Source organism: Oryctolagus cuniculus, chromosome 8 (genome assembly GCF_964237555.1).
Source record: "Oryctolagus cuniculus chromosome 8, mOryCun1.1, whole genome shotgun sequence".
NCBI classification, from domain to species: Eukaryota; Metazoa; Chordata; class Mammalia; order Lagomorpha; family Leporidae; genus Oryctolagus; species Oryctolagus cuniculus.
The window spans coordinates 52,777,859-52,849,947 of record NC_091439.1 but is presented as its reverse complement, the minus strand read 5'-3'; the positions used below and the strand labels follow the sequence as shown (position 1 = coordinate 52,849,947).

General features: G+C 39.4%; 1 protein-coding gene across 1 annotated transcript; it reads left to right on the top strand.

The window, feature by feature from the left end:
• The first annotated feature begins 24,084 nt into the window (after positions 1-24,084).
• On the top strand, positions 24,085-59,615 carry FAM241A (family with sequence similarity 241 member A). Its single transcript, XM_002717099.5, has 2 exons — positions 24,085-24,422; positions 55,156-59,615. Exons 1-2 carry the CDS (start codon positions 24,258-24,260, stop codon positions 55,399-55,401), a joined length of 411 nt encoding a protein of 136 aa, XP_002717145.2. The 5' UTR covers positions 24,085-24,257; the 3' UTR covers positions 55,402-59,615.
• Positions 59,616-72,089: the final 12,474 nt, after the last annotated feature.

Here is a 72,089-nt window from a genome sequence, read left to right as displayed (position 1 = left end):
AATACTTATTAAATTTCGGTAGAAATATATATTCTACTCTTTGTCATGATACCATTTGGTCCCTTTACCACTAGATTAAAATCTGCCATTCTAATTGTCTGTGTTTATCAATCATTATTGTATTTGAATTTTTATGTATTCTTTGAAGGAATTCTTTATCCACTTAACAACTTAAGCCTTCTAATTCTATACATACTTTGATTAGATTATTTCATTTCTCTCTGTTCAAAGTTAAAATACAGGCAGCTAAAAAAAGCATGAGCTATTTCTGTCAGCCCTCCTCTGGGACTCTGTTCCCTAGTTAAGCAGTAATTCAAAATTGAGCAATTGTACTGTCTGTCTTTCTAATAGTTGTCATCTTCAAAGCCTACGCCACTCTTCTTTAAAAACAGAACAAAACAGAATAAGATAAACTCCCTTCGACTGATCAATCTGCTACTACCCAAAGCAGCAGGTACTCTTTTAATTGTCTATACTTGGGCTTGAGTAAATCTAGTCAGTGCCTTCATCCAAGGAACTGAGAACTTTGCCCTCTGAAAACATGTGTTCCTCTGTTATTCATAAAAGAAACATATATTCTCCCTTCCCCGCTTCACATAAAGGTATGGAGACTAAGAAAAATAAAGAATTTGATTACAAACAGGAAGAGAGGAGAAATAGTAAGAAAAATTTAATAATCACTGCAAGTTAAGTTCCTCACGTCTGTTCTTTCCATCCGTCCGATCTTCACAGCCTGGAGAAACTTGCCCCGGCTTTTCTCTGCATAGCCATCCCAAGTTGCTTCATGCTTAGCTTAATCTGCTGTGCGTTGTGTTACTTAGCTAAATGTCTTCCCTATGAGAACTGTATTTCCTGGAGCCTTGGGTCAGGTTATCATTGAGTTACACTGAATACAAACCCAATCATTTCCCAATTTAAAACTCTCCAACTCCTAAAACAGGGAGTGATATATGAAAATGTTTTTTAAAGTTCACAAAAAATAGAATTAATTGTTTAATTTGGTGAAAAACATGGAAATCTATGCATACAGGGATCTTCAAAAAGTTCATAAAAATGCACACCATAAATCTGCATGGATTTCAAAATTTTTGCACCATAATGAACTTTTATTGCTATTTCCCAAGAACTTATTGCAGTTCCTTCTTATTCCCTTATATCTCTTAGAATAATGATTCATAAAGTGGATTCTCAATATAGTTTGCTGAGTCCCCTGTGAAATCATTCAGCTGAACCATAGGAAATAGTCATTTCCTCAGGTTAAATATTGGCAGGATCTGTTACTCTGGCTGAAAGGAATTTCAGAAACACACTGTGTAGTGTTACCATTTCCCCTTCCTGTAAATGAGCTTTCCTATCAAGTACTTCACCTCTAAGAATTTTGTCAATATTTCATATGGCTTAATTTGGTAACTCTCACTGAAGAGTTTTAAATTAGAGGAGTCTATTAATTATAAAAATACTACTTGAAACTAGTTTTCTCCTGTCTTACAGATTTGATTAATAAAAAGCATAATAGGGCCAGCAGGGATCGTGAATTTATGAATGGACATATGGAGGGTCAATGATTCTTAGTCTTTTAGGGAGTTACAAATACGACAAGAAAATGTGGACACAATTCTCAGGGAAATGCACAGACACACACGCACGCTCATGCACACACACGCACATGTGCACACACACACACTATTTTGCAGGTAATTCCAGATCAATAGATCTTTCTTTTGCTACCAAGTCATCAATTAACATTTCCTCATCTAGAGAACCGCATCCAGAAAAAATAAGAAAGTATTGAGCAATTGTCCAGCAGTTCCAACTATTTTCCTAATTTTAGAACAAGAATAAAATAATCTATTTCGGAATCTAACCAGTCTAAAATTTACCAGATCACTGCTCCTCTGCCAGTATAAACACAATTAAACAGGAAGAACAAGTATTTCCCAAACTGAAACACTTTTGAAAGTGAAAGGGGCACCAATAATACACTGGGATCATGAGCTATATAAAAAAAGTATCATGAAATATTTGAAGAGCTTATTTTAAATATGTATCAAATCTCTATTGTCCAGGTGATTGTTTCACTTTTCCACTTTCCATAAAGGGGTAATGTCCACTACCATAAAAAAAATCAAATTCATGGATTTTTCTTCCTCTTATACTTCAAGTTGGAGTAAGCCAGTTAAATTCTACTGAGTTAGGGCTATCATTGTGGTGCAGCAGGATAAGCCACGTCTGTAGCACCTGCATCCCATATGGGCACCAGTTCCAGTCCTGGCTACTCCACTTCCAACTCAGCTCCCTGCTATGGACTGGGAAAGCAGTGGAGGACAGCCCAAGTCCTTGGGCCTTTGCACCCACATGTGAGACTCAGATGAAGCTCCTGGCTCCTGGCTTCAGTCTGCCCCAGCCCTGGTCGTTGCAGCCATTTGGGGAGTGAACCAGTGGATTAAAGATCTCTCTCTGTCTCTTCCTCTCTCTGTAATTCTGCCTTTCAAATAAATAAATCAATCTTTAAAAAAAAAAGAATCAAAGTTAAAACCCAATCTGACTGCTGAGTTTGAGCTTTTTACTATTGAACTGAAGTTCATGAATTTGCAAAGCATTATCCCAGCTTTGAATTTAGCTGTCATTCTGCCTGTAGCCCTGACATAGACAAAAATACATTTCCTAGACTTCACATCAGATATCCCCTGCATCCTAACTTAACCGCTTATTATCCCAATAAATTATAATATGAACTCTTGGCTTAGATGATGGAGCGATTAGACTTAGTGTTTGTTAGTACACATTTAAAACATCAAGGCTGTTGAGACCAGTATCTAATGGACAGTCATAATGAACTATGCCCTCGAATATAAAAGACTCTGACACCACCTGAAAGAATTTTTAAAGCAGTCTAAATGCTACACCGTATTTTTACGTATGACACTTAAAGCCAGATACTATAAAGTTTTTTGTTTGTTTTTAAATCGTTGAGGAGCCAACATTATGGCAATGCACATAAACTCCCGGCTGTTCCACTTCCAAACCAGCTCTCTGCTAATAGCCTGGGAAAGCAGTGGAGGATGGACCAAGTGTTTGGAACCCCACACCCACGTGAGAGACCCAGATGCAACTCCTGGCTCCTCTTTTCAGTCTGGCCCAGCTCTGGCCAGTACAGCCATCTTGGGAGTGAACCAGTGAATGTATTATCTCTGTCTCTCCCTCTCTCTCTGTAATGCCGCATTTTCAATACATAAATAAATAAATCTTTCAAAGGGGAGGAGGGGCTCTTAGAATCCTGTGAAGGACAGGAAATGAATGCCATTATGGCACTGCTGCATTCTGGGGCTCCTTAACTCTATGGCTGTAAGGGGATAGAGGTGCCCAACATTGGTTTTTCCTGTTGTTGAAATGGCTCTTGAGCTCACTCAGAAGCCGAAATCAGGAAAAATTTTAGCAGATTATAGTCTCGATGGGAGCTGCAGGAGGTACACTTATGGAAGCCAGAGCTGCCGACTAAGCCCAATGAAGATAACAGCCTCCCCAAAGCACAGAGACTTTGTGGCGTAGTGCATGGAGGGGAAAGTCAGTGGGAATTCTAGTCAGGACTGGTGTAGTCCTGTGTAAAAATCTGGAAGAAGTTCCTTTGACCAGCCTCATGAAGTCTCTTGGCCAGGTTCTGGTGCTAAAGGAAGCTGTAAACCTCTTCTGCGAAGGCTGAAGTACATGATTCTGTGTCTTCCCCAGTGGTGTGACATCTTCTTGTGATGCTGTCTGGGGAGCCCTCCATTCTCCGCCCCACCAGCGAGCTTTCACAGTTTGTGGCTGAATGGGTACTCCCACCTGTCGCCCACAAACGCAGTGATTTCTGCTGTCATACCTACCTCTGATGTACTCCAAGCTCTTTGTGGAATTATCTCCCCTCACCATTTCAGCTTCTCTGGAAGTCTTGCACTTGCAGGCATATCCCTTCAGTTTTGCCTGCTAGTCACCAGCTTTCCTGAGTAGATTCCTGGTCTCTTGTGCCACTCTCACTCTCACCTCTGCTCTGCTTAATGTCACTTGGCTCCTTTTTTGGCAGAACAGTCATCGTAATCCTGAGGTTTTTCTTTAAAGATTTATTTATTTATTTGAAAGTCAGAGTTACACAGAGAAAGGAGAGTCAGAGAGAGAGAGAGAGAGAGAGAGAGGTCTTCCATCTGCTAGTTCACTCCCCAGTGGGCTGCAATGGGCAGCCAATCCAAAAGCCAGGAACCAGGAGCTTCTTCCAGGTCTCCCATGAGATTACAAGGGCTCAGGGACTTGGGCCATCTTCTACTGCTTTCCCAGGCCACAGCAAAGAACTGGATCGCAAGAGGAGCAGCCAGAACTCAAACAGGAGCCCATATGGGATGCCAACACTGCAGGCGGAGGCTTTACCCACTACACCACAGCGCCAACCCTTTCCTGAGGTTTTTTAGATCAATGAAGGCAGGGGCCTTCAAAAAAACCTTACAATTTTAAATATGTGTATATAATAATAGTGTACCGCAAAAAGTTGGTGAAAGTGGCATTAAAAGAAAAGCTTATTTTGGTGCAAAACATTTTTTGAAGTCTAGTTTGTGCATATGCATTTCCCATGAGCTTTTTGGAGACCCCAATATGCTTGGATTTTTAAAATGTTCACTCAGCATAGTGTTTTCCAGATTCCTCCATCTTGTTGCAAATGACCGGATTTCATTGTTTTTGACTGCTGTATAGTATTCTATAGAGTACATGTCCCATAATTTCTTTATCCAGTCTACTGTTGATGGGCATTTGGGTGGTTCCAGGTCTTAGGTATTGTGAATTGAGCTGCAATAAACATTATTGTGCAGACAGCTTGTTTGTTTGCCAATTTAAGTTCCTTTGGGTAAATTCCAAGGAGTGGTATGGCTGGGTTGTATGGTAGGGTTATAATCAGGTTTCTGAGGAATCTCCAAACTGATTTCCATAGTGGCTTAACCAGTTTGCATTCCCACCAACAGTGGGTTAGTGTCCCTTTTCCCCCACATCCTCTCCAGCCTCTATTGTTGGTAGATTTCTGAATGTGAGCCATTCTAACTGGGGTGAGGTAAAACCTCATTGTGGTTTTGATTTGCATTTCCCTGATTGCTAGTGACCTTGAACATTTTTTCATGTGTCTGTTTGCCATTTGGATTTCCTCTTTTGAAAAATGTCTATTGAGGTCCTTGGCCCATCTCTTAAGTGGGTTGTTTGTTTTGATGTTGTGTAGTTTCTTGATTTCTTTGTAGATTCTGGTTATTAACCCTTTGTCTGTTGCATAGTTTGCAAATATTTTTTCCCATTCTGTTGGTTGCCTCTTCACTCTCCTGACTGTTTCTTTTGCAGTACAGAAACTTCTCATTTTGATGCAATCCCAAATGTTAATTTTGGCTTTGACTGCCTGTGCCTCCCGGGTCTTTTCTAGGAAATCTTTGCCGGTACCTACATCTTGCAGGGTTTCTCTGATGCTCTCTAACAATTTGATGGTGTCAGGTTGTAGATTTAAGTATTTAATCCATGTTGAGTGAATTTTTGTGTAAGGTGAAAGGTAGGGGTCTTGCTTCATGATTCTGCATGTGGAAATCCAATTTTCCCAGCACCATTTATTGAATAGACTGTCCTTACTCCAGGGATTGGTTTTGGATCCTTGATCAAATATGAGTTGGCTGTAGATGTTTGGATTGGTTTCTGGTGTTTCTATTCTATTCCATTGGTCTATCCATCTGTTTCTATACCAGTACCATGCTGTTTTGATAACAACTGCCCTGTAGTATGTCCTGAAATCTGGTACTGTGATGCCTCCAGCTTTGTTTTTGTTGTACAAAATTGCTTTAGCTATTTGAGGTCTCCTGTGTCTCCATATGAATTTCAGCATCTGGTCATTTGCAACAAGATGGAGGAATCTGGAAAACATTATTCTGAGTGAATTAAGCCAGTTCTCCCTGGTCGGCGACAACTAACTGAGCACCAAAGGGGAAACCTGTTTAAGTGAAATGGACACTATGAGAAACAGTGACTTGATCAGCTCTTGTCCTGACTGTTGATGTACAATGTAATACTTTATCCATTTTAGTATTTTTTCTTTGTTTTGTTCTAGTACTATTGGTTGAACTCTGTAATTAACACACAATTATTCTTAGGTGTTTAAATTTTAACTGAAAAGTGATCCCTGTTAAATATAACAGTGGGAATAAGAGAGGGAGGAGATGTACAATTTGGGACATGCTCAATCAGACTTGCCACAAATGGTGGAGTTAGAAACATGCCAGGGGATTCCAATACAATCCCATCAAGGTGGCATGTACCAATGCCATCTCACTAGTCCAAGTGATCAATTTCAGTTCACAATTGATCACACTGATAGGTCTAAGAGTCAAAGGGATCACATAAACAAGACTAGTGTCAGCTAATACTAACTGATAGAATCAAAAAGGGAGAGAATTATCCAACATGGGAAGCGGGATAAACAGCAGACTCATAGAATGGCAGATGTCCTAAATAGCACTCTGGCCTCAGAATCAGCCCTTAAGGCATTCAGATATGGCTGAAGAGCCCATGAGAGTATTTCAGGCATGGAAATCCAAGACACTCTGGGAAAAAAAAAAAAAAAGAAGACCTAAATGAAAGATCTCTGCGAGTGAGATCCAGTGGAAAGAACAGGTCATCAAAGAAGGAGGTACCTTTCTCTGAAGGGAGGAGAGAACTTCCACTTTGACTATGACCCTGTCGGAGTAAGATCGAAGTCAGCGAACTCAAAAGGCTTCCATAGCCTTGGCAACTCATGACTAGAGCCTAGGGAGATTACTGACGCCATAAACAAGAGTGTCAAATTGTTAAGTCAACAACAGGAGTCACTGTGCACTTACTTCTCATGTGGGATCTGTCCTTAATGTGTTGTCCAATGTGAAGTAATGTTATAACTAGTACTCAAATGGTATTTTACACTTTGTGTTTCTGTGTGGGTGCAAACTATGAAATCTTTACTTAATATATTCTAGATTGATCTTCTGTATATAAAGAGAATTGAAAATGAATCTTGATGTGAATATAATGGGAGAGGGAGCGAGAGATGGGAGAGGTGCGAGTGGGAGGGAAATTATGGGGGGGAAGCCATTGTAATTCATAAACTGTAATTTGGAAATTTATATTTACTAAATAAAAAAAGTTTACACCAAAGTAAATTTTAAAAAAAAATTAATTAGTTTGTTTGAAAGGCTGAGTGATGAAGAGGCGGAGGGAGGGGGTGATCAGAGACAGAGAGATAAAAAGGCATTCCATCCCTGATTCACTCCCCCAAATGGTCATAATAGCTGGATCTGAGCCAAGCTAAAGCCAGGATCCCAGAACTCCATCCAGGGCTGCCACACAGGTGGCAGGGACCCAAGCACTTAGACCATCTTCTACTGCCATTCTATGCACATTAGCAGCAAGCTAGAATTGAAGTGGAGCAGCAGGGACTTGAGCAGACATTCAGATATGTGGTGCCAGAGTCAGAAGTACTGGCTTAACCCTCTGGGCCATAATGCCACTCCCAAATTTATTTCTTAATTCCATTTTTTATAAACTTCTTGAAATATTCATATATGTATACATATATTTATGTAAAATTGTCAGTCACTTTCAACTTTGAGAGTTACATTAGCACAACATATAGTTACTGCTATTGCAACTTTTTAAAATATCACTTTATATTATCTACATACATTATAGAAAATCACAATCCTTGATGAATTTTTTATGTTAACCAATATTAGACTTAAATGTTTGACCTTGAAACTTAGTATTTAAGTTAACATAAAAGATTATTATGCAGAGCTTTCTGGAGGTCTATGGAAAAGTGAAGCAAAATTTGGTATAGGATATTTCATTAACTAGCCCAAGGGAACCACCTCACTGACACTTAAACAAAAATTGCTAAACACTGGGACATTTTACAACCTTAAGAGTATATAGTAACCAGTTAATAAATGCAAATAACTGAACTTTCCCTCTTGCCCTTACATGAATCAGCCAGTTTAGATCTGGGTCAAGGCAGAACACAGATGTCCTTTGGGAATAGAAGTCTTTGAAGACACTCAATTTGTTCCATTTACTTATTTTGACATTTCCTCAACTCCAAAACATTTCTTTGTGGTTGTATAAATGCTTTACATTCTGTGTTTCTTTTTTAAAAAAAAGTTTATTTATTTATTTATTTATTTATCTGTTTATTTAAAAGGCAGAATGACAGAGAGAGGGGGACAGAGGGGCAGAGCAATACCTCCTACCTGTTGGATCACTCCCCAGATAACCACAATTTCCAGGGATGGGACAAGTTGAAGCCAGGAGCCAACAACTCCACCCTGGATCTTCCAAGTTTGTGGCAGGGACCTAACCACTTGAGCCATCTTCTTCTGCTTTCCCAGGAGCATTAGCAGAAAACTGGATTGAAAGCAGAGCAGCCAGGACTCAAACCAGCACTCTAATGTGGGATACTGGTGTTACAAGCAGTGGCTTAACCCACTGCAGCACAATGCTGACCAAAAATTATTCACTACATTTTAGTACACATTTAGTACTACATTTGAACACAAGAAGGATCTATTAAGCTAATATGTGTTGCTAGCTAGCAAAAAATAACAAGAGCAGAAAATGTAAATGTTACATTAGTCCACATTCTCAATGACTTGAAAGCTATAAACTTTTGAAAATAACTGAGAAGAAATGTGTATTTCATGCCTTTCATCTATAAAGTAACTGAAGATCACATAAGTCATAATAGTGGTGTGAATTAAAACAAATATATTTTCCCCCACAACTAAGGTGATGGTAGTATGAACTTCCATTGCGAAATCATTAGATTTGTACCAAATTACATAATCAAAACTAAAAATAAGATATTTATACGACAAAGTATCTCATGGGAAAACCAAAGCTAGAGATAAATTATCTTGTAAAATACATCAAAATATAGGTCCAAAACCAAGGCCAGTCTTTAACACAGGCCTGAAATATTAAATCAAAGGCAAAACTTGACGATTGTTTTCACACTATCATCCAGAGACTTAAAACCAGCTGGGTACAGGAAAAATAGAGGGAGGTTTCTTCAAGACCACCCACACGATGGCTGTCTTCCTGCTCCCAGGTCTGCTAGTGGAGACCAGCTTCCTGCTGGAGCATGAGGAGCACACGGTGCATATGGAAAACTGTGGAGTCAGCCAAACCCCCACCCACGCCAGCTCCTCTCAGCAGCAGTACCCGACTGACTCAACGTGATGGCAAGAAGAAATGCAGGGCTCATTCTCCCACAAACGCAAACCATTAGGTACCTTACAGTGTCTTAACAAACCCACAGAGCAGTCACATGAAGGATCATGGATTTTAAAATGCAGAAGCTGGAAAGTGAGTATCATGAAGAAAGGAGACTTGAAGAATGCAGTTTTCCTAATTATAAATGGAGAAAAGAGCAAAAGATATGAAAAAGTAGTCACACACAAAACCAATGTGAAGAATGAAAACCATTCCAGATGAGTTAGGAAAGAAGAAAAGTAAATGAGTGATCTGAGTAAAAGGTAAGGCTTTAGCTCTCCAGAATAATTACTGAATGAATTACTATAGTGTATACAGTTTCCTGGATAACTGTCCTTTAACCAATATTGTCTGCATTTGAAACAAATTTAACCATCTTGAATGTAGATCTCTCTAAAATTTATTACATATTGTTTTCACTTCCTAAACATGATTGTTCTTAAAGGCACATGAAAGGAAATGTTTTGCAATGATTTACAAACTCCAACATGAGAACAGGTGCTGTTGACTTACAAAAATCACCTGGGAACCATCATAAAAATACAGAGAAAATATGCTGATTTTTCTAGTACAGGCATGAAGCCCAGAAATCTTGCTTTTTAAACTTCTCAAGTAACTCTGATACATAGCCCGTTTCAAGAACCAAGAGCACAGGAGCAAGAACGCTTGTCTGGCCATTGGTATTTGTGTAGTATTGTCTCTGGTAGCTGCCCGTGCATGCAGCACATCTATTGAGCATCCAGTATGTCCTAACACTGAGCACTGTCCTAGTCCATTCAAGCAGCTATAACAAGATCCCATAGACTAGGTGGCTTATAAGCAACAGAAAGTGATTTCTCACAGTTCTGGAGGCTTGGAAGTCTAACATCAAAGCTGTGGTAGGTTCTGTGTCTAGTGAGGTTCCACTTCCTGGTTCTTTTCACTCTGTCCTCACTTGGCAAGAAGAGCAAGGGTGTTCTCTGCTATGGATTTAGTAAGGGAAGTAATCTCATTCAGGAGGACTTTGCCCTCATGACCCAATCACCCAAAGGCCTGACCTCTGAAAGCTATCACACTGGGGACTGGGTTTCAAAATATAAATTTTGGGGTGGGGGGTGGACACAAACATTTAGTTCAGAGCAGGCACCTAAAACTGAATTCAACAGATGAAGATGAATAAAACATGCTTTATCAAAGAGCTCACATTTCTGTAGGGGAGCCAAACACACAGTTGTAAGCAAATGAGATCACTCCAATAATAAGATACAATGAAAATCTCTCCTGGACTGTGAAAAGAGATTCTATCTTACCCTGGGATTCCTGGAGGAGATGACACTTGAGGTGAGTTTTAAAGGTTGAGATATTCCTATCAGCTAAGGGAATTTGGAGAGGCAATAAGAGGAAAGTGTTACAATCCCTTCAAAATTAAACACACAGTATCAGTTGATATGGAATACAGTGAAAGGGAGCAGAGGAGTCTGAAGTTCAACCTGCAGACAGTGAAAATCTACTGCTATATGAGTCAATAGTTTGTGTTTCAGTCAGATGACCATGAGAATGTGGGATAGAGATTTAAAAAGGATCAGACATTGAAAGGGGAAGATGAGTTGGAATCTATGGAAGAATTTCAGGGAAAAAAAGCAGCGAAGTTGTGACAGAAGGCAGTGAATATTGACAAGGAAAAGGAAAGACACATTTAAGGAAAATGAAGGAAAAAGAACAAAGTAATTGATTGAAAGAGAATGGGAGGGGCTGGTGCTGTTAAATAGCAGGTTAAGACACCAGCTGCAGCACTGGCATCTCATATGGACACCTGTTCAAATCCCAGCTGCTCCACTTCCAATCCAGCTCCCTGCTGGTGTTCCAGGAAAAGCAGTGGAGGGTGGCCCAAGTCCTTGGACCCCTGTACCTGCATGGGAGACCCAGAAGAAGCTCCTGGCTCCTGGCTTTGGACTGGCCCAGCTCTAGCCATTGCAGCCACTTGGAGAATGAACCAGTGATGGAAGATCTCTATCTATCTATCTATCTATCTATCTATCTATCTATCTATCTCTGCCTCTACTTCTCCCTCTTTGTAATTCTGCTTTTGAAGTAAAATAAATAAATCTAAGAGAGAGAGAGAGAGAGAGAGAGAGAGAGAGAGAGAGAATGGGTTGTGGGAAGCCTGAAAAAGATGAGAGGAAAGAAAAAGGAAGTCAAGGATGACCATCTTGCCCAGACCATCTTAGCTAGGCAAGTCATTACCCTTTCTTACTACCATTAATAAGAGGTATGTAGGGACAGTTGTGGCACAGCAGGTTAAGCCACAGCTTGAAAAGCCCCCATTCAATATCTTTGGGATTGAGGCCTGCCTCCACTTTCGATCTTTGTGCCAATGCACCCGGAGGCAGCAGGTGATAGCCTAAGTACTATTGTTCCCACCAACCATGTGGAAGACCCAGATGCAGTTCTTGGCTCCTGGCTTCAACCTGACCCGGCCCCAGCTACTTGTGGACATTTGGGGAGTAAATCAGTGAATGGAAGATCTCTGTCTCTCTATCCTTCCCTCTGTCTGTCACTCTGCCTTTCAAATAAATAAGTAAAGGTTTTAAAATTGTATACGGATAGTCACTAAAGGAACTTCTAATTCTAAAACTGTATGAATCATCCTGATATTGATTTCCTTGTGATTCAATCATGTCCTCAAAGCCTTTCAAAATGTGCCCTTGTATTACCTGGTTTCTGAACATTAAGTTCAGGTCCTGCTTTCAGTGTATTGAGTTCTCACTTGATGTTAACTCATCAGCTATACTACAAGTTGAATCTCCCTTATCCCAACTGCTTGAGATGAGAAGTGCTTTAGAATTTGAATTGTTTGGGATCTTGGAATATTTATCTTGGGGATAGGATCCGAGTCTAAAGAGAAAATTAATTTTTGTTTCATTTATGCCTTATCCATATAGTTTAAATGTAATTTTATATAAGATTTTTAGCACACCTGCATTGTGATTGCAACCCATCCTGTGAGATCAGGTGTGGAATTTTCCAGTTGTAATCTTACATTGGTGCTCAGAAGTTTTCAGGTTTTAGAGCGTTTTAAGTTTGGGGTTTTAGACTAGGGATGATCAACCTGTGGCAACTGCTGACAGCATGCATGATTATAATGGTTGTTCCATCTTCTAAGTTTGCTATTTTGGATGTACCCTCTAGGCATGGAAGTTACTGAACTCCCAGCCTACTGAACAGTACAGCGCTTTACATGTAATTGTGAGATGTTCCTCACTCTACACTGCTTTACTCTTAGATGTGTAGATGCTGTATATGTTCTGTTAAGGTTTGAGTGCTTGGGAACAAGAAGGGTTTCTATATTCTTTGTGCTCCTTCACTTGAATTGAACCCTATGGTGCCTTGGATGTAGAACTTAAACTAAACATAGGTGTCATTTTTGCATGAAGTGTGTTATATTTCTGAGTAGATTGTGACTAAACAGCCTCTGAGTGAAGATGAGAGAACAGTTTTTCCTGAATAAATGAGCTACAATGCTCAGGCAAGTTCAGCAGTCACTCAGAGGGCATTCTTCTCAGTTCCTTGTTCTTAACTGTGTTCTGGACAGATTAGTTTATTAAAGGTAAAGATATGGACAGCAAGACATCATTAAAGCAGAAAAGAATGGAATATAACCCAAGTACAATTTCAGAAAAGATACAACTACAAAGAAAGAAATATAAAGTCACATACTTTTTCATAAAATATATTTTGGAAAATCTATGTGACAGTCAGATGTATACATTGTAATATAGCTAAAACTATAAAATCCTTTAGATAATCTTAAAGTAATAATTGTGGAGGTATGTACCTCGCAAGTCATATCAATTTTTTAAAGATTTATTTATTCATTTATTTGAAAGGCAGAGAGAGAGAAAGAGAGAGAGAAAGAGGTGTCTTCCCTCAGCTGGTTCATTCCCCAAACGGTCATAAAACATGGAGCTGGGTTGATCTGAAGCCAGGAGCTTGGAGCCTCTTCCAAATCTCCCATACTGGTGCAGGGGCCCAAGAACTTAGACCATCTTTCTCAGCTTTCCCAGGTGCATTAGCAGGTGCTGGATGGGAAGTGGAGCAGCCCGGACTTGAACCAGTGCCTATATGTTATGCTGGCATGGCAGGCTTTACCTCCTCTACCAAAGCAGTGGTCCCAATCTGTATCAATTTTTAAACTTTATTGTCTTCCCTGATATTTAACCACATAGATAAGCAAGTTAAAGCAAAACAGCATACATATTGTCGATGACAATTTGGCTGTTATGGACATCCATAACAATTTTGATCTTTGTTCAACTGCTATTAAGTTTATGAGACCTGGAATAGAGTTTTTACTTTCCTGGGACATTGTCTTTTATATCTATAAAATTTAATGACATAATTAAATTAAATTATGAAATCATCACATTATTCAGAAAAAAAAGAAAGGAAAAAAATGATCTCTTTCTTCTACTGACTCAGAGTAATTGTCCTCCAGCTTCTGAATGCAACAGTACACATTTTATTTAGCACTTAGTGTCAATTAATGATGTGGAAAGAGAAAGGTGGACAAAATTTCAGAAATTAAGAGCTAAGGACTACCTCTAATTTAGACATTGAAGAATACAAGGAATCATAGAATTTTGATTTTTTGCTCTTTTTAATAGATACCATATGTATCTAATGAGTTGCAGAAGAAAAGGAGCTGGTTAGTTTTCACAAATGAACTAAAATGTATATTTCCAGGAACCTCATGTCTTCTATTCACTACCTAAGTTCTGTCCTGTGTTAGTTCTGAAAAAAGTCTTAGCAATCATGGACACACTGCTCCTTCTATATATTGATAAAAATCTGGCATTCACCTTTTTTGCTCTTTGTTTACTGGAGACAATACTGGACTTTTCCAAATATATTTTAATAAGAAATTAAGTAGATAAAGAGGCACCAACCTAGGCATAAAAATGAGGTGAGTTGGGGACAGGCATTTGGTTCAGTGGTTAAGTCTCCCACCACTTGGCACACTTGTATCCCATATCAGAACACCTATTTCAGGTCATTGGTTCAAATCCTGGATACTTCACTGCCAATCCAGCTTCCTGACAATGTGCACCCTTGGAGGCAGCATATGATGGCTCGAGTACTTGGATCTCTGCCACCCACATGAGAGACCTGGTTGAGTTCCCAGGCTCTTGGCTCATCCTGACCCAGCTCTGGCTATTGTGGGCATTTGGCAAGTGAAACAGTAAATGAAAGATTTGAAAGATACCTCTCTATTTCTCTCTCTCTCTCTCTCTCTCTGCCTTTCAAAATAAATAAATAAATAAATAAATAAAACATTTTAAAAAAGAAATTGGGTGAGTTTTGTAAGGTAGGGACTTTTAACCCTAGATAATATAAACGTAGATATAACTGAATTAGCTCCATTGTCAATTATGGCTTACTACATATCTGGCACAGGGCTATTGTGGGTCTTCCTTCTAGAATCTTTTACTCTAATTGGAGAAAGAAATATATAAACAAAGGCATTACTATGATGTAGTAAATGCTAAGATAGATGTATACACCTATTACTGCTTTACCAACAGACTTGCTTGAATATTTTATTTCAACCAACTAATATTTTTCTCCATTCTGCCTCAACAGTGTCAACGTCACTCCACATTCCTGAAACTTACCTTCTTTGTTTTTCGTACCTAGACCAGAATTAGCAAATCCATGTGTCGTAGTCCATTTTTGCTGCTATAACAAAATCCATGAAACAGGAGCATTCATAAATAATAGAAATGTGTTTCTCATAGTTCTGATGGCTGAGAAGTCCAAGATCAAGGCCCAGCAGCACCTTGAACTCTGTGTTTTAACATAGCAGAAGGAATAGAGGGAACAACGGCAGTGAATGCTGTGTCCTCACATGCCTGAAGAGCAGACAGGAATGAACTTGTTCACTCAAGCCCTTTAGTTAGGGCCCTAATCTCAGCCATGCAGGCTCTGCTCTCATGACTGCACTATCTGCTGTTGGTCCCACATCTGAATATTTTAGCATGCAGATTGGGGAGGTGGGGCACACACAGACCATCACATGTGTGCTGTCACTCCTGTCTCCTATGCCATGGCAGTTGCTCCTTCTTGACTGGTTCTCTCAAGCCTTTTTGTACAGTGTACCAGACAGTCACTTCCAGTAATTGGCACATGAGATGTAACCCATCTGCCTCCCTGGATCTAAGCTTACTTCCTCTAGAACCATATTGGCAGATGCTATTTGGGGACTGGTTCCCAGCCCAGCTAGAAATGCATATTATTTAATTTCTGTTTTAGCTTTCTGCATTCGTTTTAAGCCAACCACTGAGTTATTTCTTATGTGAAGAAATAAGTTCATTTGCAGAGCAGAAATAACTAACTTTTCCCTATGCAATGTAGAACTCTTATGTTATCAGTTCTACTCACATAATAGTAATGCAAACTAATATATTTGAGTATGAATGCTCGTGTTAATAATGCTTGTTTATTACAAATAAGAAAACTGAGGATTTAAAGAAAGCCAGGATTGGAATTAAGGCAGAGTCAAGGCATAGAATTGTTTATCTCTATACTTCATCACCTCTGCTTCTCAAGAGCCTTCTAAATGTTCCTAGGAAAAGTAGCATTCTTCTCAGAAGTCCTGAATTTTCTTCATGTATATAAGACATCTCTAAAATGTCTTGAGACCAACAGACTTAGGAAAGCACACACAGGAAAAGGCTCTATTTGTGTTCACTGGACTATTTTCACAAATTTTCTGAAAATGGGATATTTGTCAATATAAGACTTAAGCAGTAAAAGAGTGTTACATCTAGGTTGTAGAGTAAAAGGGAGCTACTTCTTTGTAGAGTCTCAAAATTACAGATGTCTTAGAATTATAATAGGACTTCTTATATGTACCTCAAAACATGTTAAAAGATCTTTGTTGAAGAGGTATGGTGGGAAATAGCCTCAGGTCACTTAATTATAAGTGAAAAAGGAACAGACAGCATAAAAAGCTGCTTCTATCCTTTGGTTTTTTCAGTGTCCCCAATCAGAACAACTTGATTAATTGAAGTTCAAAGAACAGAATCCAAGGCACTCAGATTAGTTCTGCAAGCAAAGTCATACAAGAACAGTAGAATTGGAACGCAGAAGAGGGTGTTTAAATTGTCCAGCTCAACCTGCTTGTTTTGCTGATGATGAAATTCAGTACCAGAGACAAATGAACTGCCCAAATGTTTGCAACCAGATAGTAGCAGAACTATGCACTTCTACATCCCAATTTAGAGCTGGTACCATTCTGACTTTTTTAGTAAGTAGTGAAATCCAACCCAACATAATTTATGAGAAAAAAATGTTGGGAGCAGCATTTTGATAATAAATTTATTAGCTTTTATGTGACTGAAAAAGACATTCAGGGGTAGCTTTAACTTTTGGAGTAGCTAACTATAAATATCCAGCTCTCAATCATGTGTCCTACTAGATTAGCTTAGTTCCTATTAGGTGGTCCTCCTGCCATTCTAGTCTTACATAATCACATACCAATCCTGTAGACAAGACTTTGTTTTTCCTATTACATAAACTAAAGTGTTACAACTGGATTTGATCTGTGCTGATGGGACTGATGGCTCATGTAGCCATGGAAGGTGGCAGGGTGAAATGCAGTTTACTTAGTAAAGTTCACATTCTCCATAACTGGATCCAGACATAGATTCATCTTTACTGAAATCACAGATAAGTGTGAGAGACAAATGGGTAAATATAAAAAGCCTGGGTACTGTTAACACAAGATGTAGGTATACCTTGCTGTTTATCTGTAATATATATATTTTGCCTTGAAAAATCAAGTAGGTACCAATAACAATGGCAAAATCCAATGTCTATTGATAAGTTACAACTGAAAGAATAAAGTCTAAGAAAAGACAAAATCAGTTGTTTTAAGACCAAATCACTTTAAAAAAATTTTTTTATTTAGGGGCCAGAGTTGTAGCACAGCAAATTAAGCTGCTGCCTGTGATACTGCTTCCCATATGAACACTGGTTGGAGTCCCAGATGCTCCACTTCTAATCCAGTTCCCTGCTACTGTGCCTGGGAAAGCAGAGGAAGATGCCCCAAGTTCTTTGGCCCCTGCTGCCATGTGGGAGACCCAGATAAACTTCCCATCTCCTGACTTCAGCCTGGCACAACCCTGGCCACTGTGGTTGTTTAGAGAGAGAACGAGTAGATGGAAGGTCTCTCTCTCTGCCTCTGCCTCTCCCTCTCTGTAACTCTACTTTTCAAATAAATAAATAAATCTTTTTTTATTTATCCATTTTCAGCTTATTTGAAAGGCAGAGAGATGAAGGGCACCCATACGCTGGTTCACTCCTCACTGTACACAACAGCCAGGGCTGGGTCAAGTCAAACCCAGGAGACCAGAACTCTACTTGTCCCAAGTGGGTGGCAGGGAACCAAAGACTTGAACCATCACCTGCTGCCTCCCAGGGTGCACTTCTGAAGAAAGCTGGATAGGAAGTAAAGGAACTTGGACTAGAACCCACACATGCTGATATTGGAAGCGGGCATCCCAAGTGATGTCTTAATTCCTGTGCCAAACACATGCTCCACAAAAATCATTTTTTAAAAAAAATTCTGGGGCCAACGCTGTGGTATGGTAGGTTGAGCCTGGGGTACCAGCATCCCATATAGGCACCAGTTCAAGTCCCAGCTGTCCTCTACTGATCTAGCTCTCTGCTTATGGTCTGGGAAAGCAGTGGAGGATGGCCACGTGAGAGACCTGGAAGAAGCTCCTGGCTTCAGATCGGCACAGATCCACCCTTTGGGCCTTTTGGGAAGCGAACCAGCAGATGGAAGACCTTTGTCTCTGTCTCTCCCTCTCTCTGACTGTAACTCTACCTCTCAAATAAAGATAAATTTTTTAAAGTTTCCAAAGGACTGTCTTGAGGGAGGGAAAATAGATTAATTTGTTCTCATACTTCAGGAATGAATTAGGACCAATAGTAAGGGGGGATAAGGCTACAGATTCAATCAGATAAACAGAAAGAACTTTCTAACAAGTGAAGTTACCACCGCACAGGAGGTATTATGAATAATGAGTTTCACATAGTTGGAAGTCTCCAAGTGGAAGGAGGTTGACATCTATCATAGATGTTATAGAAGGGGTCCCTAGACTGGGTGGGAGTTCACTCTAAATGGCCTCAGATTCCTTGCAACTCCAATTCTAAATTATTAAGAACACCATGAATAAAAGATCCAAACCCATTCAAGAACTAAATTATTCAACAAAAGGTAATAGAACTTTCAGCTATGAAGTTGAAACAACCAGACTTTGGGTGGCAGCAGTCCCACTTTAGATGGAAAACAGATACAGAGCTTGAAAAATAATTTATTTTTAAATCTTAACATTAAAATTAATCTTACAGGGAAACACATTACCCATGGTTATATCATCCAAAAAGCCTTTTTAAAATTTTCCCTTCCAAATTTGGTCTACATGCTCACACAATTTCACTTCTATTAAGACTTACTCCCTATGCTGGGCAAAACTCATTCCCGTGTTACTTTTTTACATATCTACCCCTGGAATATGGGATAATTGAGGTGCTATGCCTTCATCAGTCTGTATTTTTTCAATCAATATTATTTAAAACTTTATCATATTGACACAAAATCTTCATTTTTTTAACTTTTATTTAATAAATATAAATGTCCAAAGTATAGCTTACGGATTACAATGGCTTTTCCCCCCCATAACTTCTTTCCCACCCACAACCCTCCCAACTCCCACTCCCTCTCCCATTCCATTCGCATCAAGATTCATTTTCAATTATTTTTATATACAGAAGATCAATTTAGAATATATTAAGTAAAGATATCAACAGTTCGCACCCACATAGAAACACAAAGTGTAAAATACTGTTTGAGTACTAGTTATAGCATTAATTCACATTGTACAATGCATTAAGGACAGAGATTCTACATGAGGAGTAAGTGCACAGTGACTCCTGTTGTTGACTTAACAATTTGACACTCTCGTTTATGGCATCAGTAATCACCCTAGGCTCTTGTCATGAGTTACCTAGGCTGTGGAGGCCTTTTGAGTTTGCTGACTCTGATCATATTTAGACAAGGTCATAGTCAAAGTGGAAGTTCTCTCCTCCCTTCAGAGAAAGGTACCTCCTTCTTTGATGGCCCTGTTCTTTCCACTGGGATCTCACTCGCAGGGATCTTTCATTTAGGTGTTTGTTTGTTTGTTTGTTTTGCCAGTGTTTCTTGGCTTTCCATGCCTAAAATACTTGCATGGGCTCTTCAGCCAGACCCGCATGCCTTAAGGGCTGATTCTGAGGCCAGAGTGCTGAACAAAATCTTCATTTTTACCATTTAAAAAAAAATATTTATGTATTTGAAAGTCAGAGTAATTGGGGGGGGAGGGGCAGACAGAGAGATCTTCCATCTGCTGATTCCCTCCACAGATGGCTACAACAACCAGAGCAGGGCCAGGCCGAAAACAGGAGCCAGGAGCTTCATCCAGGTGTCACATGTGGGCAGCAGGGGCCCAAACACTTAAGCTATCCTCTACTGATTTTCCCTGGCCTCAGGCAGGGAGCTGGATCAGAAGTGGAACAGCTGTGTCTAGAATTGGCGCCCACCACAGGTGGTGGCTTTACCAGCTACAACATCGGTCCCATCTTTACCACTGAAAGATCATGGATACATGTGTCAATACACCATTGTTTATTCAGCCATTTCCCTACTGGAAAACACTGGGCTACTTTCAGATTTTCACTATAGTTCTGCCTTAATCAAACAAGCTTTCTCTCTTTTTTCAATTTCTACTTTAATTGGCAAAATATATATATATACATATATATTTATGAGACACAAGGTGATGTTTTGATAAATGTTTATATTGTGGAATGATCATCAAGCTAATGAATATACTCATCACCTTGTATGTCAATCTGTTTTTGTAGTGACAACCTTTAAAATCTACTCCTAGCAATTTTGAAATAAATAGTACATAATGATTGAGTAACAGGTTGAACACCGATTGCCCTCCTTGGACCCACGTCTCCCTGTTTCTTGACATGCCCTTCTTTGAATGATCTTGAATTTCCCAGGTCTGAGTTTGGTGGGATCCAAGCCATAGATATCTTTATGCTTCAGAATATGTACGCCCAAAAGAATGCTAGCAAATTGCAATGACTGAGTTTAACTATTTTCCTGTAGTATTGCCCAAGCTAAGGTTTAGTCAACATTTTAGAATTGCCAACAGCTATTTATAATACCTCACAATTGTTTGCTATTCCATTTTTCCCTCTCCTAGTGAGTTTTAATAACCTTCTTATAGCTTTTTTTTCTTAATAAATACAACTCTTAATCTATATCCTTACTGTTGAGAGAGAACTGAGCATACAACTGGAAGCAAAGAAGCCACAACAGACAAAGGGAACAAAGCAGAGAAACTAGAAGCTAATTCCACAAGAAAAGGCAAATCTCTCCTTCTCCCAATCATAATGAAGAAAGCTAGAGAACACTGAGGGAGCACTGGTTCAGCATCTCCCTGGTGCAGCTTCCTTACAGCAAAGGAACACTAAAGGAAATGCAGGTTCACCAATAAATTCCTCTTCCTTTACATTCACATGAAATGTCCAGAAACCACAATTTCCTGGAATTTGGTTAAGATTTCTAACTTCTCAAAAATAGCTCCCCGTTCCGAAATCTCTCTGAATAGGAAGAAAGCTGATGAAAATTTTATGAGAGGCAAAAATTGAAACAGGATGCTCATAATAAAATATCATAGCATGTCAAAAATCAAACTGAAAAATGACAACTATTTTTTTCTAACAACATATTACCAAGTAAATACAGATCACTCTGATTTGTTCTTTTGTCTCTCCGGCAAGATGTATAATTGAAATAAGTGTGGAGGTATACTAAAAATAAGATATCGGGGGTGGGCATTGGCCTAGTGATTGAGACGTTGGTTGAAATGTCCACGTCCCATTTCAGAAGGTTTGAGTCCAATTCCCAAGTCTGACTCACAATTCCAACTTTTTCCCAGTGGAGACTCTGGAAGGCAGCAAGTGATACTCAAGTAGTTGGGTGCCTGCCACCTACATGGGAGAAACAGATTGAGCACCAAGCTCCTGATCATTTGAGGAATGAATGAGCAGAAGGGAGCTCTGTCTGTCAGTCTCTCAAAAATAATAAAAAATAAGATATGAAAGGTGTGAATGTTAAGAATTAAAAGTCCTTTCCACAACAGCAACTATACAAAGCACATTTGTACCACACGGGCCATTCCTTCAGTATGCATGTATTTCTTGCGACTTATTAATTCCTGGGAAAACACAAGGTAAATACCCTAATAAAACCACAACTAAACTATACACAATTTGAGACCTATGTGTTATGGTTGCCCAGGTAATAACAACCTTATATTTCCTATGGGAGACTGGCAGTGACAGCTTTATGTGTGTGTTATTCGTACTGTGCAGCAGAGTAAAAACAACAGCCCACCACTCCCCTAAGATGTGCCTGAGTTATCTGGGATGTAATCACAATAATGTCCCGTGTGTAAAACGCCATTAGATTTGTTTAAAGGTTGGTTCTGTAGCTCTGCAGGAAAAAAAAAAAAACAACTCTGAACAAAGAAACAAATGTTCTAAGAGAACTTCATTCCTCAATTGAAAGATAAACAACACTAAGAAAGGGTTCTGACTGGAGTCCTCGGTGGGGCTCAGAGGACTCTGGCCACTCCTTGGTGCAAGATCTTGGCATTTGTCAGGAGAGGCAACATCACATCCAAAAGATATTGAAATGAAAGCTGTTTGAGAGTGAGGATCTCGACTTGGGCCTACTGTCTAGTGGTGTGCAGTAAATACCTGTTGACACCTGAGCAAATACATTCTCGAAGAATCGAGAAGCAGCCTGAATCTACAGAAGAGCGGGTACTGTATTCTGGAACAAAGGACTTCTGTAGGACTCGTCACCTGAGAGGAGCCAGGCTAAGCTCTGCATTACTCTTTTTAGCTTGCGCCTCTCTCTGTATTCTGTGCTTTCTGCACTCCCACATACACAGGAGTTTCTCTTCACTCTTTAGCCTGATTGAAGAGTGAATAACTGTTTGACTTATTAACAGACACAAACCAAAAAGGGGGAGAACTTTGAAGGCTGCCTTACATGCACAGGATTGGCAATGAAGGACCAGCATTCTCTTGTCTACTGTATGTACCCCTAAAGTTTATGTGATAAGCAACAACACTACTAATATAGTCAAATCAAAATTTTGTCATCAGAGAAAAGGAAGGAGTTCCCTCAGGAACGTTTCTGAGTTCCTACATGACACTGGCTTCTGATTATACACACATAATCTTAAATACTCTCCTCTGACATTTGAAACATTTTTAAGAAAGGAATTAAATCCAACTAATTGCCTGTCTAACTTGAGAACAAAAAGCATATTTTCTAGTCCCTAGAGAGAGTGTGTGTGAGAGCAAGACATGTACTTAACAGACTTGAGAGTTTGCATATGAGAGCTTGCATGCGTACCACACAAATCATGTGCACACGAGAGCTTGTGTGCGTACAGGACACTGAGCTGCTCCTGATCAAACCCAGGAAACAGTTCTTTACATTAAGCCTAGGAATTCCAGCATATTTTAATTCCTCCTCTGGGCCTGAACACACTTTAATGGAAACCTCAAATAACTCATTCTTTTTCATACCATTGACACCCCAATATTTTATCTGTAGAATAAATCATCATTTTTTCTATATGCAGGTAGGAGAGACAGAAAAATCTGGCCTTTTATTTAAGCATCCCTCAATTTCCCTTTAACAAAATGGACAGAGTAGTAAGAAAAAGTCATTAACTGGATATTCCTCCCCTATCCCCTACTGAGACACGTTTTTGCTCATTTATAGAAATATACAGGGCTGGCGCCATGGCTCACTTGGTTAATCCTCCGCCTGCGGCGCCAGCATCCCATATGGGCTCCAGTTCTAGTCCCGGTTGCTCCTCTTCCAGTCCAGCTCTCTGCTGTGGCCTGGGAGGGCAGTGGAGGATGGCCCAAGTGCTTGGGCCCTGCACCCGCATGGGAGACCAGGAGGAAGCACCTGGCTCCTGGCTTTGGGATCAGCGCAGCTCCGGCCATGGCGGCCATTTGGGGGGTGAACCAGTGGAAGGAAGACCTTTCTCTCTGTCTGTCTCACTGTCTATAACACTACCTGTCAAATAAACAATACACACACACACACACACACACACACAAAGGCAGATACACCACCACATGATTCCTAGGTTCCAAAAAAAAGAACTGTGTATTCCTGGCAAATGATGGGCCGCTTCCAGACAGGCAGCCAGCAGCAAACTGGCACATTCCAAGGCCAGGCAAGCACAGAGACAGTGGCCGGAGAGAGCAGTGGAGTGTGTGTGCGTGTGTGTGTGCTCGTGCACGTGTTTCTCCTGCTTCTTTCACACACACCCACACACCCTTCTTCCTAACTCACAAACGCAGTCTCACATACACACAGTCTCACAAGTGTAGCTTTAGCTCTCACACTTGTCTCTAGGTGTCTCACGCACACAGGAGCTCACACACACTACCCATGTATTATGTATAGTCTCTCTCTCTCACTCACACACACACACACACACACACGCACAGCCTCTCTCACCGTCCACAATCTCCATCAGATATCTGTTCTGTGCACGCACGCTGCAGACTTTCTCTCTCCTCCGCCCCACACGCCCCCGTGGGCTCCGCCCCCACCTTGGCCCCGCCCACCGCAGGCTCCGCCCCGGCGGCCGCGGGCGGGGCGAGCCGGTGACAGGAGGGGCCGGGCTGGTTCTGTACTTCAGACGCGCAGGCCGGCCGGGCGCGTTTCGGAGGCTCCTGTCAGCCGCCTGCGCCGCGGATCCCGGGGTGACGGCCGCTGCGGGCGGCGTCGCGGCGTGGCCCCCGGGACGGCAGGAGTAGACGGCGGGATGTGCTCGGCCGGGGAGCTGCTGCGGGGCGGCGGCGGCGGCGGGGAGCGTGACGAGGACGGGGACGCCCTGGCGGAGCGGGCGGCGGCGGCAGCGGGGACCCAGCGGGAGCCCGGGGCGAGCCCGCGGCGGCTCGGGCGGCGGCCGCAGGCGGAGAGCGAGCAGGTGAGGCGGGGAGGGGCGGCGACGGCGCTGCCGGGCCGGGTCAGGAGCCCCACCCGGCGACGGAGGGAAGTGGCCGGGCCGCCTCTCGACTCTGCCCCGCGTGGGGCGCTGGTGGCCTCGGCATTCGGGCGGCCATCGGGAGGAGCGGTTGGACGGCGCGGCCGGGCGGGGTCGGGGGTCGCCGCCGTCGGACCGAGGGGTCCGGGCTGGCGCCGGGTTGCGGAAATGCCCTCCGTACGGCGGCTGCTTTCAAAGCCTCTCGCGCAAACACTTCTTTTTCGACTTGGTGTCCGCTCCCCCGAGCTGCGAGTGGGCCCTCTGCTCCGGTCCCGCCCTCCATCTTGCGGTGGGGACGCACGCCTCGCGGGGCCCTAAGGTGCGGGTGTTTCTCCCGCGGGCGGCCGCGCTGTGCCGCGTGCGCTGCAGCTGGCCCAACAGCACACGGCCCGACGGGGGCTGTCCCCGAGCAGGCGCTTCGCCGGAACCCAGATGACACCTGAGCTTCATTTACACAGTGAGAAAGCAAGAAATTGCTTTCTGTTAGCACCAAAGGGAAAGAAGTTTAAGGGGCCAGCCCCAGTAGGGGAAAAGGGAATTGGTTTTTGTTTTGTTTTTTAACTCTCCGAGTTTGATCTCATGAAATCTAGTGTGACAGTGGGCAGCTTATTTTAAAAACTGAGCTACACAGAGAATGGATTTTCACCAGCAAAGACTGTAATTAGATCTCCAAAAATACTCGAGATAAGTCATCTTTAGGATCACGCGAAGAGACGGGAATTCAAATGGTTGTTGGCCTTTCCTACAGCCTATATTGTTAAGACAATAATACCCGTCTCTTCTGGTCCTTCTCCATCTGTCCTTTTTGTCACGTTTCACAGACTCCAGTATCATCACTAAACGCCTTAATAGATAAAGCATAACTTCTATTATCGCAGTGTTACTTAGGAAGCAGAAATTGCTGTGTTGGGTACACAAAGTAGAGCTTCCTTAGCATTAGGTGTGATGGCCATGTGGAGTGTGTTTTTTGAAAATATATGTGTGACAGTATAAGAGATGGTGACTGAAGCAAATCATTGGTAACAGAGATCTTCCGGATTCCCTTCCTGGTGGTTTTCCCGCTAACTGTACCGTGACTCAATAACTAAAGGGCTCGGTTTCCTCTTACTTTAGTTTAGTTGCTCAACTGGAAAAGAGAAGAAAACTGCCACGGGAACTCCCTTGAGGGCAGGGGATGCATTTGTGCCCAAGTTGCCACAGTAAATTTTCAAATGGTTGTAAGGGAGCATCGTTATGATGATGGGGACTTCATCAGTAGTTCTGGTCTTACCAAAGTTGCTCACGGTACACAAGAAAAAGGATGAAACAAAAGAGTGAACCATGTTTCCTAGAAAATGGACTAAACTTTTGCATACCTGCTTCCGTCATTGCATGTCGTGGAAATTCCTTTTCTTGGGCTCCATTAGAAGAGTTATTTTTATAATTTTGGTTTATACCTTGTGGTTTATTTATGTACTGTAAACCTACATACAGTCATTGACAATCACACCTGAGATATGCATTGCTTAATGCATCAGCACCAAAGAAGAACTTCTTATCAAGAAGCCAAAAACAAGCAAAAATATTGCTTTTTAGATATATCATTTCTTTGCAATATTATCATGAAGTACTGCTTTCTAGCTTTTTGGTGGTCCTGTGAATGAAATTTAAAATTTTTGCACTGCCATTGACAATGGTGGAAATAACTTGAGATGTACAGATATTTGAGGCAGTGGTAAATGAAATTCGCAACTATAAAACAGATTCCAAGGAGTTGTTTCAGTTAGTTTTTCTTTGGGGGGAATTTTTTGGTAGTTCATTTTGTTTGTTTTGTTGGTTGTTTCAAGGACAAGGGCTCCAAATTACAAACTGAGTATTTTTGAAAAATTGGTTCTTGAGCTAGTGATTTAGAACTTACAGTGATTGTTTCTTTAGAAAAAATGATAGATCAGCAACAGAACCAAAACTAATTAGCTGGAAATGAGGTACAGACTGTCTTCCTGCTGTCCTTTCTGTTTAGCATGCTGCCTGGAATTCCAGAGTCTTCCAGTGGCCTCACGGATGTTAAGCTGAAATTGAAGGCAGCAGCTATCAGAGGCTCGCTCTTACCTGGATCAGGGCTGTGGTGATGTGGTCTTGAACAGTCACTCCAGAGGCACTTGCCTTCTGCTGCTCCAGTTCTTTAAATGATTTTGTCAGCACCGAATTTGTGTTAAACCCCTTTCTACTTCTATTTCCTTTACAGACTTTTGCACTTTCTTGATAATTTAATAGAGCAGAATTTTTCCTTGGGCTATTTCCAGGCCAAGGGCTCCTCCCTATACATCCTTTTGCTGAATTTTCTTTCTGTTCCTATTTTCTTTCCTATTCCTAATTCCCTTTCCTTAGCCTGGTCTTTTGCATAAGCTTTGATTATACAAAATCTATCTTTGGCTCACTGAAATTATAAAACCAGATAAAAATACATCCGTACTCTGGTATTTAATTCATGTAATACTAAAATACTAATATTAATATGTGTTTTATTGATAGCTAATATTTTATCAGCATCACTTTTTACTATTTGTCCTTAGGTACCACTGTGCTTGAGAAAAAGCTAAGGTTTCTCTATCCTTCTGTCCTGAATCTTTCCTGGTAGAATGACTGATAAAGGAGGCCGAGGTGAAATCAAGTATCCTAAGAAAGGAGGCCTTACAAGAAAGGAGCTGTGTCAGGTCTGAAGTAGGAGTCAGGCCCCTAAAGAAGATGAGCAGGGGGGAGAAGCAATTTCAGGGAATGCCCAGGGAACTGAAGGAACAGGACACAATCATTCCACAAATGTGGGAGTAATTGTATGAATGTGAGATGATCTACATGTGCACAGGTGGCTAAGTATAAGAGTCCACCCTGCTGAATAGCTAGTTGGAAGCCTAAACACCACCAGGCTTTATTATTTGTCTATAATATCAGTGGCATCTGCTTAGATGTGAGACACAGTGTTTAATTCACAACCTGAATAACCTTAAGATGGCACTGCTTACATAGAGCATAATGAGGTCCCATTATCTTTAGACGGCCATTATATTAGCTTGATGATTATGAAAGTCATGTGTACTTTTGAAAATTAGAAATAAAGATCAAAAGAAGAGAACAAAAGCATTTAAAATCTCCTCCAATAATATTTGGATATCAAACATTTGGTATTTCTGTATTCATATATCCCTGGATGTGTTATACATGTATGTATGGGCATGTATTTTAGCATGTTTTATTATAAATAAAATTTTGCGTTTTCTTTTATCTACTTGGAAGGTTGTGTAATTTTCTCTTATTAAAAAATTGTATGCAAAAAATATTTCTAGGGCTATCTGATAGTTCATTCTCCTAACAGTGCACATGGGATATGCTTCAAATTTTCTTTTTTTTAAAAAAAGATTTATTTACTTATTTGAAAGTCAGAGTTACACAGAGAGAGAAGGAGAGGCAGAGAGAGAGAGAGAGGTCCTCCATCTGCTGGTTCACTCCCCAACTGGCCACAACGGTCAGATCTCTGCCTATCCAAAGCCAGGAGCCAGGAGCTTCCTGCAGGTCTCCAAAATGGGTGCGGGGACCCAAGAACTTCATCTTCCACTGCTTTCCCAGGCCACAGCAGAGACCTGGATTGGAAGTAGAGCAGCCGGGACTTGAAATGGCGCTACGCCACAGCCCCGGCCCCAAATTTTCTTTTATAAGTGATGCTACCTGAAAGTCTTTGCTTGTAAATTCTCAGACTTTACCTTGAAAGAGACTGTTAGAAGTGAAAGATCAAGGTCAATGAGACAAACTCTTTGAAGCGTCTTGAACCACCCTAAAAAACGTTTCACTCAAAAAAGGTATACCAGTGTACACTTCCAGCATTGGTGTACACAGTGCCCATTCAAAACCATCCATGCCAACAGTGAACAATATAATCTTTGTTAATCTTTGCCAATTTAGTTGGCAAAAATTTTAAGATGTTGCTGGTATTTATTTTGCTAATTATTTAATAATCTACTTTCTCTCTTGCTTTACAGTGCTTAATAAAATGAGGAAGGGAGACAGCCTCTGCGTACTTTTTGATATTTCATATATTTGTCAGGCATTTTTTTAAATTATGTTTGTTGACTATTTTTTCTTGCATTATTTTAAAGATATCAACCCACTATTACATATTGATTATAAATATCCTCCTTTTTCTTTTGCTTTATAATTTTAATTTAGATGTTTTTGATTTAGAAATGTCTTTAGTTTTTGTCAGTCTAAAGAATTTTTTTGGTAGCTTTCATGCATTCATCCACACACACACAAACACAGGGTACTTCAAAAGTCTTGTGGAAAATTGGATTTTAAAAAAGTTTATTTTTGTACAACAAAAAAAAAATCTTGAAATCCATACAGAAAATGGATCTTCAAAAAGTTCATAAAAAATGTGCATTATGGAAAAACTATGCATGTGTTTTTCCTCATGAACCTTTTAACGTATCCTTTTATCTTATAGATATGCTTGTTCATGAGTTCTTTCTAATCCTACAACCAGTTAAGTAACTCACCTATGTTTTCCTTTTTGTATGTATGCTTGCGATTTAATTTTTACTCTACATATTTAAGCTCTTTATGATGATTTTATATATTATATGATATATGGAACTAATCACTTATTTTTCTAATAATTTAATAGTCTGCTTTCTCTCTCACTTTGTAGTCCTTTATAAAACAGTGAGGGGAAGCAGCCTATGCATGCTTTTTGATCATTTAAAAACTTATTTTTGTTTTCATTGTATTTGAAAGAGAGAGACACAAATAGACCAAACTTTCCCATCCTCGGTTCGCTCCCCAAAACCACACAACAGCCAGGCTGGCCAGGCCAAAACCAGGAGCTGGCGGCTCAGTACAGCAGAGCAGAAGCAGGGCAAGGGTTTAAAGCAGGCACCAGATACATGATGCAGACATTCCAGGTGGTTTCTGAACTGTTGGGCCCAAAGACCTGCTCCCATTTTAAGGTTTTTAAAGGCAGTTTGCAAGCAATACTATAACAAATGTTGAGTTTAGATGAATTCTACCTTAATTTAATTCTATCTTATTCCTAAGAACATGTGGTCACTGGAAAAACTCAGAGATTATTTTTGCATATGCTAGCCGTATTTTGTTCATTTTTTTATCATTATCCAAAATAGAACCTCTGAATTAGTGGTTCTCAACTGGGGGCAGTTCTGTTCCTAGGGGACATTTGGCAGTGTCTGGACATTTTTGGTTGTTAAGGCTAGAAGGGGCACTGATGACATCAAATAGGAAGAAGCCAGGGTACTGCTAAACACCTGATGCACACCCCTAGAACAAAGTATTATATGACCAAACTGTCAACGGGGGCTGAAGATGAGAAGCTCTACTCAAAATGTGTAAGGATTACAGTGCTTTGACTTGTCAAGGGTAATACCATGCTAATAGATATTCCAATGGACAGGTAAAAGTTGTTTGTTTTCTTGAAGCCTATATTCCAAACAGATAGTCTCCTAAATAACCCCTTCTGTATCTCTTCTTCCAGCAACCCTTCATATACATCATTCTCTAAGTTGCTCTCCTTCTCACATTCCTTTGCTGTCTCTCTTTGCTCCTCCCATTTCCTTTCTATCCCTATTGAGTCTTATTCACCCATTGTGTTTATTCTACCCTACTCATCTCAGCCATTTTCTCTTTTTCTCCATCCATCCTCCCCTTTGTCACCCTACCTCTTCAACTTTTCTGTAGTAGCTGAATTTTAGGAAACAATGAAAAAGGTTTTAGAATATGATCTTTCTAAGTTTGTATCCTGGCTTTAATATCTTACCATCTCTGTTTTCCTGATTACTTAATCCCTTGGAGACTCAATTTCCCTATTTGCAATGGGTATAAACTTACCTTAGAAGTCCTATGAGGATTCAGTGAAATTTTGTATGCTAAATGCCTAGCACACAGAAAGCCCCCAATAAATATTAGCTCCCTATTTCTTCCTCATCACCTCTCTTTATCATCTTTCTCTTTGGTTCCCTTCTTAATATTCCCCACAGCTAACCACATCACAGAACTGTATTTTTAGTACATGTAATTCTTAGATTTATAGAATAAATGTTATTTAGTTTTGAATAAAGTATTAATATTTCCTTATGAAAATCAAATAAATTGTTTGATTATTCTCCAAGGAAAAATAAACCTATCAACCTAAGTTATGTTGCTTTTAATGTAGATCTTTATTTGGTCTTATTTTCCCTTGTAGGCCAGTAATCTCTGATAGGAAAAAGAATACTCACCCTCCCCTGTATACAAGTTATCCTGCTATTAAAGAGAAGTGATACAGCAAGGTTAAAGGGAGAAACTGAAAGTACCTTGACATCAGTCTTGCCCCAAGAAACATAAGTTTAAACTCTGTATCTTTACTCAAGCCTTTTTTAAGCCTTGGTTATGCCTTGGTGATGCCATTTTCACTTTTCTGTGTTCTATGGAATCTCCATCTTATCCTGCAACAGCAGTCTCCTGTCATCAAAAAAATCTTGCAAGTTTCTCCTTCATTAAATGTGTCCATGTGTGTTCAAAGGAATTGATAAGACATTGGAGGAGTAGTTTCACTTGAGCAGTCACTGAATTTCTAATTAACTTGAGGCAGAAGATATTTTCCATCTTCTGATCTAATATTCGTCCCATATCCAGTGTATTTTTTTTCCATTTAACTTCGTTGGCAGCTGTGCCTTATCTTGGCATGGGAAGAGGAAATGATTGGCTTTATTTGCTGCTGTTTACTTAACAGCAACTGCGGCTTATTAGAGTTCTGACCATAGAGAAAGCATAGTGCATATATTTTTAACTTAATGGATAATGAAGGATAAGCTTATCATTAATACTTAACATCTAAACATTATATATTTAGAAAATTAAATAAATTTCCATATGTCAGTTTACTGTATTTCCTTTGATTTAATTTTTCTAGTATCTATGTTTGAGAGTTTTTTCATTATCTCTTCCAATTAATCCAAAAAATTATTTGTGTTGTTTAGCGTCTTGATTAAAATTTTGCTTGGATTGTGTGCAGACCATCTGCAGAGGCAGAAAATTTAATTTTGATATATCATGAAATGTAAATTCTATAAGTTTGATTTCAAATTCCCTATCCCATGCTCTTCAGAGATAATAACATATAGCAGAAAAGAAATTTTTACTGCTACAAAATGAGAATTGAGAAGAAAAATCATTTTTCAGAAATTTCATTTTGACTACTCTCAATAGACAATCCCTTCCATCTTGTGTAGCATCTAGCATATTGTACTGCACCCACAAGGTACTCATGTCACCAGAGATTTCATTTCATAAAAAAGGTAGATTTTAGGGAAAGTACCAAATGCAGGACTTTTGTAAACTGCAACTTGAATTAAGAATCTTGTTAGTCACATTCTTCACTTCATGAATCATTGTTAATGTCTATCATTAGTTCATGAAAATCCCTTTGCTTAATTATTTTGTCACTGAGTAACCACTCCATTCCACTACGATCGGAATCTGTTTTAATATTTTGAAGATATAACTTAAATCAAGTGTGTCTTTTTGAACATCTGATAATTTTGCTCATGTATGTTTCCAGCTGTGACTTGTGATATTTTTTTAAAGAGTTATCATACTTATTTGAAAGACAGAGTTACAGGAAGAGAGAGGTAGAGACAGAAAGAAAAAGGGGGGATCTTCCATCCACTGATTCACTCCCCAAATGGCTACAATGGCCGGGGCTGGGCCCAGCTGAAGCCAGGAGCCAGGAGCTTCTTCCAAATCTCCCATGTGGGTGGCAGGGGCTAAAATACTTGGGCCATCTTCCTCTGCCTTCCCAGGTACATTCATAGGGAGCTGGATCAGAAGTGGAGCAGCTGGGACTTGAACCAGTGCCCATATGGGATGCTGGCATTGCAGGAGGCAGCTCTACCCGCTATGCCACAATGCCAGCGCCCCTGACTTATGATTTTAAAAATATTAAATCCTGTTAGTTAAAATGAAAATATAACACAGAGTTTTGTATTTTTCAATTTATACTTATTTCAAAAGCTAAGATCTAACCAGTAGTCTCATTTATTTTTATATATGCTCTCTAAAAGTTGTTTTGCCTTTATTGTTTCCATGTAGGTCATTGAGAGATAAGTATAAAACTTTGCATTTAGTAAATTACAAGCAAGTTTTTAATATAATAATAAACAAGTTATAAATTATGATATTTGTAATGCTAAGATTAGATGAAGCTTTATGTGGCTAAGTTCTTATATATAATTATATAATTTTTTATATTTTATAGGAAATGAAAGCTACAACTACATGTAGTGCCTAATGAATAGGGAAATGTGTCTAGCCTCACTAGGAGAAGAAATGTAAATTAAAACAATTAAGAAAGACTTTTCCTTTATCAATCATCAAAGATTACAAAGATGAGATAGTATATAAAATAATAATACACTAACAGTTGAAAGTATAAATGAATTCCCTCTTCCTGGAGGGAAATGTGTCATCAAACCTCATGAACTGATATGTTTTGTCTCCACTTCAATATGTACAAACTACATACAGCACAAGGAGATTAAGAAACATAGTAAAAATACAGGCTGAACATCTCTGATCTAAAATCTGAAATGTTACAAAATTCTGAAACTTTTTTAGCTCCAATGTGATGCTACAAGTGGAAAATTCCACACCTGACCGCATGTGATGGATTACTGTCAACAGGCAGATACAGGCTATGTATGTAAGGTATATATGAAACATAAATGAATTTCCTGTTAACATGCGAGTCCCATCCCCTAGATATCACATTACATATATGCAGTATTCCAAAGTTAAAAAAAAATCCAGAATCTGAAAATCATCTACTCCTAAGCATTTCAAATAAGTGATACTCAGTCTGTATCATTGATAGTAAATTGCAGCATTGAGATTCAAACCCATGCTTAAAATCCCTTAACCGCAAAGCCAGTGTTTGGCCCTTCAATCAACTGGACTGTGAACATTGTAAGATAAGACACAAATTATTAGACTGCATCACACATAGGGTGAGTGTCATTTTTTGGAACTTTGGTTTATATGTACTGGGTCAGGATATACTCATAAAATATATTTCATATTGTGGATTACAGTCAAGACCACTGCACTAGCACAGCTAGCTCAATTCCATTTCAGGGCCTCTGCCCAGAACTCTCCCTGAGATTTTCCCCTGACAAATGTTCATATCATCAGCTTATCTGTTACTCCTCAGATCCCAGCCCTGACTTTCATGGCAAGAACCTCTCACCCATGTTCCTCTGTTCCACTGCTTGTTTTCTTTTCCCCAAAGCTCTTTTTCCTATATGAAATTACCTTATGTTTTTGTTAACATGTTTATTCTCTACCACTCCCCACACTGCCCTCTGAAGGCATTCTAAAACATAATCTCCGGGAGAACAGAGACAACATGATATGGCAAATGCTTCAGAAAATTATTTTGGCATCTCTGAGCCAGTAAGGAGTCTGTCAGAACTGCTATCCAAAAAGACACTGCTGGTAAAAATTCAACAGATGTTTTTTTCAAAGCAGTGTGTGTTCCCAGTTGAAATTACCGTGACAGATTAGTTCTGAAGAGGGAGAAGCTTGGACTTCGTGTGTAACAGAAACACACTCTCCTGTCAGAATCAACAAAAAAGAGATCAGTGGTGTTAGTTGCGTGGTAAGCTTAAAAAAAAAAAAAAAAAAAAAAAAAAAAAAGATCCCTGTGAAGCACTTGTAAAAAAAATGTAGGCAAGAAGTATAGTTCTTGATGTGCTGTATTTAAAAACCACCACAGTAGAAAGATGAAAGGATAACGAACAGGAACTGGGAGTAGTAACTGGTATGTAGTTGATATAGTCTTGCACTTTTTTTTTTCTTGTTTTTCTTGAATATAGGATAGCAAGAAACCCAGGTACCAAATGAAACTCAAAGGTAACATAAGGTATAATTCAGATCAACCACTTCATTTGTGGTTAAGGCATAACTTTCTTTTTTTTTTTTTTTTTTTTTTTTGACAGGCGGAGTTAGACAGTGAGAGAGAGAGAGACAGAGAGGAAAGGTCTTCCTTTCTGTTGGTTCACCCTTCAAATGGCCGCTACAATGGGCGCGCTGCACGGATCCGAAGCCAGGAGCTAGGTGCTTCCTCCTGGTCTCCCATGTGGGTGCAGGGCCCAAGCACTTGGGCCATCCTCCACTGCCTTCCCAGGCCACAGCAGAGAGCTGGACTAGAAGAGGAGCGACCGGGACTAGAACCTGGCACCCCAACCGGGACTAGAACACAGGGTACTGGCGCCGCAGGCGGAGGATTAGCCAAGTGAGCCGTGGCGCTGTCCAAGGCATAACTTTCAAAAAAGAGATACATTTATAGCCTTAATTAAATATAGAATGAACATGTGTTAGAGATTTTATTTAGCTTATTATTGGAGAAAACTCAGCAGATATTATAGCCAATTCAAAGGAGAAATCAAAAACCCAAAAACAGTTTTGGAGAAGAGATATACTGAATGAACGGTATTTACAAATGGATGTGAAACTGGTAGACAGAGAGAAATCAACTGAACCTTCATGGAAACAGAATCAGTTTGCAGAGAAGAATAATTTTGAAATTGTTATCAATTGCTGTCATTTCCAAACTTGTAAAATAGTTTAAAGACCATAAAGGCTAAACTGTGTTCTAAAAAATTTTTTTCCATGGAGACAGACATTAATTTGTTTTTACTTATTCTAAATACAGTAATAGACAAAAGATAATAGAGTAATACAGAAAAATAATTTCCAGAATTTGCTGTTGGAGTAGATTAATTTGTGAATTGCAAAAGTACTTGATCTTTCCTTTTACACTGCCTTTTTTGTGCTATAAAATATTAATTCTAATCTTCCTTAATACTATTGAATGCATACATTCAATGTGCATGTTGAAATGCAGTTTTTTATAAACATGTGGAAAGCAAAGATTGATTTCTTTTTTACATGCTTTCTGTTGAGTTATATGTGTGTAACTAAATTAACCCACCACCAGTATGACTCCTGAAAAACATAATTTGATGAGAACAAGAAGGTTGTCCCAAGGGTTCCAAATCTCTGTCTAGTTTTTATTCAGCACAGAAATCCTAATTGCTTGTTCATGTCATTCTAGCGTATTTTCTTCATGTGTTCAGTGGTCATTGGTTTCAGAGGCAATTTAGTCTAGTTAAGAGTTTCCCAAGAGTACACATTCAACTTAAGACTTTAAGTTTAAAGAAGAGCATGAATGAAATGATTTTTTCATAGAAAATTAAACAATTAGTAGGACCATCTTGGTATCAATAAAAAATACCCAGTCTCAAACACTTGAGAGTAATTTTGTGAAGAAAAAGTTAAACATCAAACTTCATACATTATTTATTTTATTGTTTATAATTTATTATAGCTGATTTAACAATAATATAATAAAAAGATATAATGATTCTGACATTTCTGGATCATAATTTTTTAAGATTTATTTATTTTATTTGAAATGCAGAGTTACAGAGAAAGAGAGAGAGAGACAGAGGTCTTCCATCCAGTGTTTCATTTGCGCTCCAAATGGCTGCAACAGCTTGAGCTGGGCCAGTCCATTCATAGCCAGGAGCTAGGAGATTCTTCCAGATCTTCCACATCTTCCAGATCTTGCAGGGACCCAAGCACTTGGGCCATCCTCCACTGCTTTCCCAGATGCATTGGCAGGGAGCTAGATAGGAAGTGGAACAGCTGGGACTCAAACCAGTGCCCTATATGGGTTGCCACATTGCAAGCAGAGGCTTAGCTTTTTATAACACAGTGCCAGCCTCTGGATGATAATATTTTCTTTTTGGAGTTTAAAAAATTAGCTGCATGTGCTTGGAAATGGAAGTCGTCTTTTTTTTAAAAAAAATTATTTATTCATTTGAAAGAATTACAGAGAGAGAATCATCCATCCACTGGTTCACTCCCCAAATGGCTGCCAGGGCCAGAGCTGGGCCAGGCTGAAGCCAGGAGCCAGGAGCTTCATCCGGGTCTCCCATGAGGGTACAGGGGCCCAAACACTTGGGCCATCCTCTGATGCTTTCCCAGGCCATTAGCAGGGTGCTAGATCGGAAGTGGAGCAGCCAGCATTTGGAGTAGATGAGACTCAAACCAGCACCCATAGGGGATGCCCACACTGAAGATAGTGGCTTAACCTACTGTGCCACAGTGCCGGCCCCAAATTGAAAGTCTGTACTATCTGTATATGGCTACAATTTTAGGACTTTGGTTACTCTAATAACCTGGTTATATACTGAAAGTGTTTTATTTCTCCAATTTTATTATATTGAGTGAACATCAGTTGCCTTCAAAACTTATACTCTGTGTCTGTTATTTCTTCCCTTTTTTTCTGACTGGCATATACTTTCTTGATAGCTTTTCAAATATTCAAAAGAATTTATTGAGCTCCTGCTATTTTTCAGGCACTGTTCTAGACTGGAATACCAAGTAACAAACACAAACAGGCCTAAATTGTACCCTTCATGAATCTTATAGTAGGGAGAGAAGCCATGAATAAATCTGTACACCACTGGGTTATCAGTACTATGAAAAAAAAAAAAACAGTAAAAACAGAGAAGGTGGAAAAGGGAGAGTGGTTATGGGGTATGATTGCTGTTGTAAGTAAGGTGTCGCTGAGGTGATAGTTGAGCAGAGACCTAAAGGCAGCTGGGCTGTGTCCCTCCTTTTGTTTTGACACTCTAGGAAAGTAAAGCCAACTTTGCAGAATCTCAGTCTTAGTAATTGAGGTAACATATAGCTTCCCAATCTGGATTCCCAATTCATTCCTACCCATCCCCTCCTCCAGTTTTCTGTATTTTATTACTACTGTATGCTTTTGTTCCCATCATAACAAAATTTAAATCTTTTGTGGAAAGGTGAAAGAAAAAAGTCTTTAATTATGGACTTCAGGTAGAATACCTTTCTTAAGGAAGATAATCAGACCTTGTAATGAATTTGTTTAAATGTTTGATTTATTTTTAATACGTAGTTCAGCTCCTTTGTACTACAGGATTTAAAGGCTTGATTAGTTGATATGAAGAGGTGAAGATGAGAAGGTGGATTTGTTATTCAGAGAAAAGTGCATTTGCTGAGTGAGCTCAGAATTTGTTTTCAAAATACTCTTGATTTCCAGTCCTGGCTGACTGTTGATTCTGAGGACATTCTTTAGAGGCTGTGAGCCCTCTAGAGTCTAATAGCACCCACCTTACGGCACTTTTCTAGAGTAGGTGCTTGGAATGTATCTATTTAATATGCTTAATGAACAAACAACTACTGAATGAAGATGGAGAAAAACAAATTAAAAATACAAGAAGTTTTTCTTCTAAAAAGATTAGAAACATTTCACTAACAGTTTTCTCTTGGCCAGGGAATCATTTAAAAAGTGAGTATCTTCAGTACGTAGAACTGTATAAGTATTAATAAAATCATTTGAGTAGATGACATCTCCATCAAAAGAAAATACGGTGTAAAAAGAAATGATAAGATGGCCTTACCAGTAAGCCTCTGCAGAGTTCTAAGCCAAGAACTCAGAGGAGAATGAGCCAGCAGGAGAAGGAGCAAAGAAGACAAAGGAGATGCAGGCATCTAGAATGACCAGCGGGCCTCTTAGCTGCACTGCAGGTTTTTTGCAGTCACTGAGCTAAGGTTATCTGTAGGAAAGCCAATTTTAGGGTACGTGATTATGAGTTTCATAGTGGGTGTGTTGAATTTGAGGTTTCTGTAAGACATCTACCTGGAAACTTTGAATTTGCAGTTGAGCATACAAGTTTAGGAAACTGAAGAGTTGTCTGAGCTAAGAAGTGATGCTCTCAAAGAAAACTGTAAATCTGTTATAAAATTATGGCTCATTTTAATTAGTGAAGTTTTAATATGATGATGTGTATGCATATCTTTCCTTATATATTAAGCAGCTTAATGACAAGGGAGTATGGGTTATTTATTTGGTATATCCCACAGCACTCACCTTGCTCATGGAAGTCATGTATTTATTGCTTGCTGTCTTGATTTAAATTGACTAAAGAGTTAATGTTTGTGAAGCAGCATGTTCTGTAAAGCAAGGATTGTGAATTATCAGAGTTGAAATGTAGTAATAAAATATTAGTTGTACTCAGGGAGGATGTGACACACATCAAAATCTTGAGTGTGGTTTCCTGAAAGTCAGCAGCCATCAATCAGTCTGACAACTCATGTCTGTGCAGGCTTGCCACAAATACATGCACAGCATGTCTTGCATAAAGTGCAGGTGCAAAACTTGCTGAGAGGAAAAGAGCATAACTTTAGAATGTAAATACAACAGAAAATTTAAATACAGAAGAAAATTTCTAGTCATTTTCACTATATCACTGCCCACTAAAAATACCTAATATAAAATTAGGTGGCTTTATGTAGATACACTGTTTGTCAAAGAAATTTCACAAACCCACATATTTTCCTTTATCTTCAAAACCAGATTCCTACAGATCCTTTAGTGCTATCATTAAAAGCTGTTACATTTTTCCCAGCTTAGTCCAAGTCATTGATAAGTAATCAGAATTTTACTTAGTAAGAACTACACGGCAATGGTTATTTCAGAACTACAAAAAGAAAAACAAGCCAAGTCACTGGAATTTTTATAGCTTTTTGAAAAATTATCAGAGTCCTAAGTTAAGTTAACTTACTATAAGACAAAATACCATTATAATTCTTAATAAGAAATGAGTTATTTTATTTTTAAAGATTTTATTTATTTCTTTATTTATTTATTTGAAAGTCAGAGTTATAGAGAGGAAGAGACAGAGAAAGATCTGTTCATCTGCTAGTTCACTCTACAGATGGCCACAATGACCAGGACTGTGGCAGGCCGAAATCAGGAGCCAGGAGCTTCATCCAATCCCTCATGTGGATGGCAAGTGCCCAGACACTTAGGCTATCTTCCACTGCTTTTCCCAGGCCGTTAGGAGGGAACTGGTTCAGAAATGAAGTAGCCAGGACATGAACCATCACCCATATGGGATGCGTGCATTGCATGTAGCAGCTTCACTTGCTACACCATAATACCAGTCCGAATTAGTTAATTTTAAAAGAAACTTAATTCTAGCAAGGATAGTTCACATGTGTGCATACTTTTATTAGATATAATAACACATTTTTTTCTTCAAATCTAATATGGGAAAAACATACATGTATATATATCAGCATAATCAAATACAGTTTCAAACTTCCTTAAGGCTGTGTTTCCTTGGCCTCAGTACGAACTTAAAACTCCTATCCCAAAGTTTAATTTAGAAATGAAAGGTATTCACAAAGCCATAATGTTAGGGCTTCTTTCAATAAATTATTGTCAAACTGCCAGAGCAGCGCCATTAGTGGTAAACTCGGTGCTTTTAAAAAGCAGTTCTCTTCTAGTTAATGCCTCCAGTACTGTCTGGTGCCACTGTTCTCATGGTACCTTTGCTTTGGTTTTTGTCCTAAAAGAAAGTGTGATTTGCCTAATACCCAAGTGTTCTAGTTCCAACCAGGATCTCTGTTTAACAGTTTTCAGAATGGAAAGGTATATGTTACAGGGTCAAATCCATTTTTGTGCTTAGTAGTATAAATAGTAGAATTTAGGCTTATGATTAAACTACCTTAAATATGCTATATTGTATAGTGAACCACATATAAAAACCACAAAACCACTTTTAAAAAATATTTATTATTTTTGCTGAATGTAAGTGAATAAAAAGAAGTGTAGGTCGGCGCCGCAGCTCAATAGGCTAATCCTCCACCTAGAGGCGCCGGCACACCGGGTTCTAGTCCCGGTTGGGGCGCCGGATTCTTTCCCGATGGCACCTCTTCCAGGCCAGCTCTCTGCTGTGGCCCGGGAAGGCAGAGGAGGATGGCCCAAGTGCTTGGGCCCTGCACCCCATGGGAGACCAGGAGAAGCACCTGGCTCTTGCCTTTGGATCAGCGCGGTGCACCGGCCGCAGCACGACAGCCATGGCGGCCATTGGAGGGTGAACCAACGGCAAAAGGAAGACCTTTCTCTCTGTCTCTCTCTCTCACTATCCACTCTGCCTGTCAAAAAAAAAAAAAAAAAAGTGTAACTATTTGAACTGCTATATAAAACTGGTACATTAAAATAGAATATGAATGATCACAAATCTAGTTTTGTTGTAAAGAAGCGTATAAGTCAATACTTCAAAAAGTCTGTGGTAACAGTGAATTAAATTTGAAATCTATGCATACTTTTCATAATTCACACTGTTCATTAATTTTTTGAAGATTACTCATGGTATAGGACTTTAGGACATAGGCTTCAGAGCCAGATTGCCTAAATGTGTGTCTTCACTCTACTAGTAGTTAGATGAGCATGAGTAAATTATGCCATCTCTCTTCTTCAATTTTCTTTATGTAAAGATCAATGTACTTAACATTGCTTGTCAGATACTACATATTCAAGTGGTTAGTTATTTTTAATTAATAAATATGTTTGAAATGTGTTAAAATTTAATTTAAATGTTATTTACTTGCTAAGACTTACTTATTTCAGAGTATATCTTCATAGGGCTAGCCTTTAGGATGAAGAGGAATAAAAAGCAAGAAACAAGTCTTTGCAAGTGACTCAATGCTGAAGTAAAGATGTTTTTGACAACCACAGAATCAGTTTGTGGTATACACAGCTGTCCTATTATATAACAATTCAAATGCAGTTAAGCATACTATATTAGGTTGTGTTTCTTTTCTTTTCTTTTTTTTTTTTTTTTTTTTTTTGTCAGCTCTCATTGTTTAATATTTTCGCAGTTGACCTTTTTGGAAACAAATGCCAAGATTTTGCACTCTTAAACACTCATCACAACCTGACTTAAAATACAATTATTTGTAAAGGAATGCTAACTTCCTCACTAGATAATTAGCTTTTGGAAGCAAAGAATGTTGTCTTGTATATTTAATACATTATTTGCACCAGGAAAATGTTAATTGGACAGAATTGGTTCCATAAAATGATAACTTTTCTGGAAGATTATAAAGGCTGATAGAAATTATTTTAATTATGCTAAAAATTGGTTTTAAAAGACAAATTTGGCTGTGGTATTTAATGTACTGAAGGCAAGTAAAGAAAAACAGGACTATTCTAAGATTTAAATTTCCTTATTAACTTTCCTTAGGCTTAATGAAAAAATGAGTTAATTGCCAGCTAAAGTACTTGATAGACTCTGTTGAGCAAAGAAAGAAAATTGCCTATATAATAGTGAGTGAGAGAAGATAATGAGGAAAGAGAAAAAGTATGCCATTTGTTTTATCCATTTAAACTTTAATATAAGAATAAGCAAACATTTAAGGATTTTTTTTAACTGTGAAAGGACCAACTAATTAAATGGATCCTCAAAAGTCAGATTTTTTTGTTGTACCCAGAGTTTGACTGTCACACAACTTATGAAGAATAATAGTGCTTACAGCCCCAGGACTGAGAGGTACAAACTAGTTCCCAGCCATCTAACATCCTGTGGTGCAGCATTGCAGAAACTGCCCTTCAGTTCACTATCAAGAGTAATTCATGTCCAGTAACAACTCTAGTAGGACTTCCAGAAAAATGAAGAAAGAGATTTGTCAGATTCTCTCCCCAGCAAAGCAACAATTTGGCTGGTGAAGACTTTTTTAAAAAATTTATTTGAAAGGCTGAGTGCATATGTGGTGATGGGGGACAGAGAGAGAGAATGCTTTCACACATTGGTTCATTCACCCAAATGGCCACATCAGCCAGGGCTGGACCAGGCCAAATCTAGGAGGCCGGAACTCTATTAAGGTCTCCCATGTGGGTGGCAGAGGTCCAGGCACTTGGGCCATTTTCCAGTTCTTTCCCAGGCACATTGGAAGGAAGCAAGATAGTAAGCAGAGCACCCGTGATTCCAACTGGCTGTGATGTGGGATGCATCCATCTCAACCAGCTGCTTAACCTGTTGTACCACAGTGCAGGATTCAACTGATAAAAACTATTAAGAAAAAACAAATAAAACAATCTTTTAAAGTATAGGAATTATCCTAAGGGCATATAGCAAATGGAGACATTCATTCAAGGAAACCTATTAAATTTTGGTAAGAACATGAGTATTTGTGGCATTTGAGGCAAAACCTACTCTGTTACCTCCACCTCACAGTGCTGTGTTACAGAAGCTCCACCTCAGCATGTATGGCAAAGAAGATGGGGTTCACTCTCCCCGACTTGCATCCTAGGGCCACAGTTTCACCCTAGAGAATTAGACCTCTGGAGTTCCTATCTATTCCCTCCATTCCCTCTAGCTCCAGCAGAGCAATGATGGAAGAGGAGCTCTGCCCAGGAGAAGAAACAAACCATAAAGGTGAAGAGCTTCATAATCTGCCTGAGAGCACTGACTTTGGTAAAGAGAGTAGAGAACTCCAACCTAATTTTGTTGTTGAAAACAATATATACAATTTCAAATTTTTTTGCACCAAAATAAGCTTAATCTTTTAACTGAATTTTCCATAAACTTTTTAAAGTATTCCTATACGTATCTGGTAAAGAGCAATTAAAAGAAAGCTAGTATCTCTATTATCTGTCACATCAAAAACAGCTAAAAGTTTTAAAGAGAGAACCAGGGAAAGAATCTGCTCTTAAGATCAGGAGAGGGGAGCTCATATGCTGGACTGCACCCACTCAGGAGCAATCACATCAGGATGTGGGGTAGACTTGAAAGCATTCTGCATGCTGCTCCATAGGCCCATGGACATAAGACAAAAGCCTCAATGGCACACAGGCTTTAAATACAAGCACTGACCAGACTCTGAAGTCAGCAGACTACAGTGAAGTTGTAAAACAATGAATGGAAGTTATCAAACAAATTAGTTGAAAGGAGAAGAAGTTGCAGCAAGAAAATGTAGAATTGTTACTCATCCATTGGTTCAATAAACCTCAATTTGCAAACTACTCTGCTACCCAAAAATTGTTTCCCTTTTGCTTGTTATGCACCTTGACCTGTATTTTGTAATGGTTAACTTTCCTTAGTTATTTCCATAAGTTCACATGTTGAGGCTGGCATTACTTGATAGCTATGGAAAGTCAATCAAAAATGGCTAGGAGAGAACAGCATCCCAGTTTTTACTTTGTGTTCTTTTATGTTCAAGTATTTGCATCAACCGTTTATCCATGTATTCTTTTGTAGTATTTAAAAATGATTTTTAGAAAGTTCCATTTAAAAGTTTCCACTTGGGCCCCACCTTGTGGCACAGCAGGTTAAACTGCCACTTCGAATGCTGATATCCCATATCTGAGTACCAGTTCAAGTTCCAGCTTCCATGTTTCCAATCAGCTCCCTGCTAATGTATCTGGGAAAGCAGCAGATAATGGTCCAAATAGTTGGACCTCTGCCACCCATGTGGGAGACCCATATGGAGTTCCAGGCTCTTGGTTCCCGACAAAACCCTGGCTGTGGTAGCCATTTGGGGAGTAAACCAGCAAATGGTAGATCTTTCTTTCTCTCCCTCCCTCTCTCTGTTTCTGGCTCATTCTGTCACTCTGCCTTTGAAATAAATAAATAAATCTTAACAAAATGTTTACATTTTGCTGACACCCATTACTTTTTTAAATGTTAGTAATACATTCTACAGGTTAACAATTGTTAGTAACAATAAAATCAAAATAATGATGAAGTGGTAAGCACTATAGTTAAGAACACAGGCTTTGGGTAAAAACACTGACTGAAATAAATGAAGATTAAATGGTAGCTTTTTTTAATCACCATAGCTAGCCCTTGGTTCCAAGTGACAAAAATGCAAATCCTATTAGATTTTAAAACAATTTATTGGCTCATTTTATTCAAAAGAGCCGAGATTGCCATAGCAGCCATTTAGGGGGTAAACCAACGAAAAGAAGACCTTTCTCTCTGTCTCTCACTCTCACTGTCTAACTCTGCCTGTCAAAAAAAAATTTTTTAATTAAAAAAATTTTTAAAAACCAAAAGAGCTGAGATCTACATGCTTACTGGATTTAATGATATTCAAACGATATCAGTGGAACTCTGTCTCTATCCATTCTGTGGCTTGGCTTTACTTTACTTTACTTTACTGCCGCATTCTTAAGCAAGCTTTCCCTTCATAGTAATAAGATGTTCTACATATTACCAGTTAACTAATAACTGTTTTATTCTTTTTTAAGTGTTCCTTTTTCAGTAATTGCAACTAAAGTCTTGGATAGAGTCTGTCTTGTATTACATGCTCATTTCTTAATCAATAATGTTTCTAAGTAAATGAAATGTTCTGACTGCCCATGCCATTAGATGGGGAAATTTGACATATTCAAATAACACATGAACTAAGAGTGGATAGGTGATTATTTCCCCAAAGGAAATTCAAGGTGCTATTGGTCGAAGAAAGTAGAATAAATTGCCGGCAGGCAAAATGAGTATATTTCCAAGTACATATTTAAGAGTATGCAGTAGTACAACAGTAATACCATTGTAATACTGCACACAAGAAAACAGTTGGCCAGCGCCGCGGCTCACTAGGCTAATCCTCCACCTAGCGGCGCCGGCACACTGGGTTCTAGTCCCGGTCAGGGCGCTGGATTCTGTTCTGGTTGCCCCTCTTCCAGGCCAGCACTCTGCTATGGCCCGGGAGTGCAGTGGAGGATGGCCCAAGTGCTTGGGCCCTGCACCCCATGCGAGACCAGGATAAGCACCTGGCTCTTGCCTTCGGATCAGCACGGTGTGCGGGCCACAGAGCGCCAGCTGTGGTGGCCATTGGAGGGTGAACCAACAGCAAATAGGAAGACCTTTCTCTCTGTCTCTCTCACTGTCCACTCTGCCTGTCAAAAAAAAAAAAAAAAATACAGAAAGAAAGAAAACAGTTGATAGTGGGGTGGGCAGCTGGAGTATCAGTTAAGACATCACTTGGGACCCCTGTGTCCCATATCGGAGTACCTGAATTTGAGTCGCAACTCCACCTCTGATCGCATCTTCCTTCTAATGTGCACCATGAAAGGAAGAGGTGATGGCTTAAGTAATTGGGTCCCTGCTAGCCAAGTGGGGGACCTTGATTGAGTTTCCTATTCCTGAGCATTTGTTTCTCTATCTCATCAATTAAAATTAATTAATTACTTAATTAAAAACTATTGAAAGTGAATATTAAAGTGTCAGCCACTCAGGGAAAGTCTGTGTGTAGAATGTAAATTGTGCTTTTGCAGAAGAGAACAGACAGAAGTTTTATCAAGACAATGTGCACAGGTCATTCCATGGATAAGGTTGTTATCTATGGTTGTTCCATAGAAAACATCCCACCTCAGTTTCTACATTATTAAATTGTCATAACACTTGAAGCAAAATACAACTGAATTTAATTATCATGAGAAAGATTATCACTAAGGTGCTTTAATTATCTCAGGCAACATGGTACAATAGAAAGAATAGAAGTAAAAATCATAAGACATCAATTCTACTAAAACCGCAGTAATAATATTATCAACTTTGGGGGCATATTATGCATATTCAAAAAGCTTTTTGTATGCTTCCTCATATTCTTGTCACAACAGTTCTGTGAGATAGGAATTCTGATGTTTCTTTTGTAGATGGAGAAGCCAAGGATCAATGGTTAAATAATTTGCCCTGTATCACACAGCTGATATGTGATAGCAGAATCCGAATCTCTGCTATTTGTTTCTGAAGACTGTATTTTTTTAATAGGTTATGTGACTTAAACTCTTGATTCCTTGATTCTAAGTAGGAGACTTTGGTTAGTTTAATTATTTATAAGGATCCTTCTAAGAAATCTTCTGATTGTTTAAGGTGCCACTTTTAATTTCTCATCATTAATTTTTAGTATCTTTTAAGAGCTTGAATTAAAACACACACACATGCATATATACTTTTATTTATTGTGTTTGAGAGGTAGAGACAGAGAGCTTCATCCACTGGTTTACTCCTCTACCACACAGGTGGTAGGACACAACTACTTGAGCCATCACCTGCTGCCTCCCAGGGTATGCATTAGAAGGAAGCTGGAATTGGAAGCAGGGCTGTGACTCAGACCCAGGCAATCCAAATGGCATGCAGGCATCCCAACTGGTGACTTAACCACTAGGCTATTCCTTACACTGATAACACCTTTATTTTTATGTATGTCTTCAATCTTGGACAGAAAATGAATCATGTCACTATTTTGGTAAGAACATATTTCAGTGTGCATGTTGTATTATCTGTGTAACTCCGAAGGAAGCTGTGTGTTTGATAAATGTACTTCCATTGAAGTCATACATATAAGGAATAAAATTTGGCAAAGACACAAAGTGATGATCAAAGTCAGAACAGGGGAAATATCTCCCTCCCTCTGCATTTCTGTACTATGTACTATTTTCTGTATGCAGGCTGTTTTGGGGGAGCGACAGGGAAGGGTTGCTGTACTGTGATTCTGCCAAGTATAACTCTTAATTTTTGCTTGGAGTTTTTTCTTTTTTCTAGATTTGAATCTGAGTTCTAGTCACAACTTAAAAAGCTATGAAATTGTCCTAATCAGCTATAAATAGCTTTACCTTTCTTAAAATTTTTAGAAGATTTATTTATTTACTTATTTGAAAAATGGAATTACAGAGAGAGGTAGGGAGATCTTCTATCTGCTGTTTCATCCCCCAAATGGCAGCAAGAGCCAGGGCTGGACCAGGCCAAAGCCAGAAGCCAGGAGCCTGGAATTCCAAATGAGTCTCCCACATGGGTGCAGGGGCCCGAGTACTAGGACCCTCTTTAACTGCTTTCCCAAGCACATTAGCAAGGAGGATCTAAAGTGCAACAGCCTAGACTAGAACACAATGCCCATATGGGAAGCCAGCATCACAAGCAATGGCTTAACCTGTGCCACAACACTGCCCCCATTGTTTAATTTTTTTTTTTTTTTTTTTTTTTTTTTTTTGACAGGCAGAGTGGATAGTGAGAGAGAGAGACAGAGAGAAAGGTCTTTCTTTTGCCGTTGGTTCACCCTCCAATGGCCACCATGGCTGGCGCTCTGCGGCCGGCACACCGCGCTGATCCGAAGGCAGGAGCCAGGTACTTATCCTGGTCTCCCATGGGGTGCAGGGCCCAAGCACTTGGGCCATCCTCCTCTGCCTTCCCGGGCCCCAGCAGAGAGCTGGCCTGGAAGAGGGGCCACCGGGAAAGAATCCGGCACCCCGACCGGGACTAGAACCCAGTGTGCTGGTGCCGCTAGGTGGAGGATTAGCCTAGTGAGCCGCGGTGCCGGACCATTGTTTAAATTTTTACACATGATAAAAATTAAGATTTGAACAGTTTTTCTGCATGATAAACTTATTTTTATGAGAAAAGACAGAAAGCCAAAAAGATACTGATGTTCATTTTGTTGTGTTAAAGGCACTCATTCTGTGGAAAATGAAAAATGTGTTTCCACAGCTCTTCTTTTCAGAAGTGAAATATGTAAAACATTTGAGCAGCGGTAGGTAGATGTTAGCTATTAATAATATATTAATAATCGAAAGGAGGATAGTGGGATGTTTAATGGTGTGGGGTTCTGGAGTGAGAACGTCCAGGTTTGTTTCACAGATCCATTAATTACTAAGTACAGGACAATGTTTAGACGTTTAACTCTTCTGAAACTTTATGGTTTTCTTATCTGTAAATGAGAGAAATAATAGTGTCTCCCTGACAGATTGTCAGAAAGGTCAAAGATGGTGATGCATGTAAAGCCCAGTGCCTCGTATGTAGTAGGCACTCAGTGTCAGCTTTTCTACTATACCATTAGTGAGAATACCTTACTACAAACATCAGAGAGATTCAGGGACCCAGATGAGTATCTGTACTTAGTAGTCTCTGCTCTTAAAATACAATGGCTTGGGAATTAAACTGAGCATGTAAATTTTAGCTAGCAGCTGTCATACCCTGTAATTTAGTCTAGAATTTATTTATAAATATCTAAAAATATATTTCACACTGTGCTCTTGGGAAAATAAAATGAATATAGATATTACATTTACGTTTTGTTTTTATTGTGGATTTTTAATCTTAATTTGTTATTGTATGATATTTCTGTTGTTCAACAAATATTTAAACCTACAGAAAGCTAGGAATAGCACACTAAGTACTAAGGTTAAAATTTGTAAAACATGGCTCTTATCTTTAATGGCCTCATTAGTGAGTTGAAAACTAGTGAAAGGAAATAGATACATAATTTACATATAAATAATTTATAAGTATATAAACTATTATAGTAAAATACTGTGGTAGGCAGAATAAGAGTCTCCCCGAAAGAGAGACATCCTAATTCTCAGAACCTAGGAATATAATAACTTACACAAGAAAAGGAACTTTTCTGATGTAATTAACTTTAAGGGGAGAGTATCCTGGATTACCCAGGGAAATTGAACCTAATCACATGGGTTATTCACAGTAGAAAACCTTTACCTAATGTGGTCAGAGGGAGATATTAACTATAGGAAAAATGCTCGGAGAGATCCATTTGCTAGCTTTAAAGATGGAAGAAGGAATCCAGGAGCCAAAAAAAAAAAAAAAAAAAAACCCTGGGCAGCCTATAACAGCTGGAAAAGATAGAAAATTGATTTCTCCCCTGGAACCTCCAGAAAGAAACATTCCTGCCAACATGATTTCTAATTTACAGAACTATGATATTTGTGTCTTAAGCCACTAACTCTGTAATACTACACTGCTATACTGATATCAGAGGATATCAATACTCAGAAAAAATAGATATGCCCTGCATCATGGAGCCTACGGTACAAATAGACATTAGACAAATAATCACATACCCACACTTATTGACTTAGAATGCATTAAAACCGCATTATTGATGCTATGAGACAGAACTAAGGCTTAAGCTCAGGCTAAAAGAAAAGCATGACTTATCTATACAAAGGAGAAAAGAAAGAGTGTTTTAGAAAAAACAGCATGCACAAATACTTGTGGCAGGCAAGAGCATGACCCATTAGAAGAACTGAAAGAAGACCTTGTGTGACCAAACCACAGAAAGAAAGAGGCTGATAACAGAAAGAATGAGGCCAGAGACCTAGAAGGAAGCCAGAACCCCAGAGAGCATGTTAAAGATTTTGGCCTTGATCCTAAAAGTAGGGTGGAAATTGCAGGATTGGATTTGCAGTTTGAAAGGATCACTGTGGCTACAGTGTGGTTATATAGATTATAGGGGAACTAAAAGATGTGTGCTACAGTATTGCATAGATACTTGGAGGGCAGGTAAAGCTCCCACTTGTGATGCCGGCATCCCATATGGGGTCTTTGCTGCTCCACTTCCAATCCAGCTCCCTGCTGGTGCCCCTGGGAAAACAGCAGTGGATGGCCCAAATCCTTAGGCCCCTGCCACCCACATGGGAGATCCAGAAAAAGCTTCTGGCTCCTGGGTTTGGATTAGCGTAACTCCAGCTGTTGCAGCCATTTGGAGAGTGAACAGCAGATGAAAGATCTCTTTCTCTCTCCCTCTCTCTCTCTCTCTCTCTAAACTCTGCCTTTTAAATAAATAAATAAATCTTAAAGAAGAAGGAGAAGAAGAAAAAGAAGAAAAGAAGGAGGAGAGGGAGGGAAACTATTGGAATAGTCAAGGCAGGATATGTTAGTCACTTGCTTTAGAATTACAGCCTTCTAAGAAGGAGCATTGAGGGCTGGCGCCATGGCTCAATAGGCTAATCCTCCACCTAGCGGCACCAGCACACTGGGTTCTAGTCCCGGTCCGGGCTCCGGATTCTGTCCCGGTTGCCCCTCTTCCAGGCCAGCTCTCTGCTGTGGCCCGGAGTGCAGTGGAGGATGGCCCAAGTGCTTGGGCTCTGCACCCCATGGGAGACCAGGAGAAGCATCTGGCTCCTGCCTTCGGATCAGCCCGGTGTGCTGGCTGCAGAGCGCCAGCCATGGCGGCCATTGGAGGTTGAACCAGCGACAAATAGGAAGACCTTTCTCTGTCTCTCTCTCTCTCACTATCCACTCTGCCTGTCAGAGTAGGAAAAAAAAAAAAAAAAAAAAAAGGAGCATTGAAAGAACACCTCTTCCACACAGATCAACCAGGAAGTTTAAACTTTATTGTCAGTAGAAATTTCTACAAATTATTGAGTTGGATGCTTTTTGATATCTGCATGAGACAGACCAGAAAAACCAACATGCTGTGACTTGTGGTAGTTCTGTGCCATTTGCATTTCATTCTTTCCTTCATGTCCTCTAGGTCATCCTGTATTTTTTTTTAAGATTTTATTTATTTATTTGAGAGGTAGAGTTATAGAAAGAGAGAGGGAGAAACAGAGAGAGATGTCTTCCATCCTCTGGTTCACTCCCGAAATGGCCGCAAGGGTTGGAGCTGGGCTGATCCAAAGCCAGGAGTCGGGAGCTTCTTCTGGATCTCCAACATGGGTGCAGGGACCCAAGCATTTGGACCATCTTCCTTACCCACGTCATAAGTAGAGAGCTGAATCAGAAGAGGGGCAGCTGGGACTCGAAACAGCACCCTTATGAGATGCCAGCACCACCAACTGATGGAAAGGAGGGATCAAACTCATTGATTATTACCATGCAAATCTGTATCACAACTTACCTCAACTACTATTCCTGCAGTGAAATGCTGGTGCTGGTTGCCACCAGACGTTATAAGCCAACTGTTCATTTTTTTTTTTTTCCGGCAACCTGCAAACTGGCAGTCAGTAACTTAAAATTGGCCACAATGATCGTTTTAACAATGCAAATTGGAAAACACTACAGTTTTGGTAAATGCTAGAAATAAGGATTTCCCCTCACTCCTCACAGAGCCTATTGTTAAACATTTATCAGCACACCAGAGTTTGTACCCTTTAACACTGTGAGAGGCATTTAGTCTAGTGGTTAAGGTAACAGTGTGACTGGTTTCAATACCCGCTCTGGCTCCTGATTCTAGCTTCCTTTCCATGTAAATCCTGGAAGGCCATGGTGATGGCTCAAGCAATTAGATCCCTGCCACTCACTTAGGAGACCCAGGTTGAGTTTATGTTTCCTGGCTTTGGCAGGTTCTAGTCCCAGTTGTTGCAGGCATTTAGGCAGTAAACAAGTAAATGGGAACTAAAAAACAAACAAAAAATCTGTAGTATTTGAGGGGACATCCTAGATACAGAATAATGTAATAAGATTGAAATCTTACTGATAAAAGAATAGTGCCTTTTTTCTATGTCTTAAGTGTCTTCCTTCAAGATTGTTTGAGCTTTCTATCCAATTAATTGTTGGATGTCTCAGATGTTTCTAGAGAACTTCATTTGTGAAAGCATGTTACTTTTTTAAAGGTATTCTTCTAGTTTTTTTCCCCTCTCCAGTAGGTTGACCACATTAAAGCATACTACAATAAAGTAGCAAAATTTTAGTAATTATTAATCCGGTTGATAGGCATAGAGGGACTCATTATACTGTTCTCTCTAATTTTGTGTGTACTTGAATTTTTTAATAATAAAAAAGAGGAAAAAGCAGACCACAGATACCACAGCTTACCCAGCCCAGACCCAACCTTACTGGGTTTCCACTTCTAGTCCTGTCCCAGTTGTTCCCAGGGTCTGAGGCAATGTGATCACTGCTGTCTCTTTACCTGGCTTCTGAAGGTTAACTAATTCTCCACCTTGATTTAAATGTTGTAACTACTTCTTCTGCTGAAAAAATCTGTAAATCTGCATTTGTAGATTTAATTCATTTCAGCAAGAATTTAAAATAAAATCTTCACAGCTTACTGTCATATCAAATTGGGGAACTTCTCTCTTTCCTAAAATCACACAAATACTGAAAACAGTCTTAAGAATCTTCAGTAACAAGGAGTACATAGAATAATAAAAGAAATTGGGAAATTAAAAAAAATAATTAAAAGTAAAAAACAAAGGCCAGAAACAATATTAACAGTGTTAAATGCAGAAGTAGAAAGGGATAAGGTACCAGAAGAATTGCTAACTAAATCAAGAACTCTTCAAATTCAACCCTAAAGAAAAGTTTGCCATTAGGTACGAACAAGTCCTTTTTTTTTTTAATGTATAATTCCATGGAACACCTAAAAGTACAGGAAGCTGAGAAATATAAAATTAATTCAGCCATAGCACATCATCAGTAAAGGAAAAAAATAATTAAGAAATCAATTTTAAAGGAAAGATAAGCAATTATAACAAGATGAAATTATCAGCATCAAAAAAATCATATAAATCCATTTATAATCATATAAATCCATTTCCAGGAAAGTGAATTTGGTAAAGTTCACTCTGCTGATTGAAGTGTTACAGCCTGAATTTAAACTCCCTAAATAGCTTTCAGCATATTATTTTTCCCATTGTTTTTATGATAGAAATAAAAATCTAAAACTTTTAAATTATATATAAGCATACTTCAGAAGTAATTTTGACTCCAACACATAATAAAGACTTAACAATGATGCCCTACTGAGTTTCATTTTTCCAGTATTTCATCATTCCCAGTGGTACTGTGTTCTACATCAATTACTAGTATGTGGGAAAAGTCCACTTCTTAGAGTCATATTGAAAATCATTTTGTCTAATGACTTCAAACAAAAAATTAGAAAAGTTGTATTTTAAAGTATATATACAGAATAGAAAATAGCCCTTATTTTTAGAATGAGAAATATTTTTCATTATTGATTGAAGACTGAAACAATCAAGCTTTGGTTTCTACTAACAGAATGTAAATTTCATTCAGGTTTTTGACGAGTGCTTTAAAGCTTCCTCAGAATCATTGGCTCTTTGTGGCAGATGATTTTTGTAATGCTCCATTTCTAAAATAGTTTTGCTTTCCTTTGGCCTAGAGAGCATATTTAATGGTAGTTAATATTTGTTATTCCATGAAACCACTTATGTAAATACTTTTTTAACATATGAGTAATTCTCTGTCTTGTACCTACTATGAACAAGTGGATGTTCAATAATTATTTGAATCATCATTCCCAAAAAATAAATTTAATAAATTAGAGTTAAAATTAATGTCACCTACATGACATAGTTTCTCCTTTGTGGTTGCACTAGGGTCTATTGAGAATAGAGAAACAGTACCAGTGACTTTAACCAAGATGATTTAATATATGCAATTGTTAGTAGGTATTGAAAAATGGAAAAGGCAGAAAGAAGACACTAAGGCAGTGCTTTTCAAGGGGGGATCAATAAGCCAGCATCATAAACCTCACTTGTGAACTTGTCAGATAATACACATTCTCAGACCACAAGCCTCACCCCTGCCACACAGGTCCTGGGCCCAGCAGTCTTTGCTTTAACAATCCCTCCAAGGGATTCTAATGTATGCTAAAGTTTTAACAAAAACAAACAAACAAACAAAAAACCACTATACTAAAATAGCAACAACCAGGAGCAGACACCACTCCCAAGACTGAGGCAGCAAAGAAAAGAAATAGAATTACCGAACCTAACAATATTGAGAAAAGGCCCTCCAGACCTGAAAACTCAGACTTCTGAGAATGAGTCAGTGTTCAACTGGTGCTGGTGTCTGGCATCAGAAGAGAGAACAACCAGATAACTCAGGAAGAGGTACCCACAGGTTGAAACTGGTGTATCAAGAAGGCACATTGAGATAGGTTCTACAAGTGTTGGGAAACTTGCAGATTGCAATCAGCTGCAGCTACTAGAAGATCCTACTGTAGCCCAAGTGAAAAACTTTTGCAAGAGTAAGACTAACAGGATCAAGAAACAAATGGGTGTCTTTGGGATAGCAGACAAGATGCAGTGATCACGATGTTGCTTGGTACTCTTGCATCCCGTATCAGAGTAAGAGGGTTCCAGTCCTATCTCCCCAATTCCAGTTTCCTACTAATGTGCACCCTGGGAAGCCACAGATGATGGGTAAATACTAAGTCCCTGCCACCCACCTGGAGACTTGGATTGATTTCGTGGCTCCTGACTTTGGACTGACCCAAGCCCTAGCTGTTGCATGCACTTGGGGGAATGAAGCAGAGGATGAAAGAGCTCTTTCTTTTCTGTCTCTCTGCCTTTCAAATGAATAAAAACATATTTAAAAAAGCAAAAGAGACTCATCTGAAGCAAACAAGAGCATGTTCCTTCGTCCTTCACATGTGCAGTGTCTTCCTGGCCCATTTATTGGCAGAGCCTAACAGGGAACCAGAAATGTTTGCAGAATTTCAAAGAATAGGTTTGAAGCTGAGAGACAGTAGTTTAAAAACAAGTTGATGGCCTTAATTGTTAAGAATGGGAAACAATAGAAATAGTACTTTTTGGTAGGTATAGCTGAGTATACATGGTCATTTTCCTATTCTCCTGATGAAAACTAACTGGCATTTAAGACATTTTTAGAATTTCAGTAGGAAACTGTGCAAGGGCCTGCATTGAAGTTTGCTCCACTGGAGCTAAGACTGAAAGACCACAGGCTGAGGATTGCTCAGCAGTTAACAACAAAACATGCTCCAGTCAGCTGAAGCTCAGTACCCTAAAGTCTTAGAACTAAAGGAATGAACTAAAAAAAATAAAAGCTTACTAGGCAGAGCTATAGAGTCCCTGTCTTATAAAACAGGAGACTGGCAATCAAGTAACAACTTGTTAATACTAGTAGTTACTGAATAATCATCAGCGTTTGCCCAGTCCTTTGAGGAAAAGGGAAGACCTATGAGGTAGTCATTTTTCTTAAAGACCTTTACATATTTCTCATTCTATATTCATATTTTGTCTTGTCTTTTTTTTTTTTTTTTTTTTTTGAAGGATATTGAGGAATCACGAAACCATACTGGCGAACCTGTCGGAGATGACTACAAAAAGATGGGAACACTTTTTGGTGAACTGAACAAAAGCCTCCTCAACATGGGCTTCACAAGGATGTATTTTGGAGAACGAATTGTGGAACCAGTAATAGTCATTTTCTTTTGGGTTATGCTGTGGTTCCTTGGCCTACAAGCCCTTGGACTAGTTGCTGTTCTTTGTCTTGTCATTATTTATGTACAACAGTGAAACATGGCTGAATGAGTTGTTTGACATTTGGTAGCCATATATATAATTGGCAAAGTTACACATTTCATTTTTGAAAGCTCGAAAAGTTTTCTCTGTTTTAATTTTTATGCTGGCTGTTTTATAATTAAATTTATATGTGGATATTGTTTAAAATTCAACTCTTGTTTATAACAGGGGCAAATGTAGATTTTGAATGTAGATTAGCTTATTTAAAATCCTGTTTCACTACTATGATCTGTGCCTACTTTTAGATACCTCTGTTTCCATGCAGAATTTTAAATAACACCACCAAACAGTGAGCAAGCAAAAATAATGGAATCTGGAATTCAAATCAAGCAGTATAATTCGTAAAGAGAATTCCAATAAAACATTTTAGAGGAAAAAGGAGGAAATGAGCTAAAAATGAGTTTTACTTGGAAACCCGTTCCACACCTGCCATATTATTTGGGTAATATTTGCATTTCTGTTGTCCCTGCTCAGCCCAAACCAAGGTAAATGATAACCATACACTACCTTAATATCGTGGTGAAAATAAATAAAGCTAGCACATTTTCTAAACATTGAAAAGAATATATTTATTATTATTGGGGAAAGCTCCTAGATTAAATCACATTTTCTATGATGTAACACTTGGGCCTGGAATGTCTTCAGAATATCTTTTGAAGTTTTAGACAATTTTGGTGCTACTTCTTGTGTGTTTTTTAAGTCTCATAAGCCAAGTCCATGGATGACTGCACCCTGTGGTAATGCTATATTTTCTTGTAGCTAACAGGTTGCATATTTTTCCTAGAAAAACATTTTCAGTGTATTTTTTTCAGGAATTTGTAATTTTATAGTTTTTTTATAACAGTTATTCTAATATCTAAAAAGAAAATATTTCCCACCTTGACACAGATTTTTTCCCAAAAAACATTGACCAATATTTTACTGTTAAGAAAAAAATCAGATTTTTTAAATTATCTGTATTGGAAAGTACAGTATTACAATATAAAAAAAAAATGAAAAGCTCAAATTTGGAGCTTAACAGCCAATAGTAATAATATTCTTCTAAGGCTAAAGCCAAGTCAACAACTGGCTAGCCATGCTACTAATATGTCTTAATTCAGCACGTTGGAGATTTATATTAGAATAAGCATTTCTTTAACTACACTCTGAAAATGGGAAATAGCTTCAGTGATATTTTGGGTTTTGTTAGAGGATCTAAAATTTTACACTTTTGACTCAAAGACTATTTAAACAAAGGAGAGGTAGTTAAAATTATTATCTTGGAATTCAAGTTAAATACAAGGAAAATGAGGTAGTGGAGGCATTTTTATCTTTGGTATGATGAGTAACTAAAACACATAGAGTGTTTTCCACTTTGTAAGGTTTTCTTACAATCCTGTTTTAAAAAATTTGTCCTCTGAGTTCTTCTATTGTAAAGCAGAAATAATGAAAAATGTTAAATTTAGATGTCTAAAATAAGATAATCCTAAACAAAAATACCAGTTGGGGTCATTAAAAAGTATTGTGCATTTGTATAAATGCAAGCTTCTTAAAATTTGACTTTTAAAAAACAAAAGACTTTGTACTTTGTCATTATTTTATTGGGTTTGCAATATTTTTATAGTAACCTTTATGAGCTCACATAAGTGCAAGTTGTTTGAAAAAGATGTTTTCATTTCTGCACAGTAAATTGGGAGGTTTTCAACAAAAGTTATGAAATTTTGTATATCTCCATAAAATAGTAATAAGTACATTTTTTCCAGTGCTACAAGAAATTGCAATTTCCCTTTGGGATGCATAAAAGGTATAGTGTACAAAATAACATCTCTGGTTTTACCAGTGTCTAAAGTTGAAAATATTTTACAAGTAAGTTTTAACAGTAATTACTTAGTCTTCTGTCAGTACTATGCATCTGTGCACTGGTATTAATAAGGTGTGAATTAAATTATATGAAGAAATAAGGAGATAGTTTGCTATTCTTTCTATATGTACATATATGTATATATGTATATGTCAGTGCAGTATACCATCAAATCTTTTACTTTGATATGCAGGAAGAAAAGCTTTTCATATTTGTTGGAGGTGAAACATTTCTTTTATGGAATATATTAGAATACATTTTTGTAACACAAAATATATAAGGTAAATCTCTATCAACCGACCTGAAACTATTTGGATCTTTTACATGTGGGGATTATGGACCATGGCTGTCTTCTGAAACATCTCTATTTAATCATATGCTTTGATCAGAGAAAATCTGTTTGGGCTGTCAGTGAGCTATAAATCCATTAAAGACTATTTAAGTGATCAGCAAAAGAGAAACTTAACAAACTGATGGAACACAAATTACAGCATAAGTAAAAGTTTTTGAAATATAGAAAACTGAAAATAGTCAAAGCTAGATATTGAGTAACCAAAGGCTGTTTTGTTTGTAGACTATATTTCAAGATATTTTACAAATATTTATTGATTTCAGATTATTGAAAATGCTTTCATTGCCAGTTTATGTTGGTTTGGGTGACAAAAGAAAGCAGATAAAACTCATACCTGTTAGTACCTCTAGTAATAGACTTGGCCAAGAAGAATATAAAATAATAAACACATTATGGCTTCAGGATTAACAATGGACTTGTGGTCTTTCATAACTCCTGTTTCTCTGTCCAACACTTAATTTTTTGGTGTTTTTGGTATTTAGTCCAACAGCCTGCTCTCTGATTACTCTACATATCAGCTATAACAGTGTCACTACTCCCATGGTTTTATTTACCATTTGCACACTAACACCTCCCCTAAGTGCCCCAAAAAAGAGCTCAGCATCCTTCTCCCAAATCTTTTCTTCCTATATTTCCTGTCTCAGCGAATGACACAATCCTCTCCCCATCTGCTCAAGCAGGATATAGGTGACATCCCAGATTCCTGTCTCTCTTGCATTGCCCACATATAGTCAATTAGCAAGTTTTGTCTATTTGATTTCTAAAAATGTCTTTATTCTCTATTTTTCTTCGTTCCCAGAATCACTAACAGTCCATTCTGCAGTCACCTCACCTGGAATTCTATCTCAGAATCCCAGTTGTTTTCTTCACCTTCATTTTCTGCTTCATAGTTACAGTAATCTTTCTAAAATTAATCGTTATAAAACTCTGATCCCCTTGACCTAAATCTTTTCAGTGTTTACTATTGCCATTTTGATAAAGTCCTTACTTCTTAATATGTTTTTGCAAGGTCCTTCGTAGACCAGTGCTTGCGTTCCTCATCTATCCATACTACCATAACACCCTTTCTTCCAAAATTCAGCCATACTGATTTTCTCTTTAGGTTCATTGAAGGAGAGATGTCTTTTCATTTCTAGAATTCTGTACATTTTTACCATATTCCTTTAATCCCCCTCTGCAAAACTGGCCAACACCTACACACCAATAAGGTCTCAACTTAGATATTATGTCCCATAGGAAAACTTACCTGATTCCTTTAAATCCAGTTTTGGTACCTAATTGCTTTGTTCCTTATTATATGGCACTCTGTACTTCCCCTTTCGGAATTTCTCAGGCTGTATTGTAATAGATTATTTATCATCTCCTTCCATTAGAATATAGTCTTCACAAGAGCAGAGACTGTCTCTCATGTCCATAATTGCATTGCCAGTGCCTGCCACGAAGCCTGGCACATAGTAGGTGCTCAAATAATTGTCAAGTGAAAAAACAAAGTTCATTTATTAATGTTCTCTCTATATTAACAAAGATCTAGAGTTGATTGTACTTTAGTGTTCTTTGACTCCAAAAAGATACTCATTGTGCATAAAGAGAATGAATCAATGTATACATTTTAATTTGTAAAGTCTGTTCACTTTTGATGGGGGAATATCACTGTTATTTGCATACATATCTAGTATTTCTGCAATACACTGCATTTTTAAGAGGAACTGTATCCTGTGTTGTGCTTGGTTGATTAACTGTCTCTCCAGGAAAAAAGATTTTGCAATACACTTGGTCACTGATGCTACCAAAATTTCATGTTCAGTATTTTTCAATAGAACTCTACTAAATTTCACTTTTTTCATAAACTCTGAAGCCATAAGTGGGAATTCTCAAGTATATAAGTTTTGTATTTTAGGCTCCAAAATAAATTCACTAGTAGAATATAGCCCAATAGCAAGACTATAAATGTTAAATAACATGCACATAATGTTCTTTGTTATTCTTTCTAATAAACAATACTTTTACAACTCTGAACTCTGAGTGGCACTTCTGAATCCCTGTAGCATGTTCTACTTACCAATTAAGTGTTGACACATCAAGTGTGAAAATTGCCAAAGCAGCAACAAACCTGAGGTTGAATAGAGCTTGTCTGTTGTGCTCATCCTTATTGCTGGAACAGAAAATCAAGACCTGGTGAGTGCATACAGCTTCCCAGGCAGTAGAAACATAGGAAACAAGATCACAATCACTCTGTGCCTCTGAGCTGCAGTTCATCTTTCTGTCACCTTGACTGTGCTGTGAGAATTATGAAGTCCTGCAGAAGCCTACTAAGATCCAAAATATAGTCATTAATAAACTTCTAAAATTGAGTTGTTATCTTTTCAGCAAAGTTTTATCATTTAACCTTTCATCAACTTAGTTGATGAAATATCCCTGCCATTTTTCCAAAGCACCACAGAATAAAGTGACTCCTTTTACAAAACTGTAGACTTTTGTAGTTATTGATTTTCCACTGTATTTTGAGAAGCTAGTGGATGGTATATTATTAAAACAAAAATTATATATGCATATATTTATTAATACATTGTTGATTTAAGACAAAATCTTTATTATTTTTTCTAGAAGGAAAGTAATATGTAAAAACTCTATCCAGGGGCCGGCGCCGTGGCTCACTAGGTTAGTCCTCCACCTGCGGCGCCGGCATCCCATATGGGCACCGGATTCTAGTCCCTGTTGCTCCTCTTCCAGTCTGGCTCTCTTCTGTGGCCCAGGAAGGCAGTGAAGGATGGCCCAGGTGCTTGGGCCCTGCACCCGCATGGGAGACCAGGAGAAGCACCTGGCTCCTGGCTTCAGATTGGCGCAACGCCAGCCATGGCGTCCATTTGGGGGGTGAACCAACGGAAGGAACACCTTTCTCTCTGTCTCTCTCTCTCACTGTCTAACTCTGCCTGTCAAATTAAAAAAAAAAAATCCAACCTGAGAATATTTGACATCTACTGAATGCCTTTCTCTGATCCATAATGCTTGCTTTTGTTAGTAAATTTTCATGGTTTTAGGTATATAATATTAAAAATAACCATAATTTTATTATATAATGTATTTTCTGTTTTAAATGGGACAAGAGTACATGTGTAAAAGCAACATTTAAAGGTTAAGGAGAAACTATTACAGAAGGAAAACATGTTATTTTGGAAAATGAGCATAAATAAGTTGCTCTTGCACAAAAAGATACTGATATTTTTATGTAAGGTACAGTATTTGTTTAATTTTCATACAAGTGGCTTTCACAGTTTTTTTGGTGTGGTTTCCTTCATGTGAAATTTTACATGATTATCTGATATACAGATGCTGCTTGACTTACAATGTGGTTACACTGCAATTACCCTGTTGTAAATTGAAAATATTGTTAAGCTGAAAATGCTTTAAGGAGCCAGCATTGTGGTGGTTTCTTTTATTTTTTTAAATATTTATTTATTTATTTAAAAGGCAGAGAGAAAGAGAGATTTTTCCATCCACTGGTTCACTCTCCAAATGGCCACAATGGCCAGAGCTGGTCCAGGCTGAAGCAGGAGCCAGGAATTCCATGCTGGAATATTATGTGGGTGGCAGGGGCCCAAGTACTTAGGCCATCCTCTGATGACATCTCAGGCACATTAGTGGGGAGTTGGATCGGGAGCAGCTGGGATTCGAACTGGCACTTCACTATGCGATGTCAGCATTGCAGGCAGCTTAGCTCAGTGTGCCACAGCAACCAGTCCTGCTGCAGTGGGTTAAGCCACAGCTTGCTATGATAACACCCCATATTGAAATACTGGTTCAAGTCCCTTCCACTCCACTTCTGATCCAGCTCCCTGGATCTGGGAAAGCAACCCATGATGACTCAAGTACTTGGGTCCTTGCCACCCATGTGGAAGACCAGGACAGGGTTCTGGGCTCCTGGCTTCAGCCTTGCCCAGCCCCAGTGGGTGTGGCCATTTGGCAAATGAGCCAGAGGATGGAAAATCTTCTCCTGTCTTTCCCTCCCTCTCTATCGCTCTGCCTTTCAAATAAATAAATCTAAAGGGGGGGGTGCTTTTAATACACCTATCTTAAACATACTCAGAATAATTACATTAGCTGATACTTGGACAAAAGTCATCTAACACAAAATTTATTTGATAAGAAACTGTTGAATGCTTCATATAATTTTATTGAAGTTATGTATCCAAAAACATCACTGGCAACACAACACACTGTAAAGTGTGTATTGACCATATTGACCACATGGCTGACTGGTAGCCGCGGCTTACTGCCACTGCCCAGCATCTCAAGATCAGAATTCAAAATTTAAAGTAGGGTCCCTAATGAATGCATGTAGCTTTCATACCATCATAAGTCTGTATATATAAATGATGAAAAAAGCAGTACAAGTTCCCTGGAAAGCTGACTCAGAGCATACAAGTTCACTCAGGTTAGGGAATGCTCTAGGGTGAATACCTGTGAGGAAATAAAGATGCAAGTCTGGGCAGTGGGAGACAGCAATATAATCACGTCGTCTCGGGGATCCTAAGGGTGTTCTGAATTAGTGTGGTCCAGAATTGTTCCATGCTGGGAGAAGGCAGCTCTCTTCCAACAAAAGCAGAGAGTTGTCATCTAGCAGAACTCAATAGAGTTACAGAGAGGAGAGACACAGAGAGAGACTGACTACCCAGATAGCTGCAACTGGCTGAAACCAGGAGCCAGGAGCTTCTTCCATGTATCCTACAAGGCTGGCAGGGGCCCAAGCACTTGGGCTATTTTCCTCTGCTTTTCCCAGGCCGTTAGCAAGGAGTTAGAAGTGGAGCAGCCTGAACATGAACCGATATCCATATGGGATACTTGCATTGTAGGCAGCAGCATTACACACTACTCTGTATCGCTGGCCCCAATTCTTCAATTCTTAAAGCGAATTTCTTAGCAACACCACACAGCATCCACTGTTAACTCCATTCTTTTCTTAACCTTTGTAGTACCTGAGTCACCTCCCAAAAGGCTAAACTTTAGAGTATGGTATGAAGGCATAAACTCAGATGTCAAGATAGCTAAAAATGAGTCGGCGCTGTGGTGCAGCTGGTTAAGCTGCTGTGTGCAGTGCCAGCATCCCATATGGGCACCAATTTTGAGTCCTGGCTGCTCTGCTTCCACCCAGCTCCCTGCTAATTCCCCTGGGAAAAAGCAGAAGATGCCGCATCTGCTTGGGCACCTGCATCAACATGAGGGGAGACCCAGATGAAGCTCCTGGCTCAGCCTGGTCCAGCCCCAGCTGTTGAAACCATTTGGAAAGTGAACCAGTGGATGGAAGATTCTCTCTCTCTCTCTCTCTCTCTCTCTCTCTCTCTCTGCTTCTCCTCTGTAACTCTGACTTTTAAAGAAATAAATCTTTTTTTAAAATATGGCTAGAAATAGCTCAAGGGGTACAGCCTTTTGTTTGTTGTTTTACCTAGCTTCTGTTATGAGATTGAGGTCTTCAACTTTGCTAAAGCTTTAGTCAAGTCAAACACTATGTCCAGGATCCAACAAAGGCTTGATGGTATTAGCAATAATTGAACAAATGACTAACAGAAAAACCATTACTTCAAAAAGTAGTGAATCCATGAGATGTTGCACATATTAACTGCTTGGGCTGACATTTAAGTTACTAAGTCTGTCAGCCTCACAGGACACCAAGACAAACCATCATCAGGGCATATCCTCATAGCTGGATAGGTTCAAGCCCAGATGTATGTAAGTATTTCTAGAATTCTAGTTTGTGGTTGCTGACACCTTTCCCAAGTTTCCACAGCAGTTTTAATCCTCAAACTTTTGGAGCATGTTTAAGGTTTTCAGTGGCCAAGCAGAACTCATCTAGAAAGAAAACCATATCCTGCATCCCCTCCTCCACCCCAACACACACAATTGCTGCTGACTTATGATTTGGGAATTTGGCCCTACTCATGACTTTCCTGTTTTATTTTTAGCACAGATGGCCTCAGCAGCCACATTTGGTAATCCAATGGGCACTTTAAAAGAGCTTTCTCCAGTCTTAGTCTAGAATATTTTAGGAGACCCTAAGAGTAATTTTAGGTGTTATTTTTATCCTTGGAATCTTAGGAGTGGGCAAGATCAAGCAAGACCATGGCCCCAAGCCAGTTATGAACTAAAACCATATCTGTTTAGACATGATTTCCCTCTTTGGTTATAGGAAAATATAGCAATGTTCAAACATACTTCCAGATAAAACAATCTCTTTATGTCGGACCTAAATTTAAGGCTTTGTTGTACCATTTACTAACGAAAATTTGTATAAATCACATATACATCTCTTTAAACTTGAAGTTCCTCGTTGGTAAAACAGAATCGCTGTTATGACTGAATAAATTATTGCATATCTTATTATAGTGCCTTGGAAAGACCAAGCTTTCAACAAATACTAGACATTACTAATAAATATAAACATTCATACATAAAAAGATGAGCTTCTTCGCTATTTATGCCAGGCTCAGATATTGAGCGCTACAAAGTATTTAGTTTGTTGTTGCCACATGACAGCTAAATACAAGAAAATTCCATTAGAATCTTCTGTTCCTAACTCCCTATGATTTAAATCTTTGTGGATTCTCATATTATTTTCAACTAAGTGCTTCATGAGTTAAATGATCATGAAAATAAGGAATATTGATGAATAGAAATGAAATATGTCACATCTTCTTTAACAAAATGCATCATTTTCTTTAAAATACCTACTTACGACAATACTATGCATTTCCTATTGCCCCTTTCCTTAGTAAACTTAATGAACACACAATTCTGCTGTAGGTTTGAACAGTTACAAAATTAAGTCATGTTTAAAAATGCTTGGTTGTAAGTTTTACTTCATTGTATCAGCCAACTGTTATGTGACATGTTTAGAGAACTGCTCACAGCACCTTGCTTCGACTTCAAAATAAAATTTCAAACTAATTCATTGGTCTGTGTTATATTGTCAATACACATTTTAAAATGTTTGACCAAGATAAATACAGTTGTACCTATAATAACCCTTACTCAAAATGCATAGTCTCTACTGGTTCGCTTCCATAAGAAACTCAGGCCAAGGTGCCGGCATTTGGCTGAGAGATTAGGATGCTTACATCTGGCATCAGAGTACCTGGATTCAAATTGCAATTCTAGCTCCTGACTCTAGATTCCTACCAATGCAGACCCTGTGATGCAGCAGTGATGGCTTAAATACTGGGGTTCTTACCACCCGTATGGGAGACCTGGATTGAGTTCCAGGCCCCTGACTCCAGCTCAATTCAGCTCTGGCCATTGTGGGCATATGAGGATTGAACCAGTAGATTACAGCTTTCCCTCTTTCCCTTCCTCTTCTCCCCTCTCTCTGTTTCTCAAATAAAAAATAAATTCAGCCAAGGCAAGTATACATGAATATATTCTGTATTCAGGAGATGACAGAGGATAAAATTATTATGTAGTATTTAAAAGTACATTGTCAATGTATTCATAAAGTCTAAGTGTCCGTTAAGTCTGCAAAAACATGATAAATTCATGCTATAATCTTAATGTCTTTTTCTGTTTTAGCAGGATTTCTATTACATTGTTCCATCTGGACTCCTATTTTATATTTCCTTTCAAGTAATTGTCTCTATCTGAAAAGTGGAGGTTTCTTAAGTCAAATATGTATGGATATTAGTTTTTTATGAAAAACTATGGCATATCTTTAATGCCATCTCTTAGTGCATTTCAAAACTGGTTCTCCCACATTTTCCTTAAATGTCAATTTATGCCTTCAGATATGTTTATAAGATGCCCTGGTGTTGGCCAAATATAGCTCCCCTCAGGTATTTCTTCCTCTTTCAAGTTGTAAGAAGCATTTCTTGAGAATTGCATGGCTGGCTACCCAATCTTTTCAGTCAGTTCCCTCTGGAATGGAAATATACTGAGCTTTTCCTTCCCTTACCATATTGCTGACATGCAAATCAATGATACAGCCATTCTTCCCTGAACCTGGCTTGCAAAGGCCCTAGGCTGACAATGGAGCCATTGTTTCTGCAAAGACAAGAAGAGCTGGAAACAAAATGACCTGAACTTTGATGCTTACCTTAAATTAGAGGCGCTGTACTAGGGCCATTTACTGATGCTAGGTGGTGCCCCTTAGCTCTATCAAATCAGGTAGGACAAACTGCTACTAAAATTACTCTCCTTACCAGATGAGGCATGCCTCTTCATCAGTGACTATCAGAAATGTTCGTATCAAGGCAGGGTTCTAGTGAATCCTCAAAGGATATCCACACTTCACATTTTGTATCTCCATTGCTGTCTAGTCAACAGCAGCTTTGCTGCACCACCTGCCTGATTCAGCTGTTTCTCCTGATCCTTGCTGCTCATGTAGTTTTCTGCAGGGCTCTGTTCCCAGTAGAACATTGTTTTTCAATGCAACATGATTTCTGAGGAGTTCTAGAGAACAGACCTAAGACAGTGATTTTTTTTTTAGTAGATTTGGACACATAATCATAGAAAACTGAAATGAAACACATGTGAGAGACCATCTGCTGCCCAATTTTTTCTTTAAATACAGAGAAAAGGACATCAATATGAGCTCATCCTTAGTTTAATATAGAGAGATGAGTAAATAACTATAGGTATGTATGTATACAAGGGCTTGGTATACACTTAAACCCTTCCATATAGAGAGGGCATAGAAGCAACAATATCCCAGTAGCCACCGGTATACATGTACCTAGACTTTTGCTCCTCACGCTGTTCTCCAATATAAGGAGAAATGGCTGATTCTGGGTCTAAGAAGAGAATATACAATATGAACCTAAAATAACTTGTGGTGCCAGAGAGCAAAGAAGTGCTAAATTTATACAGATACACATACACACCCCTACAAAAAGGGAATATATAAGAACCAATTGAGAGGCCAGTGCAGTGATGTAGCAGGTAAAGCCATGGCCTGCGGTGCCAGCATTCCATATAGGTGCTAGTTTGCATCTTGGATGCTCCACTTCTGATCCAGCTTCCTATTAATGTGCCTGGGAAATCAGAGAAAGATGACCTAAGTGCTTGGGCTCCTGCACCCACGTGGGAGACCCAGAAGAAGCTCCTGGTTCCTGGTTTCAGATCTGTCCATCTTCTGCCATTGTGGTAATTTAGTGAGTGAACCTGTGGATGCAAGATGGCTCACCCTACCTCCCTTTCTGTAACTCTGCCTTTCAAATAAATAAATAAATCTTTAAAAAAAGGCCAATTGAAAGGGCTCCCAGGAACTAAAGCTAGACCAATTTGAGCAGCAAAATGTATAAAGTAATATTGAACATAAAGTATACAATAAATACCCAGGAGGTTATCCTGCTAGAAATAAATGATTGCATAAATAAATTACTGGGAAAGAATAGGCAAGTGTCTTCTACAGAAGAATTCAAATTCCCTGGAGATGAAACATGTAGGGATGTGTCCTGCAGCCTGGCAACCTCCATTTGTACTCATGCCCATCCACAGGGCATGCTCAGTAGACCTGCATATCACCCAGAGACCCTTCTCTGGGGAAAGTAACAGGTGCTGGGAACTCTCTCTGGAATATAATACTTTGCAAGGTTTGATAACTGCTTCTCACAGCAACACCTGTTCTTTTCTCATTAAAAGATCTGGTTCACGAGAATTTGAAAACATTATTATCTGAATATCTCCCATACACTCTTGGTAATTTTTTTAAAATGGGAGCTACCATATCTGTTCGTGGTTAACAAGCAAACATATGCACTGACCAGGCGACATAGCAGAGGACAAAGGAATTCTACCTGAGTCTTGCCCCCTGAGACCTCACACTGTGCCTTTTTTCCCTATTTCTAAATGCCAATTTCATCTGACTCTGAAAGAAGAAAAACACCATTGCCTAATGGTTAAAACACATCTCGATTTTGGTTAAAATCTTCAAAAAGTTCATGGAAATGCATAATATGAAAACATCAAGCATGGATTTCGAAAATGTTTTGCACTGAAGTAAAGTTGTCTTGGGGCCGGCGCTGTGGTACAGCAGGTTAAAGCCCTGGCCTGAAGCACCAGCATCCCATATGGTGCCAGTTCTAGTCCCAGCTGCTCCTCTTCTGATCCAGCTCTCTGCTATGGCCTAGGAAAGCAGTAGATGATGGCCCAAATCCTTGGGCCCCTGCACGCACACGGGAGACCTGAAAGATGCTCCTGGCTCCTGGATTCGGATCAGCGCAGCTCTGTTGCAGCCTTCTCTCTCTCTCTCTCTCTCTAACTCTAACAATCTCTAACTCTGTCTTTCAAATAAATAAAAAAAAAGTAAAGTTATCTTTTAATTCCATCTTTCCATAAGCTTTTTAAACTACCCTCATATTTATATATACTTGCATGTATTTTACTATATTTACACGCTCATGTATTTTATGTACATTTTATATACATTTTCCAGGAGGTATAATATGATGTTAACTGTGTGATCTCTGGGCAGTGGACACATTAGGTAGGAAGTCAGATATGAGCTTATGTATGTGTTTCAAAGGCCTAAGGAGTTGACATCTAGGTCCAGCATCTGCATCTCAAGTCATCCTGATAACCTTCCAGGTGCAGCCCACTATCTGCACTTCAAACGCCCTGCCCCTTCTACCCGATAACCATCCTTCCTCTAAGACTCCTCTAAGGCCAGGCAACACCAGCCAGGCTTCCCTGTCTAATAACTTCAGGGGGAAAACTCAGGTAGGAATTTTTCGTATTTACATCCAAAAAGTCCTTTGTTCCAGGAGGAGCAGCGGTGAGGAGGAAAGACCGATCCCCTTTTAAAAAAAAACCCTGGACTCAACCAGACTGCTCAGCCCTCTGCCTCTCTGCTGAGCCACCCGCCTGCCTCTCCACTCAACCATGTAACCTCGCTCTCCCCCAGTCTGAGCGACTGGGCACTCTCTCTCAGGTTCTGTCTGGAGAGGTGCCCATCCATTCTTACCCTAATAAACCTTGCTATTTTGCTTTCCACTATTCTCTGTCTCATGCCTGAATTCTTTCTTGCTTGAAGACAAGAACCCTTGCTTTCTCCGGTAACAAACATACGTGTTTTTTAAAAGATTTATTTCTTTATTTGAAAGTCAGAGCTATAAAGAGACAGAGGCAGAGGCAGAGAGAGAGAAGAAAGAGAGAAAGAGTTCTTCCATCCTCTGGTTCACTCCCCAGATGGCCACAATGGTCAGAACTGCGACAATCTGAAGCCAGGAGCCAGGAGCTTCTTCTGGGTCTCCCATGCAGGTGCAGGGGTCCAAGGACTTGGGCCATTTTCCACTGCTTTCCCAGGCTATAGCAGAGAGCTGGATTGGAAGTGGAGCACCCAGGACTCAAACCAGTATCCATATGGGATGCCGGCACTGTAGGTGGCAGCTTTACCCACTACACCACAGCACCCACCCTAAGGACATATGTTTTTATTCAGCATTTTTGCTTAATTTATTTTCTAGAATGTATGCAGTAAATGTGCACTGTAATAATAAATGATATGGTTTTTAATCCATGCTAATTAATGCATTTGGTGCATTATATTTCTCTACCTTCTATTTGTTTTCTGCATGGCAGAAAAGGTTTCTTTTATTTAAAATATAATTGTTTACTGAAATATAAAATATCTGCAAAAATGATCAATAAGGATGTTAATAAACTGAGTTTCCATTGATAGATAAAATGCTTGTCAAAGTTTTCCAGGCGGTGTTGGCCTTCAAGATGGAAATTTCCAAACTATTTTCATTTGCTACAATAAAAACTGCATGAGTGATCAGGCTTGATCACAGATGGGAGAACTTGGTGACGCCTGGATGACAAAAAGGATAATAAAGCCCAGATGCTGAGCTGTTTTCTTAAGATTATACCTGGTCTGAGGGGGCCTGAAACACTCCAAGAACTGCGTCATAGCTGGTTATTAGGAAAATAAGCTGAAGGTCACAGATAGGTCAGTTGTAACTATTTGAAATGTAAATTTCTTATCACTGCCAATTGCTTCAAACCTAATTGCTCATCTATCACCATAACAGAGCCAGGAAGTAGAACAATTTCCAAACCAAGGTCAAGACCAGTTCCTTCTGAAATCCTTGGAGGTCAGCCGGCGCCACAGCTCACTAGGCTAATCCTCTGCCTGCGGCGCCTGCACCCCGGGTTTTAGTCCCGGTGGGCCACTTAGGGGGTGAGCCAATGGAAAAAGGAAGACCTTTCTCTCTGTCTCTCTCCCTCTTACTGTCTAACTCTGCCTGACAAAAAAAAAAAAAAAAGAAATCCTTGGAGGGCATCTGCTGAGGCAGTCTGGTTTTTACCCCCTTAAGTTGGTTAAGATGCCTATTTTTTTTAGATTTATTTTATTTATTTGAAATGCAGAGTTACAGAGAGGGGCAAGGAGGGGAGAGTTAGAGAGATCTTCCATCTGCTGGTTCAATCCCCAAATGGCTACAATGGCCAGGACTGAGCCAGGCCAAAGCCAGGAGCCAGGAGTTTCATCTGGGTCTCCCACGTGGGTATATGAGGTAGGAAGTTAAAAATCAGCCTAAGTGTGTGAGAGGGGCCTGAAGAAACCAGCAAATGCTTTGGAAGCCCCAGAAGCCCCGCATTTTGCACTTCAAAGTCCTGCTCAGACCCTGATAACCTCCCAGGTGATCCCAGCCCTTCCCCCAAGGAAAGCTCCCAGGAGAATTCTCTCTCCTAAGAACCAAATGGGTTACCTAACCTGATAACATGGGGCAATAAAACCTTCACAGACGCCCTAAGGGAGCCCCTCTGCCCAGCCCAACAAATCTGGGGAGGAATTTGTTAATTTTCACCCAACAAACCTTTCACCAGGGCTCCCCATCCTTTGTCCTGGAGGAGAATGGGGAGGGAGTAAAGCGACTCCCTTAAAAACTGGGAGTCCCAACAAAGACTGCGAGCTCAGCTCTCTGCTCTCTGCTGAGCCTCCCACCAGGGCTGCCCAGGTGTATTCCCTCCATTCAACCATGTAACCTGGATCTCCCCTAGTCTGAGTGACTGGGTGCTCTCTATCTACCCCTTCCATTCTGATGGATGCCTTATTCCTAATAAAACCTTAATACTTTGCTCTCTGTCTCATGCCTGAATTTCTTTTGCATGAAGACAATAACCTCACAGCTTCCATGGCTCTTTTTCTCCAGTGACAGGTGCAGGGGCCCAGGCACTTGGGCCATCTTCTGCTGCTTTCCTAGGTGTGTTAGGTAGGAAGTCAGAAATGAGCTTATGTGTGTGTGACAAGGGCCTAAGGAATTGACGTCTACAGCGGTTGGTCCAGCACCCGCATCTCAAAGTCATCCTGATAACCTTCCAGGTGCAGCCCAGTACCTGCACTCCTGGGAGTCTGATGACCTTCCAGGGAGTCCTGACCCTTCCACCTGGCCTGATAACCATCCTTCCTCTAAGACTGGGCGAGGCCAGCCAGGCTTCCCCTGTCTGACAACTTCAGTGGGAAAAACTCAGAAAGGAATTTTTCGTATTTACACCCAACAAGTCCTTTGTTCGGGAAGAGAAGAAAGAGAGGAGGAGAGAAAAGAGAGAAAAGGCGGGAAGGCAAGACCCATCCCCTTAAAAACTCCAGCCTAAATGCACTCTCTCTCAGGTTCTGTCTGGAGAGGTGCCCATCATTCTTACGGGTGTCCCTACCCTAATAAACCTTGCTATTCTGCTTTCCACTGCTCTCTGTCTCACGCCTGAATTCTTTCTTGCATGAAGACAAGGAACCTTTGTTTCTCCGGTAACAGGTGCATTAGCAGGGAGTTAGATTGGAAGTGGAGCAGCCAGAACCAGTGCCAGTATGGGATTCTAAATTGCAGCCAGTGGCTTTGTTACCGGTGAATGGCAGGGTTCTTGTCTTCGCACAAGAAAGAATTCAGGCATGAGAGAGTAGTGGATAGCAAAATAGCAAGGTTTATTAGGGTAGGGATATCGTAAGAATGGATGGGCACCTCTCCAGACAGAATCTGAGAGAGAGTGCCTAGTCGCTCAGACTGGGGGAGAGTGAGGTTACATGGTTGAGTGGAGGGAATACACCTGGCCAGGCCAGGTGGGTGGCTCAGCATGGAGGTAGAGGACTAAGCACGGAGTCTGGTTGAGGCCAGGGGTTTTTAAGGGGATGGGTCTTTGTCTTCTCACATCTCCTCCTGAAGCAAAAGACTTTATGGGTGTAAATACTAAAAACTGCTATCTGAGTTTTCCCTTTGAAGTTATCAGACAAGAGGAAGCCTGGTTAGAGAAGGATGGGCAGGACCCCCTGGAGGATCAGGATCCTGAGCAGGATATTTGAAATGCAGATATCAGGCAGAAGGGGCGAGGATCCCCACCTGACAGGTTATTGGGTAGAAGGGGCAGGGTAGGATGCAAATACTGGGCTGCCCCTAAAACGTTATTGGGATGACTGTGAGATGCATATGTTGGACCTAAATGTCTCCCTTAGGCCTTTGTCACACACACAAAAGCTCATATCTGACTTCCTACCTAACAGTTTAACCCCATTAT

Coding starts and splice junctions, on each gene's coding strand:
- FAM241A (XM_002717099.5), top strand. CDS start 24,258: ATGTGCTCGGCCGGGGAGCTGCTGCGGGGCGGCGGCGGCGGCGGGGAG. Junction 24,423..55,155: donor CGCAGGCGGAGAGCGAGCAG/GTGAGGCGGGGA, acceptor TTTTTTTTGAAG/GATATTGAGGAATCACGAAA.